At 29.7% G+C, this 72,089-nt stretch overlaps 6 protein-coding genes and 1 pseudogene across 13 annotated transcripts in view; 4 read left to right on the forward strand and 3 right to left on the reverse strand.

Moving 5' to 3' along the window:
* Positions 1-216: 216 nt before the first annotated feature.
* Positions 217-6,121, reverse strand: LOC107162071 (uncharacterized). Its single transcript, XM_015508784.2, has 16 exons — positions 5,738-6,121; positions 5,459-5,668; positions 5,190-5,387; positions 4,854-5,119; positions 4,595-4,751; positions 4,314-4,509; positions 4,109-4,244; positions 3,684-4,042; positions 3,465-3,603; positions 2,509-2,734; positions 2,117-2,311; positions 1,931-2,051; positions 1,687-1,866; positions 842-927; positions 606-777; positions 217-530 (listed from the first exon to the last, which is right to left on the reverse strand). Exons 1-16 carry the CDS (start codon positions 5,819-5,821, stop codon positions 409-411), a joined length of 2,847 nt encoding a protein of 948 aa, XP_015364270.1. The 5' UTR covers positions 5,822-6,121; the 3' UTR covers positions 217-408.
* Positions 6,122-7,906: 1,785 nt separating this feature from the next.
* su(sable) (suppressor of sable RNA-binding protein) lies at positions 7,907-29,528 on the forward strand. Of its 6 annotated transcripts, XM_089221803.1 has the most exons (20): positions 7,907-8,024; positions 8,333-8,455; positions 8,605-8,951; positions 9,034-9,345; positions 10,687-10,834; positions 10,907-10,983; positions 24,128-24,305; positions 24,439-24,669; positions 24,751-24,886; positions 25,261-25,460; positions 25,532-25,753; positions 25,847-25,906; positions 26,391-26,544; positions 26,615-26,696; positions 26,982-27,235; positions 27,385-27,488; positions 27,658-27,837; positions 27,991-28,148; positions 28,225-28,444; positions 28,506-29,528. In XM_089221803.1, the coding sequence occupies exons 7-20, from the start codon at positions 24,204-24,206 to the stop codon at positions 28,890-28,892; spliced, it is 2,490 nt and encodes an 829-aa protein (XP_089077929.1). In that variant the 5' UTR covers positions 7,907-8,024; positions 8,333-8,455; positions 8,605-8,951; positions 9,034-9,345; positions 10,687-10,834; positions 10,907-10,983; positions 24,128-24,203; the 3' UTR covers positions 28,893-29,528. The 6 variants fall into 6 exon arrangements, with proteins under 6 accessions (XP_089077929.1, XP_015364304.2, XP_015364301.2 ...); XM_015508818.2 differs by lacking the exon at positions 10,687-10,834 and having other exon boundaries at positions 7,912-8,455; XM_015508815.2 differs by lacking the exons at positions 7,907-8,024; positions 8,333-8,455; positions 8,605-8,951; ... (1 more) ...; positions 10,687-10,834; positions 10,907-10,983 and adding an exon at positions 19,651-20,066.
* Positions 29,529-35,175: 5,647 nt separating this feature from the next.
* On the forward strand, positions 35,176-47,619 carry LOC107162096 (lysophospholipid acyltransferase 6-like). Its single transcript, XM_015508827.2, has 12 exons — positions 35,176-35,433; positions 35,639-35,824; positions 42,325-42,473; positions 43,804-43,881; positions 43,954-44,045; positions 44,697-44,808; positions 44,876-45,011; positions 45,073-45,187; positions 45,656-45,861; positions 45,974-46,174; positions 46,245-46,396; positions 46,582-47,619. Exons 2-12 carry the CDS (start codon positions 35,750-35,752, stop codon positions 46,679-46,681), a joined length of 1,416 nt encoding a protein of 471 aa, XP_015364313.1. The 5' UTR covers positions 35,176-35,433; positions 35,639-35,749; the 3' UTR covers positions 46,682-47,619.
* Positions 46,581-49,919, reverse strand: Mettl4 (Methyltransferase like 4). Of its 2 annotated transcripts, none has more exons than XM_015508824.2 (5): positions 49,514-49,919; positions 49,024-49,373; positions 48,779-48,953; positions 48,517-48,637; positions 46,581-47,806 (listed from the first exon to the last, which is right to left on the reverse strand). In XM_015508824.2, exons 1-5 carry the CDS (start codon positions 49,730-49,732, stop codon positions 47,622-47,624), a joined length of 1,050 nt encoding a protein of 349 aa, XP_015364310.2. In that variant the 5' UTR covers positions 49,733-49,919; the 3' UTR covers positions 46,581-47,621. The 2 variants fall into 2 exon arrangements, with proteins under 2 accessions (XP_015364310.2, XP_015364309.2); XM_015508823.2 differs by having other exon boundaries at positions 48,460-48,637; positions 49,514-49,916.
* Positions 49,920-50,044: 125 nt separating this feature from the next.
* wrm1 (wurmchen 1 transmembrane protein) lies at positions 50,045-52,180 on the forward strand. The gene is made up of 3 exons (XM_015508825.2): positions 50,045-50,250; positions 50,329-50,522; positions 50,599-52,180. The coding sequence occupies exons 2-3, from the start codon at positions 50,330-50,332 to the stop codon at positions 50,757-50,759; spliced, it is 354 nt and encodes a 117-aa protein (XP_015364311.1). The 5' UTR covers positions 50,045-50,250; position 50,329; the 3' UTR covers positions 50,760-52,180.
* Positions 52,181-61,006: 8,826 nt separating this feature from the next.
* Positions 61,007-69,029, reverse strand: LOC149056913 (uncharacterized). Its single transcript, XM_089223907.1, has 3 exons — positions 68,666-69,029; positions 61,436-68,603; positions 61,007-61,373 (listed from the first exon to the last, which is right to left on the reverse strand). The coding sequence occupies exon 2, from the start codon at positions 67,774-67,776 to the stop codon at positions 62,398-62,400; it is 5,379 nt and encodes a 1,792-aa protein (XP_089080033.1). The 5' UTR covers positions 67,777-68,603; positions 68,666-69,029; the 3' UTR covers positions 61,007-61,373; positions 61,436-62,397.
* A 728-nt stretch (positions 69,030-69,757) lies between these two features.
* The window catches only part of LOC149056914 (zinc finger MYM-type protein 1-like), a 3,467-nt pseudogene continuing 1,135 nt past the window's right edge, over positions 69,758-72,089 (forward strand). The window contains exons 1-7 of the transcript XR_016190943.1: positions 69,758-70,000; positions 70,286-70,386; positions 70,491-70,673; positions 70,864-71,107; positions 71,175-71,370; positions 71,450-71,777; positions 71,852-72,076. The product of XR_016190943.1 is annotated as a zinc finger MYM-type protein 1-like (transcript). The remainder of the gene's footprint in view (positions 70,001-70,285; positions 70,387-70,490; positions 70,674-70,863; positions 71,108-71,174; positions 71,371-71,449; positions 71,778-71,851; positions 72,077-72,089) is intronic.

Below are 72,089 nucleotides of genomic sequence, written 5' to 3' on the forward strand. Positions count from 1 at the left end.
AATTGATTAATGTCTGGAAGACTTGAAAAAAAAAAACCATAATTATAATCCTAAATTATTTATAACAATATTTTTGCTTTTTGTATATTTTGTGTTAAATTACCAATTGATTACCAATATTTTTTCAAAGGGGGGGGGGGGGAGGTTCGTAAGCGGATTGCAGACTAAATAAATAAATAACTGCCACTGATTATGGTTTAATAAATTTACACGATATTTAAATTAGGATGATATTGAGTTTTATTCCTAAAAATACAAAATAAATAAATTTTAAATTATACAATTTACAAAATATCAAATAGATAACTATAAAATAACAATTTATTTTACATTATTTACATTTAAACAGGTTCATTTAAGTGAAAAAAGTACATAATTATGAACGTCAATTATTTCTAGTGATGGTGTTTAAATATATGTAAAAGAATATCGATTTCGTGAATCACTCAATTTGTAAACTAAACTACCATCAAGATCAGCTGATTCTTTAGTTGGCATACTTGACATAAAATCTCGGCAAAATTCAAATACTGAAATAACCCATACTTAGATAATATAAATTCATTAAAATTATTAAAACGTTTTAAAAGGTACTCAGTACTTACAAATACTAGATGTATCATCCTCAGATGTAAGATATGTGTCCAAACTACTGGCTAATTTCCAACAAGAATCTACATATTCTTGTTCAATTTTTTCCATTAATTCAACATCAATACTGTCTTCTATTACACTACTCACCCATAATTTTGTAAATTGCTCACAGGCATTCCATAACTATATTATGCAAATAAAATGTTTAAAATGTTGAACTTTTATTTAGAATAAATTTCATAATTACCAAAGCCAATGACTCGTAAGAATATTTTTCCATTGATCCATTTAGCATACATAACCTTATAGCCTGGTTAACATGATCTTCAAGTACTGTAAAATGAAAAACTTTTAAGTAAATACATAAAAATAATTTTAATACCTATATTCTTCACAAAACAATGAATTTTAAAACTGAAATTAGAAGCGTAAAATATCATCCATAGAAATTTACTTCTACAGTTATAATGTAATAATAGTATTCCATTTAAAAAAAATTATAGTTAACTTTATAAAAAAAATTGAAGAACAGAAGAACTCAATTAAAATATTTCAAATTATAAAATTATATTCTAAAAAACTAGACATTTTTGATTTCAAAAAATTTTATAGCTAAATGGCCTACATGACAATCTTTCAATATCCTTTTCAGTATTCTAAATTTCCTAATTGACATCTACTGAAAAAATTTCATCATTATCATATACATATATATATATATATATATATATATATATATATATATATATGTTTAACGTTTATATTAAATTTAAGATGATGATACACAACTATTTGTTGTCTATCTTACAAGCACATAAATTACCAAATTTATGCTCAGATCACATTTTTTAGCTCTGTTAGTTTAAAAATTAGTGTAGATTGGCTTATTATGAAAATTTATGGTAAGAACACTAAGAACATTATCTGTGTTAGTATGACTATTTGTTATGATTATAAGATTGATTCACACTTATTTTTAAACTAACATAACATAAATCTGATATGTAATACTTTTGTAAGACGGAGACAACAAATGGTTGTATAGTGTCCTCTTAAGTTAACATTAATACAAATAAACATGCAAATACTAACCTTTTTCAAAAGCAGCCAAACCATTTTTTACATTTTTAATACTATCAAATAGTTTAGAGCCCAGATATCTTGATGCGACACTGAAGAAGTATGTTTGTAGTTTGTAAGTAGTTGACATAATCCATAATCTAATAAAATACATTCGCTTCACATCTAATGAGTAGTTATACTTATTTAAATCTGAAATATTGTATTTGGTAATTCATCATTATTGTATTTAGAATTTTGGAATATAAATATTTACCTTTAGTTTGTAACTGAGAGATCATTGCTACAGCTTGCTTGCTTGTTATTAAGAGACGAAAAATTTTGTTATAGTTAAATATTACCTCATTGGTTAAAATTAGACTTAATGGAAATTTCACCTGTAAACAAATAAAAATATAATTATTAAGATAGGTGAAACCCACACTTAGATATTTAAACTTACATCATAAGTAATTGTAAGGCGTTCAAGTTCATCAGCAAAACTATCTTTGAATACATCATTTTCTTCAAAATAATTATTTTTTTCTGTTTTATAGTTTAGTGAGAGATTGCATGAATGATTACTAGATAAAACTGAACTGTGATCATCACTAAGAAGTGAATAAAAACAATTGTTCAAAAACGAATTACGTTCAATCTATAATAATTTAAAATTTGTTTAGTTATTATAATGACTCAAATAAATAATAATTAACAAAAAAAATAACTGCAAAACTAGCAAAACTACCAGCACTGAAATATAATTATAATATTGATATAATAATATTATATATTTTACCTCATCTTACCTTTAAAAATAAGAGCAAAGGTAAAAATATGAAGATTATACTTTACCTTATATTCCATAACTCTATCAATTTGAACTGACTTATTCACATCTTCTAAGAAAATTATATTGTACAAATTCTTTAGATGATGCACAAATTTATTTTTTTTCAGAACAATATCTCCAACTTCCAATCCAATGTTATTTATGGACTTTTGTATAACCAATAAAAACATATTTACTATTTCATAACTCGAAGGCATAGTCAGTTCAAATGTTGATTTATCATTAAATCTAATTAGTCAATTAGAAATACGAAAAGAATTAGTTATATTATATAATATTTTCATTGATTATTAAAGTAAAATAATAACTACAATCTAAACATGACAACATTCTATAAATTATTATTAATTAAGAATAAATAAAAATGCTATTGCTTCACATTGGTATAAATAAAGTCAATGGGGAAAGGCCCTGGGTTTGAGTTCTCTTAAAAATACATTTTAAAATTATAATTTTGACTCGTATCTATACAAATGTATCATTAAATAAAAACTTATCTCACCCCCTCTCCAAAATTTTTAAATTAACCAGTTAATTCATAGTAAAATTGCATGCACAAATAAAACAAAATATCACTCATAATGAATAAAGCTAGTTATGAAACTATTTAAGTTTCTTTAATAGTTTTATATACTAATTATAAAATTAAAGTTCAAAATTAATATCAAAAATCAAACATAATTTATATGATTCAGACTACTGACTAATTAGAATTATATATTTTATAGGACGAGTTTTAAAATTATAAGCAATATTTTTGAAAATTGATTGTATAATTTCTAAACATAGTAAATCATAGACATACATACACATAAACAACTTACAGTGGATAGATTTAACTGGGAGCTAAAAATATATATTTACATAATATTATCAATAATTAATACCATTAATTAATTTTTACTTTATAAATAATACAATATTATAAATTATAAATAAGCTGAATGCAGATATTTACTTATAATGCACACAAGCTGATGTTAACGATGGCGATGTATACCAGTTGGATGGATTATATTCATTGAAAGGATTTATGTAATTTTCCCAGAAAGTATTGGAATTTCTTATTTCAATTAAAAAATTATTAAACAGTTGGCCTGGAATAATTTAATAAATTAATTCAATGAAAAAATTAAAGTTACCTAAATAACTGCATTAAATAGATATTTTAACTTACCTCTGGGAACTTCACATAAGGCAAAAGTGTCATTACTCATTTCTGATGCTACAAACACTTTCCAATCACAATTATTCAAAAAATGAATTAGATATTCAAGAATTGGTGGTACACTTATGTTATAATTTTTTAAGTATTCATGAACATCATTAAAGAATATATTGAATGGTATACTACTGTCTCCTTCATAATTGTATATAATAAATTCATTGTTTTGATCAACCAACTGCCCAGCATGAATCCATAATTCTGTCATGTGAACATAAGGTTCAAATGCATATAAAAACAATGTCATGACAATTAATTTTTGGTAATCAATAATTGCATTTTGAACGGACCAAAATAAAACAGAAATTAATCTGAAATTTAGATAGATATAATCATGATTCGTGAAACATAGCATTCAAAATAAGTATTAAACTTACTTAATTGAAATTTTCCAATTATCAGTTGTCTCCCAATTTGAAACTATAGCTTTTGAATGCACAGAATAAACAAAAGAAATAATTTGAAAATTCATATACATTTCTTCTTCAAATGATAATAATGTATCATGGCCAACTAAAATTAATTAAGCCGCAAACATAAACTTTTCATACGGTAATGCCAAAATCAAAAATAAAAACTTACCACAATTTTTAATTCTATTTTCAATACAACACATTTTATTAATTATTGGTTCTAAAATGTACTCCAATCCGTTAGCATATGCCCCTAATGTATGGGGTATTTTTTTTAGTTCTTTTAAGTGGCGCGTAAATTTTATTAGATGGTTAAATTTTTTGATGCTAGGTGAAATAGTTAAAACCCATCTATTAAAGGCCTCCTAAAATAATAATAACTATGAATTAATAATTGATTAATTTAAAAGAAGTTTTTAATTTATTTATAAAAACAAAGCTAACACTTACAGGTGATATAGATGATGAAATAGTCATACATCCAAATAATTTACTTTGTTCTTCTAAACTATACTGAAGAATATTTGATACAGTTAAATAACTATTTAAACATTCAAGTATTATGAAGTTATCGTCTATAATTTTAAACATTTTGTTATTTGTATATCTGAAAATATAGGTATAGTAAACATTTATATAATATAATATCATCACTTTTTTATTTTTTAATCAGACATTAATATTAACAATGTACAAACATATTATTTACTTTTTTAAACTGGAATAAAAAGGATGCTGTTCACCTTTAGCTGTTTTAGATTTTTTGAGCCACCAAAATTGAGCAACCCGTTTTAATAATACATGTCTACCTATATTCTCATGGGAAAAAACTAATTTCAGATATTCCCTACTAGTTAGAGAGTTATTATTATCTTTTATTTTATTAACTATAGTATTCTCTGGTAATAGAACAATTGATGGGCAAAAATCAACCTCGTCTTCATAATCTGTTTCAGAATCAGATTCTATACAGTACTGTAAATTAATAAAAAATATTGTAAGTTATAGCAAAAAATATACATTTTTATTTATATTATATACTTACAGAAGTTCTACCAATGTTTAATAACTCTTGTATAAGATCAGCTCTCCACGAATCTCCAAGTACTGCAGCTTCACCTTCTAACTCAATTCTGACAGTGTTTAAATTAGTCTTACGAAAAACATTTCTAGAACCACAAGGATTATTAGCCATACTAATTATCATCCCAACGATTGCCCATTTAATAACATCAGACGACAGCTACAAGACATTGAATGACATTATTATCAACACAAAATGTAATGTAGGAACAATTAATATTAAACACCTACTTTAGATGAGTTATTAATATTTGAATAGTTAATAAATCGGTGAATGCGCATTTCAAATTCCTTAGCTTCCAACGGAAATCCTTGAACACGATATTTTTCTATCAATCCTTTTACATAATATTCAACATCTGACCGTTTAGGAAGCTCATAATACACATCATGCAAGTTATTTATTATTTGAGCATATTTCAGATAAACTTCATTGAAGTTCTAAAACAAAATTAACACAGATTACTAAGCTTTGTTTTTATAATACATTAAGTATGCAAAAATACAAACATTTTGTCCAGTCATCATTTTAATAAGTTCTAATACGTTTGATAGTGCCTTTGATGACAAACTAATGACAGACGGGTTGTCCATCTTCAATTTGGTTCAATATAGGTAGTTACATATGAAGCTAGTTTGAGCTTATAATATACAAATTATTAAGAGAATTAGAGAACTAAAATATGAAAACAACAATTTCCAATTAGTCGATGTTATGATACATTTCACCGTAAAATCACTAAAATAGATTTAATCTTACGTTGATTTATTAACTTTAAACTCTTAACGAAAAGAACTAAAAAATTGAAAGTGATTTTGGCAGTTGTGATTATAGATTTGTAAATTTGTAATGATAAACATACACCGTGATTTCAGATTTCAGATTAAAACAAAGAAAAAATCTATTCGGTGATAGTACTATCTTAAACCACTTAAGCCGAGACGCTATAGACGTCATAATAAGATATGGACTGCTAGTAGAGAGAGAAGTCAATAGTCTACATCATAGACATATAAAGAGATGGACTGCGCTTAGAGAGAGAGGTGTCAAGTCATCATTGTTAAAGAGAGAAAAATATATACTACAGGTTGGCATGGAGTAAACGACATATGTAACTTTATTATTCCATATAAAAAATAAAAATTATAGTGATTACTGATTAGTGATTACAATTTACAATCAAAATAAATGTAAACATTAAATAGAAATATAAAATAATTTAATATACAATATATTAGTATATACAAATTTAAAAAAAATTATAATCGTTCCAATATTGTATATTTGTATGTGCTGTGTAAGTAAAAACTAATAATTACTAATTATTAATTAAATATTATAAAATATAAATTATAATTGTCAACATCAATGTTTAATATTATAATATCTAATTAAACTATTTATATAATTACAAGAAAGCAATACATTAATAGACAATAATTTAATGCCTAGGTACAGTATACATTTATACAAAATACTATTGATTCCTAAAATGTATAGTTTTTGTCAAATGTGATCTAATTCTTTCCTTGGGTTCACTAATACTATTATTAAAGTGATGAAGCCTAATTGTATAAAATGTTTTTAGAGTGATTTTTATAATTTGAAGTAAATGATTATTCAATGGAGATTGATCTAAAATGTGGTCCGAAATTTGATTGAAAAGTTTATTAATTTGTAATTTTGATGAAGCCTTTATGGTAAGATATTGAATTATATTAGATTTTAAGGATGATAATGAGTGTTGATGAGATCTAAAGACTAATTCAGCAGTCTTGCATATTAATACAATATCTTCTGAAGGTTTAATCAAACCACCTCTATTTTTAATATTTAGTAATGTATTATTTAATACATTATGACCAGTATTGGTCAATACATTTAAACATATATGGCATGACACAGTTCTGAGCAATTTTCGTGTAATAAACCCACTTATATATTCAATTACATTATTCATATATGTCAATTCAGTGCTAGGTATATGTTTTTTTATCATTTCTGTCCAATCATGAACTCTACCTTTAGGTATACTGTAAAATGTAAATAAGATTACATTTGTATACCTAGTAATTTATTAGTTGAAAATGTTTTTATATTTCTTCAACAAAAATAAATTACCTGTGCATCATTAGGCCATTTTTTTCACTAGTGCCACAACCTTTAATTGAGCAGTACCTCATTGTGTTTAAAACAAGTATTTAAAATGTTAATAAATACATTGAAATTGATTTAAAATATATAATTTTAAGATTTAATTCAAAAACCACATGAGATTAAATTTGATTAATATAATATTATCTTCCCAAATCCCAAGGTTTATCAAATAATAAATATTTAAACCATAGCACGATTTAAAGTAAAAAATGAAAATATTTCAGATTATTTATTTATATTTATTTAGATTTTATAGAATAAAGCTTGGAAGAATTGATATGATAATATTTTATAATCCATGATACCCTTTAGTATTAGTCTGTCTCTCTCTCTGAATAGTTGATTTGCCTTTAATGGACGGGGGGTGAGGAAAGCGCAGTCCATCTCTTTATATGTCTATGGTCTACATCGATAGAAAGAGACAAGACATAACTTAGGTATCATGGAAGATATTTTATAATTTCATGGTGTTAAGAACACATTTATCAATTAATAAAAAATTGATATCAATCTCTTTCAATCTTAGATCATATACAATGATGATCTAAGCTTTCAATAAACTTATGGCATGGTGTCGGTGTGGAGGAGTAGCAGTCCATATCTTATTATGTCTATGCGAGTCGCAGACTTCAAAAACTGGTAACGGATAGCACTGATAGTGCCTTATCACCTAGCCGGCAGCGGCAACCGCTTATAAGATATAACTTAGAGACGTTCTTACGATGTCCAGTTAAAATAATTAACCGTCAATTAACTGGTGGAATTTTGTCAGTAAAAATCTCACTAATCGTCGATTAACCGTTAACGGACACTGAACCGACCTTAGAAGTTAGAATTTAATAATATGCTTTAATAGCCGTGTCCCTTATATTATAATTTAGCCGGTTTGGGACACAGGAAGTTTCTTCAGTTTCTTGATACTTATTCGTTTCTCGTCGTTGGTTAAGATGTAACGGTGGAAGGATAATGCAATTGAATGCAAGCGGCAAACTACACAGTGCACAAGTGCAAAACGAAAACAACTTTATCGGCAATGCTTGATACTATGCAATTATGCTAGTGCTTACCAGGTTAGTCCGTTATTTTGTACACAGAACATAATTTTCTTTTATATGTCTCTGGCAATGAACTTTACGAATTCACTACAGAAATCGTAACGAACAATAGAATATATCACACGACTCATAAATTGTAATCATATACTTTATTTTTTGACTAGGTCACGAATGAGCTTAATGACAATTAGAGATTAATATTCATAAGAAAATCTGCAGCACACGCAACCGGTACATTTTAACGGAATTGACATGATTTATAAGGAAGCTTAGAGGACAGCAGAGACAGAATGTGCCATAGCCATTAACACTTGAGCACCTTCACGCCGCACATGTACATGTATTGTATACTTAGTAAATTCTGCTTAAATTACTAGAAATAAACAATTTGTTCACTGTTGAAAATTATCTATCAACCATTATCAAAAAACCCACTAACATCTGGATTGCTGGCAGCTCGCATGCAACATATATTTCAACCCTTTTTCTATCAAAAATCAATTCCAATGTTGTAAGTATTGTTTAATCAACTAAATTTAAACTAGGTAAGTATGAATAAAATTAGAACTGAAATATATTTGTTGCGTTTACAGGGATTAGAGAAGTAACCCAGAAATGGAAGGATTACTGAAGCCAAAAATACTTCAAGTGGATTTGTTCATTAACAAAATACCATTTATTGAAGATGTTATGATACTGATTTCAGATGTGTGTGTTGTCGTTGCCACTAATGTTGAATCTATTCTCAGGTATTGAAGTCAACATAAGTACTAGTAGTATATCAGAATCAAAGGGAGATGATCCAGCTCATATTACAAAGAATAACAAATTTATTCAAATACTTCCTGAACAGATATTAAACATAGTCAAAGAGAGGATGATAAACTGATAATGAACAAACACTGGTAAGAACCCGGCAAAGCCCTTAAACATAAGGCCAATCCAGGTTTTTAAATTGCTCTATAGTTATTAACCAAAGCCCCCTGGTATTTTTCTAACTTTTCATTACACGATGACTTAAAAATAACAACTACTACTGAACTAGCCAAAACAATGAAGATATGTTTCCATAAAAATTTTAACATGCATAACAATAACCTAATATCATATGACATGTACACCATCATCCTCCCAAAAATCCCACCACGCAGACTAAAGCGTATATGGTGTAGAGATCTATTAAACTAGAAAAGGAGGTGTTACCAATGAGTTTCTTCCTCAACACGTTATTCATGCTATTTTATTCTATGTAAATACATCAAATTTGCTTATTGTAATTATTGTGTACAGATTGTAAATTGTCTTTCATAATAAAAAAAATTGGGGGTTGACGCTACGACAACAAGAGCTATTACCATGTGTAACTGTGGGGGAGGTAACTATTGGTTTTGGTACTCGTGGATGTTTTGGCAGAATTTTGAATGGGCACCCGTACGTTTCTGCCATGCCCGGTTGGGGGCGGCGATCTCTCTTTCCAGACAGCATGAACTGCCCAGAAAGCGATGCCGCCCATGACCAGGATTCAAACCGACGCCTCAATCTGCCTGGCCACTACACCCCCAGCTTTTATATTATTTAGATAACATAAATACAATTTAAGTTATCAGTTTGAGAACATTAAATTTGTATTGTTTTTTCATTTAATTATTAAAAATTATTGGTTAGTACTATCACAAAAATTAAAACACCATAAAAATTTAAAGTTATAAAATTGTAATAAGTATTATCAATATTGATTGTTCTTATACTACTTTACAGAAAAATTCAAAACATCGCCTGTTTTTAAGAAAGTTTATTGTGGGTTATATTTACATTACAAATTTTTATTTAAAATAACAATAAACTAAAAATCTGTTACTGTAGTAAATAGTAATGATTATTAATAGTTTTAACAGGCAGGTGATAATATTAACAGCTCTTCTATATAATATTATACTTTTATTTATGTATAGTTCAAAAGCTGGAGATTGTGTATTGGTGTAAATGTTTGTCTGTTTTCCCGATTTGAATCCTGGTAACGACAATCAAGCAATAGATGCTAAAATAAAAGAGTGGTAATTTATTTAAGTTAGGGTTGGAGGATGATTGATTAAAAAACCTGCTCCTGATTTAGATTTTTAAACTTCAAGTTAACATTTTTCCAATGACTCAAACCATTTAAATATTATTTTAATTTTAATATTTACCATTAATTAATTTATTTATATTGTCATACATAATTAACTATTTTTTGATTTTATTTTTAGAATAATATGCAACTTTTGCATTAATATTATCCAAACAAATCTTCAAAAAAATTATTTTTCTTGCGGAATTCATTGTGTAGCTGATAAAGATTGCTTATTGTAGATCCAATATTGAAACAATGTTGACATGCTGGCATCAATATATAGTGTATCATCAAAATTATGCAATTCATGAATAAATAATATGATTTTATTAATATATCCTTGTATTTACTTATAGATATTGTGAACCAAAATGTCAAAACATAGCTTAATACAGTGGCATAGCCAGGAGGAGGGCTGAAAGGGATGCAGCAAGTAAGAAGAAAACAATAGAACTTAAAATAATAAATATAATGTAGTTTTGCAGTATTTGTAGTTGTCAGTTTACATTTTTGTGTCCGTTCAATATAAAAAATTTGTATGCAGTAGAACATTATCTTACATTATTCTTACATTGGCTTTTTACGATATTGCAATTGTAAACAAGATATGAAAATTTTTAATTTAAAATTTTAGTATCTTACATACTCATAATTCACACAATAATTAAAATACTGAAACACAAATTTGTTATATTGTGCATAAGTTAGAAAGAGAAAACAAGTACACTGATATATAAACAATAGATTTTAAGTTATGTATAATATGGCTGATATCTTTTTAAATTATTATTAAATTTGTGTTTTATGTTCTGTTAAGTATAACATACTTTTTTGAAAGGAATGGGTGGGAAAAATATAAAATAGTAAAACATAAATTATGACATTAGATTTATTGCAATAGCCAATAATTATGTACCTTGACACCTTGTACCTATAACATATTATATTCTAATTATAAAGACTATTATCATTGATTATAAATACTATTTATAATCAATGCTATTATACAATATTTCGTAACATTGATAACTTAAATCTAATATACTGCCTAATTTCCCAACTGAAAATCTAACGCTCTTCAATTTTGATCATTCATATTTCTATTATAATATTTGACTAGGATTGTCAAATTCCTGTGTAGATTATAAAACAAATAACAATAATAAGACACATGTAAAAATTAACAAAACTATTTGTCCTTTTAAAAATGTGTGGCAAACTGGCAACAAGACTCCTATAATGGTAATAACTAATAAGTATGTCACAGTGACAACTAACCGGAAATAAATTTAAAAAAATGATTTGGGTATACGAGTATCGGAGTATATACCTATATATATATATTAAGTGTTGTGTTGTAATAATGTAATATAATACTGTTTCGACCAATCAGAACAGAAATTGTAGGAATTTTTAACAAGTTCGTATTTTTTATTTCTGCGACTATTATTACTAATAAATCGACATTATTCGAAAGTATACTGATTGGTATCAAAAGTCAACCAGCACATTAGAAGTCTACAGAGTGTCGTGTCGGTTGTATTTTGACTATTTTGTTTACAAAATATGTCTATTTTTTAGGACTCAAAATTTTTAACACATATAATATTATTGAGAAGTCTCACAAAATTTAAAACTTAGTTATTATTACGATTCAAACCAAGTGTTATACTACTCTATCATCCCTTGTCTCTAAGGAGTTCTCGTATTTTGATATAAAAATCTATAAGAATTAGAAAATAATTTAGTAAATATTCCTAAAATCAGAATAATTTGAATAAATCCATTATTATATTAAAGAAACAATTCGACGAATTATATGACCGCTCCAACCACCATCACCGTCTTATACGGTCACTGGTTGGTGAGGTAAAATAATGTGAAGTAACACTGCAGTTTACTGTATTCTTTTACCTATGGCTGACTGCTCTTTATATTTCAAATTTTCGTTCTCGACACGAAAAATCTTTCGACTTGTACCTCACCATTGCGGCTTAGCTGTTCTGTTATGTTCCATATTATTTATTAATTATTTTTACAATTACTTCCATAGTTTCATTCCAGAGCTTTCGCGCCTAATCCGTTTGCGGGATTACGCTGACCCACCGAAAATCACCTCACCTCACCAAACTACTGGCAATCTTTCTTTAACTTCCCGTCACGATTCTTAACCTAAACCTGATCATGATTTCATGTGGCACGTACCGCACCGTTTCCGATTATGTTTTTTTTTTTTTTTTATCCTGTAGCGTAAGTTTTATTGGTTTTGACGATTTTCAGAAAGTATCTGCCTGAAAAAAAATTGAACGATGTAGGCAGTGTTGAATCCAGGTATACTTCAGGAGGGGCGCCCCCCCTGACAAATACAACTTTCTGACTTTCAACAAAATGTACTTATTTATTAAATGCACAATACTAATTTAAATATAAATAATTAATAGGTTTCTAATTTATTTTGTAATTTTTTCGGTACTTGTTTGTTATCGCCCCGCCAATACACCGAATAAAATTTATTGCCCCGCCACTCTTGTTTGTTATCGCCCCTCCAGTACATCGCATACAATTTATCGCTATTGCTAATCGTTTGTGATATATTTTAGAAAATGAGAAAACTAAATTTTATCATTTTTATGATAATTTTCGATTAGTTCGTTACAATAATTTGCAACAAGTGGGATTCAAACATAATACTGTAAACCACACGTATAATTTTGTCGATCCGGACACAGGGGCTCACACCCAACATATTGAGAGGTTGTGGGGTTCTGCTAAATGGGGCAATAAAAATCGTCGTGGGACTAACAGAAATTTTCTAGAATCATATTTGGCAGAGTTTATGTGGAGAACACGTCTCGGAAAACAATACGCATTTGAAACTATCCTCAAAGATATTTCCGAATTCTGGCCTCCATTATAACTATATATTCATAATATATTTTCTACATTTTTCTACATATTTTATATTTTATACATTTTTGAATTTAAATTTTATACTATACATTTATATATTTAACACTATTAAAATAAAATAACATAATATTATACATTGAAATATTTTTTTTTATTTATGGAGGGGCGATAACAAACAAGAGTGGCGGGGCGATAAATTTTATACGGTGTACTGGCGGGGCGATAACAAACAAGTACCATTTTTTCAATATTTATAATTTCTGAATTGTAATAAATTATAACAATACATTTTATAATATGTGACGACATTAGATTAACCTTAGATTGATTTAAAAATTTAAAAAATCGGGTAAGTCGTGGATGTCGCTCTGCTGTACCGTAGGTTACTGTAATGGATGGGATTAAATTTGAATGCAATGATTGGTATCATTGTATACGAAAAACGATTCTGAACGGAGATGATTTGTCAGTCTAGGATATATATTATATTTAAATATTGACATATATTCTATTTTGAAACAAATATTTTTTTTTTTCAATTAAGACGCATTTTGCATAAGGCATGGTTAATCAATTATTGTAGTTATCATAATTCATAATACCTTATATTATCATAGATATACGAATACCTGGTTTGAGGATAAATCGTTATCATTACGCGATTTCATAAAAATTTAAAACTCAAACGCTCATAACATTGTTCCTATAATGACGCATTGACGCTTCAAATTTTCTCTATAGCTATTTGAAGCAAAACTTATGGAAAACTTGGTGTTAAATTTTATAACCTTAGATATAAATACAAACAATATTATGAATTTTGAACTACAAAATAATTTGAAAATATTCATGGTTTTGACAAATTTTTGTCAATATTTGAAATTCAAATGCTTATAAAAATTTAATTTGAATTTCCGGTGGACATTTTTTTCAAAAAATTGATAGGGCCATAAAAATTTTATCGACACTTCAAAAAAAAAATTTTCAGACAAATTGAAAATTTCAGTCGTCTATAAATATCTAAAAAAAGTCAAAATATTTTGAAAATTAAATCATATAAAGAAAATGTCAATCTTAATAATTGGTAAAATTTTCAAGTATCTATGACTTATACATTTTGAATAATAACAAATGTTTAAAATCGTTTGAGGATAAATCGTTATTGTTACGCTATTTCGTAAAAATTTAAAATTCAAACGCACTTAAAATTTTTCCTAAAATGATGCTTCGAGTTTTCTCTATAGCTACTTGAAGGAAAATTTAGTTTTGTATATTTAATCCTTAGTTATAAACGCAAAAAATTTTATGATTTTTCAACTTAAAACTAATTTGCAAATATTCATGATTTTGACGAATTTTTACCAATATTTGAACTTCAAATGCTAATAAAAAAAAAATGTGCCTATGTATTCTTATAATTTTTTAATCACTATAAGAATAACTTCTGAGGAACTTTGTATTACATTTTCAAATTTACCGACACTTCAAAAAAAAAAATTCTCAAAAAAATAAAATATTTCAGTGGTCTATTAATAACTCAAAAAAAGTCAACACTTTTTGAAAATCAAACTGTATATATATAACACTAACATAAACATTTGGTTAAAATTTCAAGTATTTACAGTGATTAGTTTTTGAATTACAACGATATAAAAAAATCAATTTGGTCGAAAACTGGTTTTGTGTAAAAATTCCAGTTTTTCTGTCATTTTTTTTTTGTTTTTCTCGATTTTTTTGAAAACTGTTGGAAAATGTTTACTTTTGACCTGTATAATGCACCAAGGATCTTCAATTTTACATCGGAAACCACCCCCAAAGTTTGAAATCGAAGCATTATTTCGACTAGTTGTGCTGTACACAGACACAAAAAAAAAACACACATCATTGTAAAATCAATACATTCATCACTTCGTTCAGAATCTAAAATTAATAATTTGTTTTATAACTTTTTAAATATTTATAATTTCTGAATTGCAATAAATAATAATCAATAATAATAGGTAATACGATTTATAATGTGTGACAACCTTAGATTGATTAAAAAATAAAAAATAAATAATTTGTTTTGTAGTTTTTTATAAATTTGAAATGTCTAAATATAAATTGTAATAAGCAGGGCTTAAAACCGTTATCAATAAAGTCGGTAATCGGCTAATTCCTAATTACGCCACTGAAGCAGAACGATACCCTGTGCGGAATAAATATTTACCTACGATGAATACCTAAATAAGCAAAAATACAGTAAAATTTTAGAGGTGAAATATTCTCATCATACTGACATGTTGTACTTACATAAGGAGCTTCCCCTCTACACCTCTCATATCATGTGCAATAACCAAAATAATTTTGTATTGTATTAATTTATTTCAATTTTTGAAATATTAAGTGATAATATTATATTTCATTAAATAGTTATATCTAAGTATACACATTTATATAATTAAATAAAATTTCGTATTTATTTACCATCAGAGCTATAATACCTCTATGTACATGAAGTTATTATCATGCATGTATTGATATTATTATTATTTTTTTTTTTTGTTAAAATATTATCTTTTCAAAACATTTTGAAGTAACGTGCTAATTATTTTTTTGACAAAAGTTTTAGATTCTGAGCGGAGCGATGAATGTATTGATTTTACCATGATGTGTGTGTTTTTTTTTTTTTTTTTTGTGTCTGTCATCACGTTTTGGGGCAGTAAAAATGCTTCGATTATTGACTTCAGTACCTCGTTCTATCAGAAAGTGAATCTAGTTGGTACTTTGGGGGGTCAAAAGTAAAAAATTCTTAATACTTTTCTAAATAATTGAGAAAAACAAACTAAAAATTAAGGGAAAAACGGGAAATTTTACGCACACTCATTTTTCGACAAAATCGATTTTGGTTTTTGATGTAACTTTAAAACAAATGACCATAGATACATGAAATTTTCACCTAATGTTTATATAAGTATATTCTATCCACCAATTTTCAAAAAATTTCGACTTAAGTTGAACTATTCATAGGCATTTCAAACTTTCGATCATTATTAGTTTTTTTTTTAATTAATATCGATAAAAATTTATTTGTTAGGCAGAAAAGCTTGAAAATTTAATACAAGGCTCTTAACATATTGTTACAATAGCAGTTGAAAAATAAAAGAAATTCATAGTCACAATTTTTTTTTATAAGCATTCAAAGTTTGAATTTTGACAAAATACGTAAAAATCACGAAAATTCACAAATTATTTTAAGCTAGAAATTCATAAAAAATTTTCTTTTTAAATCTAAGATTTAAAAATTTAATACAAAATTCCTTACAAGTTTTTCAATCTTTATCACAGATAAAAATTCCACCAGATTCAAATTAAATTTTTATGAGCATTTGAAATTTAAATTTTTACAACATTGGATTTTCACTTTTAGCGATTTCCTTATTTTGGTGTAACTCTAAAACAAATTACCGCAGATACTTGAAATTTTGACTGAATGTTTATATAGGCGTTTTATATATTTCATAAAATTTTCAAAATATTTATTTGTTTTGAGCTGTTTACTGACATTTTAATTTTTCAACTTTTTTAGTTTTTTTTTCTATAAATATCAATAAAAATTTATTTGTTAGTGAAAAGCTTGGAAATTTAATACAAGGCTTCTAACACATTGTAACAATAGAAGTTAAAAAATATTAAAAATTCGTAGGCACGATTTTTTTTTATAAGCATTTAAAGTTCAAATTTTGACTAAATACGTAAAAATTACGGCAATGTTCAAATTATCTTAGATAGAAATTCATAAAAGTTTTTCTTTTTAATTCTAAGATTTGAAAATTTAATACAAGGCTCCTAACATATTTTTACAATAGAAGTTGAAAAATAAAATAAATACATAGTCACAATTTTTTTTTTAAGCATTCAAAGTTTGAGTTTTGACAACATATGTAAAAATCACGAAAATTCGCAAATTATTTCAAACTAGAAATTCATAAAAATTTTTCTTTTTAAATTTAAGATTTGAAAATTTTTAATAATCTATAATATATCCTAGACAGATAAACCGTCTTCGCTCAGAATCGTTTTTTATATACAATGATATAATATCATTGGATTCAAATTTAATTCCATCCATTACAGTAACCCACTTGTAACCTACTGTACAGCAGAGCGACATACACGACTTACCCGCTTTTTTCAATATTGCAAGGATGGCGTCTATAGGCGCAATTTCAATAAAATAAAAAAAAAAAAAACTAAGGGTTACCTACTTATGTGCTATACTTATGTGTTTTCTCATTTTAGTTTTTTTCTTGTAGGGAAAAGGTTTTGATGCATAAACAAGAACATTATTTGAGGGTATTAATTTTAAAATTGGGGTGTTTAATACCCCATAAGCCTCCCCCCAATTTGCGCCAACACATGGTATCATCCTCTTATATTATACAGGATGTCAGCTCAGGTTTGTTTGCTTACTCTCCAAGCCGCGTGCAACATTGACAAAACGCATTCACGAACAATTTTTTTTTTATGTTTAGAATAATCTTAAAATTAAAATCAACCATTGCCAAAATTATTAAGAATTATATTTTTGAGGGTATGTCAAATACCATCGATTTAACTTAACATTGTTTAAATGTATGATTGTTTTTTTAAATTTATTTTTAAAGTCAAATAGTAATTAAAATATAAAACAATAAAATGCCGAATAACCTTAAAAAATATTTTCCTTTATGAATAGGTTGTAGGTACCTATATAGTGAAAGCAATATAATTGGCAATATGGGAAATGGGGGATGGACTATTATTATGATTGACGCAGTGAGCTCTACTGCTCGATTCAATGTTTCACGTCTTCATGACTACTTGTATAATTGTAATCAGGTGCTCATTGCTTTATACTTATCTAATTTTTTTAAATACCTTAATCGTACCTACTAAATACTCAAGTACTGTTATATTATAGGATTATACGGTCCATCGTTAGATATAAGTTTCGTCCTAAAGTGAACGTTTTAATGACGCCCTTCTTTAAAGATATTTTCTATGCATTTGATTTCGTCGCCTTCAATTTCTTTAAAATTGTATGACGTCCTACATTTCAACGCATGACTTGTTTGTCTCTGGGCGACGGGCCTGAATTTACGTCATACGATAGTAGTATAAGTATTGACGGGACTTGAAAAGACCGACTCTATTATAATAAAGACGTCAGTCGAGAACTCGAGACATAGATGATAAAAGTTCTTTTGTAATCTAGGTCATTTTAAAGCATCACGAGGAGTGAGGAGTACCTACCCAAGTGAGAGCTAGTGTTGTGCGTAGGGAGGCGTGACTGCTGACCCGTGACGTGACTTACAAGTACATAATACATATTATGTTGTTTGCCATACGTTCTGCGCTCTTTCGGTTAGATACCAGCACACCTGTTATATTGTAGTAACCACGTGTCGCCTCGTGGTGGGGTGTAAAGGTCAAATATTTTATCTTATCAGCTATCGACTTATCGTTGTTTGGTTTGTCGAATGACGATTTATCGAAATTTCGAGTTAAAATAATTTTGCGAAATAAGAACAATAATTTCACAATAATCACTGTACCGTGCGTTCGTGCTATCGTCACGGAAATAGAGCGCAGGCAGGGAAAGTCCTAGGATCGGGGGTGATCACCCTCGTTCGCGTAATCATTTCTTGATCAACGTACAGAGCTTTGAGTATATTATGATTATCGGTCTTCGAACCCAGCAACTGTCATAAATCTAACACCATAATAATTTGTTTTGCCAAGCATAATCGAAAAATGATTAACCATTTCCGTAGCGTTGACGGAGATTTTCAAAGTGCAGTCGTTCTGCACTCAGGATTAGGTAAACTTGGTAGTTCTTGATTTGATTTGTCTTTCTTTCCAATCGGTTTTCGGTCGCGGTTCATGGCGTCCGGAAGACAAATAAATTCCCTTCCAAAGTCCGCGCATGGCGCTATCTAGCAGACGGGTCGACGCAAAGCAGTTCCGACGCGTGACCCGCAAACTTGGCAACGTCGCAGTGCGGGCTCAGAGACGCGACGTCGTATCCCACCACTGGTTATGGGTGGGCGGTGTGGAGGGTGACCCGTCGAGCCGTTCTCATCGTGGTACCGCCCTGCCCCGCTGGTCTAGACGGGAACGACGCCGCCGCCGCCGTCGTCGTCCGCTGGCGTTGTGTGCGCGTGCGGTGGTGAACGCAGCATTCCGCGGCTACCAAGGACAGGCCGACCGACATTTTAAGTGAAGCCGCGTAAAAGTCGGAACTCAGCCCAATGTTTGTGCATCGATTGTATTGTAGAATGTTCAAGATGCCTGCAATAGTAAACAGTACTAAATAATAAGTAGTAGAAACGATTAAAACATTACAATAAATAATCATCTAAGTATCCATAAGTCCAAAATCATAAATATAAATATAAATTATTTAACTTAAGTGTACAAAGTGTTAAATTTTCGTAATTACGTTTGAAAAGATTTTTTTTTTGTCGAACCGAATGGAATATTGACGTACATTTGGTAAACTGTCCTCAAAGAAAGCGACGAAACAGCCTCCAATAAAATGGCCCTTGTCACCAATATTGACGGGCCAAATTTACTCGATGAAAGGTGCAGTAAACAATGAAAAAAAGTCAATAAGATGCGCCCTTTAATCAGGGGATACGATTTTTTTTTTACATATATATTATATATTATTTATATTTATAATAATTAATAATTTATAATGAGCTTCGTATTCTCGGTTATCGTAACTAATAACTATATATAGTACCTATAGCTACTTTTCTGCAGTATCAGGAACAAAAAGTACCTACCTACCTAAAGTGTTTTTGGGTTTTGGATAATACCTATGACGAAGTATAAAACATGTAAGTTTTTTATTTTTTCGACAAGGATCTGTCATTGGTTTCGCGACGGAAACCGATTCCAAGCTTTTTAAAAAACGGCCGAAGGTAAATAATCAAAAACCGATATACATTTCTGTAGTTTTTGGCTTCGGCGTCCGTCGGTATGCGCATCGATTGGACGCCGCCATCTTGTTTTTTTTTATTTCTCGATACGTATTTGCGGTATATGCGTATGTGTCATGTATACGATAATATGTATATCATATCCGTGTTCGTCGATGATGTGTTGTGCAACACGCCTAACCGCGCCCCTCTCCACCCACTCACATTGAATTATAAAAAACCTAGACCGTTCACTCGGTGTCTCGGCCCGTGGTTTCTCCTCTCTTCTTCCGCTTTGTTTCAATTTCACGACTGGGGCGAGTTCTTCTCATACCTTTCTAAATAATATTCTATTAGTACTCTAATCATATCTATGCTATTTCGTTGTTAATACTACTAATATTATTACTTTTATAATAATTATTATTTTTCTGTCTGTCGCGCGCCACCACCACGCTGTAGAGCATACATATATATTACATAACGTGGATGTACCCTCTTTCTTTGCCGTTCGAAAAGCAACAGACGACGGCTGCGGCTGCCGCACCAACGCCACCGGCGCGGCGCCCCTACCGTAAAAATAATAACAATAATTTTCGTCGTCTCCGGCCCGCCTCGCCGACTGGGGGCCCCCCTCCCCTCGTCCCCGATCCGGTCGATCCCCGTTCTCGAGAAGATCTATCACGCTTCGATGCCGTCCGGCCGCAATGGCTGCATACTGTGCTGGCCGAGCTTTGTCCACGAGAAGAATCATCATCGCGTGATAACATTCATTTCGCGTACTCTTCTTTCCCATATCTTACTTCATTTTTACCATAATACAGCAATGCATTATGTTATGTTCGCATACGCTCATAATAATATTGTGATTATACGTAATATAATATAAATATCTATTGATTATTCGTAACCACAATACTAAAATATATCGAGATATTTTTTTTTCGTTAATTTTGTTGCCGACAAACCATCACCAATCGCAGCAATCGTCGTTATTGTTAAATCACAACAAAGACGTTTTAATGTCATACGTCATCGTAATAATGCAATGCATCCGAGATCCCATTACAATAATATATAATAATTGAATCACATCATATTTAATTATTAGATTCACACATGACACATCATGGTATTAGACCAACAAATTGTTCTAAGGTATCAGTATAGTAATATAATCATCATAATAATAATACAATATTAATGAATCAATATAACTTAAGTCGTATAAACAATATAGGTAACTACTCGATATTCACGATTAAGTACCAGATTATTTAATATTACATTCGGCGGAACTTAGGTTTTATAGATTTTGTTTTTTTTTTTTTTTGCTTACCATCTATTTTCACCATACCATAATGTCATATAATATTATTACGTTTGTTTTTTAGTAATAGGAAATCGATGAATGTGACTTAGGTACAGTAATGCAATGACTCTCCGTGTCCTACATTTGATCGGGTGATCTGTTGCGTTTTGAAAGTACATTATAATATTATCTCTTATATATTATATTATTTTTATTTGAATGCTTGATACTCATTAAATTTCTCTCGAAAATTGTATCTTAAATAGTATTTCAATGCAGTAGTGTTATATTTTTACTCGCTAATATGTATTTTATTTTATGATCTAGACTCTTATTTTTTATATTTCGTTTTCACAACTTTTGGTAAATTCTGATTTCATTCTCGTTGATACGAAACTATAACTATAGCTGTTCTATTTCTTGAAATTCCTTACATATACGCTTTTTAATTTCTAAATTCTGTCTACGTATAATATATAATCATATTTGGTCAAAGTGTAAAGTGCATTAGGCATATTATTTTATATAATGCGTTAAAATACAAGAATTTCAGAAGTCAATTTAATGAGTTATTGAGTGCACACTGCACACTGTATATTGCGTTGTTGCCATTTTGTCGGAACTGTGTTGCTCATTAAATCGTGATTTTCAGTATTATGCAGTAGGTATTTAAATTGACCAAAACTGTGGTCTATGGTTTTTCTAACACTGCTTATTAAATATTAATATAATTACATGTTCGTAAAAAAATATATATATATATTATTATTAATTATGTTTTATCTAGCTATTATCGTATTAGTTTAAAACTAAAATATTAGGGTTATTATTTATTAACATAATGATTCCTAAAAGTGTTCCACGTTGGTAGGTGGTGTTTATTAAAAATTATATTATTTTGAGTATTTTATTTGGTATATTAATAATACAAATACACATATCGTTTGTTTTTCTTCAATACAATTGAAAAATTTAATGTAATCCTCACCGATTTACCAATGTCTATTTAAATTTCAATAATTTTATATATCTATATTATTTAATACATTGGCCATATAGAATTGTATATTATATTGTCATAACACTAGTGTTTAAACTTAAAAAGTTAAAAACATCGCCCAAATGCAGTACCTGCTTATGATTATTTAGTATACTGATTTATTTTTAAAAAAATTTAAATTTTTTTACTGAATCATTGATTGGCAGAATCTTAAAATGGAAAAAGTTTTGCATTAGTAAGAATACATTACATTAACGCTCACCGATTCTCAATAAAATTTTTTTAAATTTTGTATTCCTACCGATTTTTGTAATTAAAAATTTCGGATTGTTATCTATAGATTTTGTATTGGTGGTACATATTATTTGAAATATGCGTAAATGTAATATAGAAAACAATGAAAACATAATCTTGTAATGCAACGATATAAATAAGTTTTCTATTTTGTTACGCGTAATTTTCTATAGTTTATTCAAATATCGGTCGTATTATCTCATTGTTAATTTTATGGGCTTATATTTTATAATTAAAAAATTATATTAATTATCTTGGTGTGTAATAAAAATATTAAATTTTTAGTTTATACGAATATTTTCATTCTTCAATACACGCATACATAAATTTGCAATCGACGTATTCGACAAAATTAATTTTAAATCTCATCAATTGTTATTGCAATTTTATTAATTATTACATTAAATTATTAAAACAATGCAATTCGTAATATTTTTATTTATGATCTCAAATACATTGTTTTAGGATTTTTTTTTATTTATTCTCATATAACTATATGACAACAAATACTAACAGAATTGTAACAATTAAATACTAGGTAGAAACTTGAATTTAATAGTGCTTCAAATAATAGTAAAACCAAACTATCATTAAAAATAACATCTCAGCTGATTTTCCAAAGTATATTTATAGAGAATAAATAATATTTACTCTATGCTAAAAGTTATTAATTTAACTCATTTGTCTACTAATGTATTCATTGCAATCACCTTAATAATATATTTAAGTAATCAACAATTTAGGTTCTACCAATACTGACTCAATTACCTAGTAGGTATTTTGATGGAAACTAATCATCTTCATTTAATTCTTAGAAAATAATGAAGTATAATTTCAAAGAATATAATTGATTTTTAATCTTGTTTAAAATTTGTAATTACTGTAAAATATAACAATTTTAGTCGCTAACATTAATACAATAATTATTAATTTACATTAATTAATTAAAACCAAAAAATTTGCTTATCATAAAATTATTTTTGCTCAATATGTTTCTGATACTGTTTTGAAGAGTTAGATTACATTCATGTCAAATAGAAAATAAAATATGATATTTCATTTAACAAATAACTATAAATAATAATTTTAGCTAAAATATTTTTAATTGTTTTAGTAATGGTAATAGTTGCGAAAATGAGGTTGATGAAGACCTTGAGGATGGAGAGATTTTTGATGAAGATGATACTGAGATGGTTGAATCTACTGAACAAAATACAGAGCCTAAACTATCTAAAGAAAATTGTCTCGGAGAAGGTGCTAAAGAAAAAGATTTTGAGCCTCCATGGGAAATGGTAAATAACAAAGCTATACGATAAACTATAATTTTTTCTTAGTAATAGTTGTATACTAGTTGCTTCTAAAATAAAAATAAAAATAAAATTTGACCATACATAATATTTTAATTTGTTTTGTATGTGTTTTTAGGAACAAAGACCTCAACAATCTTCTCATAAACAAATGATACACTCCCCTTTACATAAAAATTTTGCTGGATTTAATAACGGCAGACCTAGGGATAGATTTCCTAGAAATAAAGGGACTGTAATGAAACGAGATGTTGGTTATCAAATGGATGATGATAGACCTAGACGTAAAAGACGTAGATTTGATCAAAGTGATGAAAAAGAACAACCCATAATGAGAAATAATCAAAATGTAAGCAATTGTCTGGATAATTGAATAGAATGTGTGGTTTATTATTTATTATATTTATTAATATTATGTATAATCTGTTAGGGCTTATTTAATAGAAGAAAAAACATTGATCCACCAATAGAACCTGTTGAGTCTGGTAATGATGAAGAAATGCCATATGTAAGAGGAACCAACAGTCCTGACATTTCAAGCTTTGAGTCATTTGCTCAAGAATTTGGTAAATCATCTTTATTTATCTAATATTTCTTAATATATCTTAATTTAGTTGTATTAGAATCCTGAAGTTATTTTCAGATTTATTTAATTTTTATAATTTTTACGTTTTATATATTTTCTTGATATTAATTGTGTATTATTTTTATATGGCAACATATTAAAATCAATACAAGTTGATGTGATTTTTCAAAATGATTTAAACAAATTATTACAAACAAATAATGTTAACTTAAGAATACAATTTCACATTTAATGAATTAATATTATTTGTTTGATAGTAAAGTTTTGTGCATAACTGTTAAAATTGTTTATGCCTCAACATAATTGTAACATTGTTGTTTATCATACATCATAAAATTAAAATTTTTTTAACAGAAAATGACGAAGAATTTCGCCCTTCAAATAACTTCGGCCGTAGAGGAAGAGGTAGACGTGGTGGTGGTAGCGATATGGATAGACGAAATAGGGGTATGCCTATGAAACGAAGAATGATTGCTGGATCAGCAATGAAAAATAAACGATCTGAAGACGAAGAAAAAGTTTGTCAATATTTCCTTCAAGGGAAATGTCTTAAAGTAAAATTTATTAGAATTATACAATAAAATCATGAATTTATTTATTTTACTGTTAATATTTTATTTTAAAGGAAAATAATTGTACCTATTCTCATCAACAACCAAATGGTCGTAAAATGGAATTGTGTAAGTTTTATTTAATGGATTGTTGTAGTAAAGAAGATCGATGTACATTTATGCATAGCGAGTTTCCTTGCAAATACTATCATACTGGCATGAAGTGTTATTCAGGTGTAAACTGTCGGTTTAGTCATGCCAAGCTTGATGAAGATCAAAAAAAAAAATTATTGAAGGTAACATGTTACGAGCAATTACATTGTTTTAAATATACTATTCAACCTACTGAATTACACAATAAAAATAATATTTATTAATATGTGTTTTAGTCTTTTGGAAAATTACGGTACGATCCACCAGAGTATGAAAATGAAAATCAAGATTTTAAGGTATTTTTATTTAAAAATTTTTTAATTTATTATATACTATATTTGATGTAAGAAAATGTCAGCTCCTCATTTGTTTTGTCGCTGACCAACAAACAAAACACCAAATATATGTTTAGTTGAACTTATAACTTACCACTTTAAATATTGGATTTGATTCATCTATTACCTAATTTTAAGCTAATGTCATTACATTAGCTTTATTATGATAATTTAATTTTTAAACAATTTATAATTATTATTAAATTATAATAATTTATATGCTCATAACATAGCGACACAGGTTATGTCATAAATAGTGATAATAAGTGAATTCATTCTAACATTATTGTAACAATACAGTTTTGGTTCTGTTGAACGTAAGTTTCCTATGTTGTTTTTTTAGAATGAAAGAGAAAAAAAATAATGCGCCGCGACATAATATTGACTATTGTTTATAGTTTATTCTCCATTAATTAATAAATATAATTGATATTTTATTTTTCAGAACGATTTTGAAGAGGAACCAAAACCACCACCCTCCACAGAAACTAATTTTGTATCCAAAAATGATAAAAGTAAAATTCCATCATTATTGGAAATGCAAATACCTGTACCTCCTGAATTAAAAAGCACTGAGAAAAACTCAGATGAAGATCAAGGTATAATTACACAATATATATATATTTTTTTAATATGTATGATATGAAAACTATTATATTTTTCTTTTAGAGGCTAATAATAACAACAACAATAACAGTAGTACACCAATGCCATCGCCTTCACAAGAAGAGCCTATGGTTGATGACATATTGTAAGTATTACTTATAATTGAACATTTTGGCAAGTGATATAGGTACCAACCAATTAGTACAGCCAATAATAAGTAGGGTATAATTAATTGGTTTTATTGATCACTGTTTGTTACTACACTACACTAACAATGTCAATAATATAAATCAAGTATATCCAACACAATTTTTCAGAACAACTATTTAAAATTATACAATTGGTACATAAAATCCTTGCAAAGTTTGCATTTAAGTTATTGCTTTTACTTGCTCAATTTTTAGTATAATCATATATTTTTTTATTTTAGTGATATCAACGAAACTGAACAAGTACCAAATGGTCTTCAAAATAATCGCTCAATATATAAACCTAGAAAATATCAAAAACACAAAGATAGCAAAGAAAGACAAAAACAAGAAAAGGATATTAGGAAGAAACAAAGAGAAGAGAGACATGAAGAAAAAAGGATAGAAAAAAACCGACAACGAAAAGAAGACTTGTCCATACAGACTAACGATCATCCTTTATTAGATGATCTAAGTGATGATGATGAATTTAATGGCAAGTTAAAATATAAAATAACTTATTATCCCTTACTAAACATAATATTTACTATTTATTTGTTAGTTAAACATGTACTCATGTTTTTATATTATTAAATTGGAGCAAAAATTATATAGTTTTATGATTTGTTTTTTAATTGGTTTTAGATCTTGTTATTGATGAAGAAAAATTCCAAAATGATGTCAAAGATCAATTGCTACCAAAAAAACAGAAAGAGCTATTAAAACGAATTCAAGTCCATCAAAAATATGTAAGTTCAAAAATTGTTAAGTATAGTTGATGTGTTCAATTTTTTAGACTAATGATAATTAAAATTAAACAGTACACAATTAATAGATTTAAATTATAAATTAAGAAAATTATTAATATCTTGTTATTATTAAAACTGAGTTAAATGTTTTGATGACAATTGTTTATAGTATAATGAAACAGATTTAAGTGAAGATCATTATAGTCAAGAGGAGCATTATTCTAGTGATGTTTCAGAGCATTCAGTTTCTACACCCATAAATAATCCATTAAATAATTTTCAAAATGAAGAAAAAGAACAGTCACCGACAAATTCTTTATCTAAGTCAAACTCATCAAAAGTTGAACAAGTATGTATCCATACAAAATAATTTTCTAAAAAATAATACCTATTATAATGTTTTAATTCTAATATTTGTGTAATTTCAATAGTTTCTTAAAGGGCAATATTAAATTTATGAATTATTTTGGTATTAAATATATTATAATTTATATTTAAACAGGTTAATCTTGATAAAATTACTATAAGTGATGATATGGCTAAACTACTCAACACCATAAAAGCATGTGTTGATAAATCAACAACAGTAGATCAACATTCTCCATTTCATTTACCAGCATTGGAACAGCCTTATAATTTTGAAGAAACTATTCAAGAAAAGTATGTTCACATCATGTCATTTTAATCAAAAAATAATCTTCCTTCTTTATTTAATACAATTATTTTGTGATTGTAGAAAAAGTATTATTGAAGAATCTCCTGCTAGTCCTACTACTAGTGATGGTTGTGCTGTGGAATTTGGAAAATCAGATGTAGATCTAAGACAACTGCCATTTCAATTTCCTGTTGCAGCAGCTACCGAGATAGATGCTTCTCTTGATAGTCATCCACCAATGAAATATCATATGTCACCAACCCAAGTGTCTGTACCAGATTACTCTAAAATTCCACCTACGGTAGATAAAATTAATATTATTTCAATTGAACAATTTGATCAAACTTTTATATTTTATTTAGATGGGAATTGATGATCCAAGACTTAAACGTAGTATAACAGCAGCGAGGGATCCAATGTTTGTTCAAAATGTCCCTACTACTGTTAGCGCAGTTACTGTTAGACCAGCAGTGGCTCCTCAAAAAAGTTCTACCCGAGATCCTAGAAAACCACAACAAGATGTTAACACCTGTGCATCAGCTATTCGAACTCCACTTCTACCAACACCTAATCCAATTCAACCTCGGCCCATGGATAGTGATATGAGGCATATGCCTCCACCTATAATGTGTCCACAAATGATGGCGGTACCTAATGATCCACGCAGGAAACCAATGGTTCCTGGAGATCCTAGACAAAGGCATCGTTTTGATGTGGACCAAAGAATAAATAATATAAATTATTTTTAATTTTATAATTATTTAATAATGTTTAAACTTTATTCTTCTTAAATTATCTATTCTTGGACTTTTTGTTCAATTTTTTTAATATTATGTTATGTACACTTATTCAATTACTTACTAGTAAACAATTAAATAACAATGACTGATTTGTTTTTTTGTAGTTGAAATCTTAATACTATTGTTATTAAGACTGTTGCAAGGAAAATTAAGTGAAAATTAAGTGAAATGTAATAGATGATTAAGTTTTAAATTAGTGAAAACATTTTATTATTTTAAGGGATCATTTGTTTTATATCAATGACAGTACTACATTAGTTCTTAACATAGATATAGGTGATTTATTTTGTAAATTAAAAATGGACATAATTTGTAAGTTATGAAATAATATTTTTTTTATGTACCCGAGTGCTTTATTTTATCATTGTTATACCATAGTTGAGTATTACAAAATTAGTATAACTAAAATACATAAATACTGTTATGTATATTTTGAGTTATGTAGCTGTAATTTTGTTGTCTATTTTTGAAGTATTCGCTTCATTATACATAATGCGATACCTATTTAGCTGTTGTACACAGTGACTAAAAGTATTAATACATTATATTTATGATATTGTATAGAAATACATTTCTGTTTATTTATGCCTGTTGTTAGTATGTGAACTTATTATTTAATCGATAATTTAATTTTTATCATTCAATATTTTTATATTTAATAAAAATAAAAATAAAATACTTGTATTAAATAATGGTATGGCAAAGAGAGTAATCTAAAAAATTGGTGTGTTGTCAGTGGGTAGCGGCCAATAGATATCTAATTTATTATCAATTACTAATTTAATATTTTATTTGACATGTAATTTAAAATATGATGGCAAATGACTATTGGGTTTATGATGATGTATAGTAGAATCAAATATTGTTAGTTTTATTTTTTGGTTAGAGAAGAAAAGGAACTTGCTTATATTATATTATATAGGTATACGAATGTATGATTATAGTTTATACTGAAAAATCATTTGACCAAGTTTGATGAAAATTTCAGAGATTATGCATAAATATTATTGATGGACATTATTGAACATTTTCCTATATATTCATAAAGTATTAAATATTTAAATATATGATGTTTTTAAGTTTTTCTCATTTATTATTTTATAAATTAATTTAAAATGTTTGTTCAAGACTTCAATTAACATAAGTGTAATAGTTAAATAAACAAAAAAAATCCCTCACGTCAACCTGCTATCAAAATCGATTCCCTTGAGATTGGGTATCGCGTATAGGGATGGGTAGAGATACCAAAATTTATTCGGCACGTGACGCATTCTCTCGCTGGATAAAGTATAATATATAGGTATATATTGATAATTCAGCAACAAATTAATATACCTGTTAGAAGAAAAGAAATATTAGACAGATGAATAATTACTTAACTTGGTAGACTACTAAATGCAGGCAAAGTTGAAGAAGAAAATAATTTTAACTGCAGGCAATTGAACAATTTTATTACTGAATGTCTGAATGACATGCATAAAATATAAAACGACATTGATTATTTGAATTTCGGTTACTGGTATGATATTACACCCGTACCAATATAGATTTTTCAGAAACAATGGCAAAAACGTTTTTATGAATTATTTTAATCGTCACGTAGGTAAGCATCATGTATCTACTATACTTCTTCTGTGTAATGATATGATACAATATATATTATATATACCTACAGTATAGTGTATACACTTAATTCGTTTGATGACAGTAAATAAAAAAAATTGTATTAGTAATCTTATGTTTTATGAATCATATTTCATAGTAATACATTAAGGTATACTGGACGAGCAGAAGTTGAATACCTAATGTTATAATGATATAATGAATAAATTTTGATTCATCAGAAAAAGTTATTAAAATTTAATTATATATTATTGATAATTTATTAGTACTCGTCACTTTAACGCTATACTATCGTTAAAATATAATTGTTACTTCATGCTTTAGATATTATAGTAATAGTATATTTGGTTATTACTATTATTATACTTATTAATATTGATCTAATGATCTATGACAGTTAATAACTACAAATATGCGTAAATTATACTACGCTGGTTTGAAATGGTTGAATCGTTTTCCATGTTTTGCTGTATTCAATATTCAAATATTGTATAATTTTTTTATATTATAATGTTAATTGTATTGTGAATCACTGGTGATTTTTACGACTTGACGAATCAGTACCACAATCGATGTTTTATTTACATAAAATATAAAATATAAATGATACCTACAGACTGAACAAGACAAAAAAAAAAATCTAAAACAGGATTGGGTTATACATTTTTGTTAGGTAAAATATAAATTCCAGATTTTATACCATTAGTATAAATAATTAAGTAGGTCAGTCAGTATAGATTGCATAACCGTTCAAGCGTTTAACATAACTTATTATAATAATAAAATTACGAAAGGCTTTCTTTGCTTGTATAATGTATTGTGTGCTAATTGAAGCAAGCACGACCAATAATCAATCGGAAGAGACGTAAAGTGTTGACAGTGGTGCGCACACACACACACACACTTACGATTTCTATTAGTACAAAATTTCAAACGCATATATTTATATTGACCAAACATGCCCACCCATTTTTCTTCAATGATGCAGAAATGCAATTCTTAAAAAGGCGGGTAAGTCGTGGATGTCGCTCTGCTGTACAGTAGGTTACAAGTGGGTTACTGTAATGGATGGAATTAAATTTGAATCCAATGATATTATATCATTTTATACGAAAAACGATTCTGATCGAAGACGGTTTATCTGTCTAGGATATATTAAAGATTATTAAAAATTTTCAAATCTTAGATTTAAAAAGAAATTTTTTTATGAATTTCTAGTTTGAAATAATTTGCAAATTTTCGTGATTTTCGTGATTTTTACATATGTTGTCAAAATTCAAACTTTGAATGCTTGTAAATAAAAATTGTGAATACGCATTTATTTTATTTTTCAATTGCTATTATAAAAATATGTTAGAAGCCTTGTATTAAATTTTCAAGCTTTTCTACCGAACAAATAATTTTTTATCGATATTTATAGAAAAAAAAACTAAGAAAGTTGAAAAATTAAAATGTCAGTAAACAGCTCAAAACAAATCTAAATATTTTGAAAATTTTATCAAATATATGCAATGCCTATATAAACATTCAGTGAAAATTTCAAGTATCTGCGGTCCTTTGTTTTAGAGTTCCACCAAAATAAGAAAATCGTTAAAAGTGAAAATCCAATGTTGTAAAAATTTAAATTTCAAATGCTCATAAAAATTTAATTTGAATTTCCGGTGGACTTTTTATTTGTGATAAAGGTTGAAAAACTTGTAAGGAATCTTGTATTAAATTTTGAAATCTTAGATTTAAAAAGAAAATTTTTTATGAATTTCTAGCTTAAAATAATTTCTGAATTTTCGTGATTTTTACGCATTTTGTCAAAATTCAAACTTTGAATGCTTATAAAAAAAAATTGTGACTATGAATTTCTTTTAATTTTCAACTGGTATTGTAACAATATGTTAAGAGCCTTGTATTAAATTTTCAAGCTTTTCTGCCGAACAAATAAATTTTTATCGATATTAATTTTAAAAAAACTAATAATGATCGAAAGTTTGAAATGCCTATGAATAGTTCAACTTAAGTCGAAATTTTTTGAAAATTGCATGATGGATAGAATATACTTATATAAACATTAGGTGAAAATTTCATGTATCTATGGTCATTTGTTTTAATGTTACATCAAAAACCAAAATCGATTTTGTCGAAAAATGAGTGTGCGTAAAATTTCCCGTTTTTCCCTTAATTTTTAGTTTGTTTTTCTCAATTATTTAGAAAAGTATTAAGAATTTTTTACTTTTGACCCCCAAAGTACCAACAAACTGATTCTTGGAATTTTTAAATTTTCTTAAAAACCATATTTAAAGATTCTTGAGAGTTTTATACTTTGCAGGAGATACAATAATTATACAAACTTCCATTTTCAAATGGCAACTGTACTTATATTATTTTACTGTCATTTGTATAATTGTTTAGTGGATAATTTTTCTGAAAATCTTTCCGTAGGCATTATAGATATTAGGTATATTCGTATCAAAGAATCAAAGTTCGAACGAGTAGTTTGAATTATTTTTAAGTTATTTAACTATGTGTACTAAAGGATAACATCTACTATTTTTTTTATAAAAATTGTAATCCATGGTAACGGGTATGGAAGATATGTGAAGACTGAAGACTATGATGATTTGAAAATTGTAGTCTACAATTTTCAAATCATCATAGTAATAGTACAATATACACAATACTACAATATTTGTAGTTACATATTAATTAAATCTATCATTAATAATAATTTGTAAAAATGGTCCAAGTGACCAAGTACAATAATTAGAAATTAGAGAAAATATATTACATCTACTTATTTTTAGGTATATTTTTGTAAAACCATTTTTAAAGACTATTATCCTTAAAATAAACATTTTAATAACTGAGAAACTACTCGTTCGAATTTCGAATTAGGTAGGTACGTTAAAATTTTCGATTAACTATCCCCTAAACAAATTACAGTACCTATAACAGGGGTTTCATATTTGAATAAATCTGTTTTTATTATATCACAGAGGTATAATACAAGACACTCATATTTAGTAGTTCATAAATTCTCATGAATTTGAAATAGGTAATAGGTAATAGCCAATAGGTATTATTGTCTTTTGGTAGGATTTTGAATAACTGCATAATTGAAGGAGGAAACAGGAATGAGCATAATATTTGTATACTCGGTGGTTAATCACCATGCCGTATAAAATATTTACAAAACATAATAAATTATAATGTAAAGTACCTATAGTGGTTTTTCACCATTTTTAATCAGTATAAAAATTATAATTTCTACATAAATTTAACTGATGAGTTCAGACCAAGAAGGGGGGCGAGCAAAAGCCGACGTCGCGTCATCGAAGACACGTTCGTTAGAGGACAAAATATTGGGTGGCTACTAGTTGCGTCCCGCGGTAAAAATTTCTTCCGACTTGCGGCCCGAGTTTTTTGAGTTACCTATGAATTGCGTCCCGGAATTTAAATTAAATTAATTATATGTATGTAATTATATTTTATTATGTTATAATATGCATTGATTTTCATTCAAATATGCAAAAATATGCTAACAAAAATGCATGTTAATTAAATTTATTTCATTTAAAAATGACAAATATATATAATTCATTAAATGAGTAATATGGACAAAAAAATGTATTAAATATATATCTATTTGAAATAATTGATGTATACCTAATGTAGATATTTAGCTATGTATTTTGTATAAAGTACCTATAGGATGTTGCATTTTGAAAAATAAAAAGTAAATAAAAAGTCATGAACAATAATAAATTAAAATAAATTAAGTATATTTTTTAATATTTCAAAGTTACCTGAAGAGTTACAGTTGACTACTAAAGACTTAAATTTTCAGTAAATATATACTCTAAAATCGAGAAAAACTTCGTTCTACATCCGTCGAAGATATCAAGACGTACTTATAAAGTATACCAAGTCACTGCATGATAGGTCTTTCGGTTAAGATTAAATTATCTAGAATTGAAAAAACCCGGGCCGCAACTCGTCTGTACCCAAAATAAACTCGGGCCGCAATTCGGATTAGACCTTTTTTCGTAAATATTTTCGGGACGCAACTAGTATGCAGCCAAAATATTACGCGCCCTGATCATTGCGATATTTTCGAGAAGGTCAAATATCGAAATCAGTGAAATGCAACTTGTCCCGGACTCATACGGATATTCCGTAGTGCAAGAGCTGTGATGATGCCTATTAAAATTAATGTAGAAAAGTGTTGAATTACTAGAATTTATTTAGATTCATAAAAAAAAAAAAAAAATAGAGAAAACAAAAAGACGGCGGCTATGCTATCGGAAAACAAATATTGCAGTGCTGCCATGAAAACTTCGCGAATCTGGCTGCGTGCAATAATAATTAATTTCGCACAAGTTAAAAACAGTGAACGAAAACGTGAAGAAAACATTATTAGTTTTGATTGTTCCGTTGTAGTTGATCTATACCTTGATTTGCGGTTGTGGTGGGATCGTTCACCCTTCATCCTCGACCGTTGTTTAACGGGACCGAAGGATTGTTTGGTTTCACGGGGTGTCGTCAAGAGTTTGTTGACCTCTTATCACGACGAAAAAAACACCGCTGATAACGGTTTTTTAGGTATATCGATATTTTGATAATATTATCCTTCCGTGGCGTACCGTCGACTGTCGTCGCGCGCTCGTCTCGTGTCACCACGACACCACTCGCCGGTCGGTTTTTTTTTTGCGCTAGCCGCACTCTAATTGATCGTTTATTCGTGTTACCAGTTTACGACTTACGTCTTGCAACCGGCCTAGTCGTATAATTCGTATTCGGCATTAAACGTAAACGTGTGCTTGTTCCGCTCCCATGCCGATTCTATTGCCCGAACTGCATCTTGCAGTTCTGTGAGGTAACGTTATTTATTATTAATTATCGTTGTTAAATATTAATTAATAATTAAAAAAGTAATATTATTATCATTGTTGATGTTGTTAAATTCGATAATTGTCATCGCGTACACGGTACACCGTACTGAATATTGAATAATATATGTATATTTAAAAAAATTTTTTGTTCTAGTTGTCTCGATTAATTTTCAATTAAAATTTTCTCAGATATGAAGTCATTGTGACCGCACAAGTTTCATCCTTGTTGGTACAGAAATCAAAAAGAACACATTTAATTTATTTTTTGATTTGTTCGTGTCTCTACAAATCAAATCAAAAATGAGTACGTTGAACTACCACGGGAGTGAAATATTTTTACCACTCTCCTATTCTGTTGGGCTATCTGTAGATTTGGTAAATATACCTATTTTTAATTTTTTATAGTTTTCGGTTTACAATACCTATATTATGTCGTATAATAGACTATCAGATTATGACTTCCAGCTTTATGACAAATTATGGATTTCAACAATGCTTTTATTAATTTGTTGTTTCTTTATTCAAACATGTAAAAATAAGTCATACCTATTAGAGATTTGATTCAAAGGTTAATTGAAGTTTTTTCAGCTTTATTAGATTTTTTAATAAGTAGATTTAACAATATGGAGATACCGAGATACGGAGTATTAACTCTGATTTAACAACATTTAAATCCATTGATATGAAGAATGTGATTGATGTTTCTAAACATTAATTAAGCCACAAGCTCCTCTGCTATAATTCTTATATTATATCTTGTGTCAACTTTTATTTTTTCTAATAATAACATATAGGTATCTGAAAACTATAATAATAATCTAAAATTGTATCATATAACTTATTTTTGTACATAATATATATGATTTATAAAACCTTAAAGCATTGTTGACTGCTGTTGTAAGATACTTAGTAATTGGATCAACATCCATTTGTTTCTAAAATAAATAGTTAAATTAATACATATATATAAGTGCTTTTAAAACTATATAATACCCATGTTAATTAAATTAAATTAAATGTTTAAGAAGTAGATATTGCCTAGTACTGCTTCACATTAAAAGGTTTACTCTTTATACGTTACCTATAGCCTATGATTACGTATAACATATTTGATTAGTTTGAAAGGCCTTATATGTCTAATTAATATTTTAAAATTGGCAATAATTATAGAAAGCTATACGGTATAGCCTATACCTATATAAAAAATATAAAACTGTTAATTCCAATGTATTATTATCAAGTAGTACCTACTAAGTACCTATAATAAATTTACAAGACCTTGATAACTATTGCTTCATAATTATTACATGTAAATTTAAAAAAAAAGTATATGTACCTAGTTTTGTTATGTTTTACCAAGTTTCCATAAATCATTAAATTTAAAATACATTCTACTATTGCAAAATAATAACAGTAAACACTGTATTTCAACACCAAAATAAGATTTGAAATACGATTCTGAGCGAGTCCAGTTTACCCAAAATATTCTAGATTTCACTAATAACCTAACATCAAGTGTGATTATATTAGTTAATCCTTGCTTTTTTTTTTAACTGTATTATTCCCTTTTAATATATCAAGGTACTACAAAATGCAACAAAGTAACCAAAGTGAATGTGTAGTGTTCTTCCGATTGACAAAAACTATTTAAAACAAGCAAAAAACTTCAGAATCTAACACATATTATTTTACCTGCTGTTTTTTAAATTCTATTAATTAATAGAATTTTCCTTTAACATTATTAATATAATTTGTTTAAAATTTAATTTACTTATCTCTTAATTTTTGCCAATTGTCTATAATTATTATAAGTGCTTAAACACTGACCAATATATTCAGGGTGATTGTAAATTAACATTTATTTATTTAAAAAAAGAAAGTTTTAAATGTAATATTATAATTCATACCTGTATTTTGTACATAGACATTTAAAAAAAAAATATTCTTCTTCAGACTATTAAGTATTAACCTAAATATGCAAGTTGCGGGCAGTTTAAAAATAAAGAATTGACAGATGTATTAATATATAACATGTTACTGAAACAGGTTAAAAAAATTTAAAATTATGTGTATCTATTTTTTCACCACAAAATAAACATTTACAGAGAAAAATGTTTAAAAAAGTGAAAACATTGGCATTTAGAAGATTAAGCACAAGCCAGTTATGTTGATTTACAAAAAATTATTTTAAATTTTTGTGCATTGATAAATCTAATTTAAAAAATTTTTGTAGACATTATTCATTATTCACTTTGCCTAACAATTATCAAGAATTGTTTGAGATTATGTTAAAAACAGTGCATATTTTCATAAAATTGGTAGTTGATTACTAAAATTGTTATCTACTCAACTATTTAAAGAATTTCTTATCCATTTTTATAGTCAGTATCAAAGTTCTAATCTAAAAAGGCACCATTTTTTACAAAGTACCTCAACATTAATTTTTGAAAACAGGTGTGTAGAATTGCGATTAAAATATTGGACGAATGGAAGGTTCCTCAAATTTCTATTTTTAGTATATAACTTTATTTCACTCATAATATTTACGTTTGGTAATATATAAATATATATAATATATTTATACCTACTTAGGTAAAAAACAATCTGTTTTATATGTTCTGGTATTATTAATTGTTGGTTTAATACCACAATTATTGGTTATAAGTTATAACATATCATTACATAGTAAAAAAATAAAAAAACTAGTACTATTATTAACTATTTTAAGTTATAACCTTATAACTACCTTTATAATAATTGACCATGAAAAAATTTTCATAACAGTATTTAGTTAAATAATATACCTACATTTAAATCTCCTGGCAATAATCAAGACAACACTACATAATACCGGGAGTTAAGTACCATTAAATACTATAAATTAGATTATATAAGGGACTTAAATACATAAGTCGCACAATTGACTGTGTGACCTGATTCAATAAATAAATAATATGTGTAATATAAGAAGTTCACATATGTTATTGGGTTTAAAAAAAGATTGTGTGTTGTATGTGTGTAAATGCATGTTGTACATAGTATTTGAGTGTTTCTATGCTATTAAGGAATTCATTTTTAATTTACATATTGTGTACAAACTCTGATTAGATACTTATAATATTTCTGTGTAGTAAATTCTATTTTAATCCACTTGTCATTGTTTAATATTTAAATTACTATCAGCGTTTAAAATCGAAGTGACGCTAAATTCAATGAAACATACTTACATAAGCTTGTATATATTTTATTTTACCAAACTTTTATTAATATTCATGATTGACGTTTAATTTGATATGTAAACTAGGTTTAGGAAAAATATATTAACATATTATCTATGTTAGCATAACTGAACCAATTATATTGAATGTGATATAGAAGATATATTTAATTTTTCAAATTTAGCAGTCCACAGCAGTTGTCTTCAAATGAAATAATTGTTACTATATTATATTTCTTTTATTCTTTAATGTATATCGCTCTCAATCTTGATGCACAGGAAATTGGGTTGTGAATAACTTTTTGAAATCTTGATTCTCAATTTCTCCTAGCATTCTTAATTATTTTGAAAAAAATTATAAACAATAAAAAAACATTATTACAATTTAGACATAATTATTTTTTGGTAATTAATAAATTTATAAATAAATGTTACTTAACCTAACTAGTATAAGAAAGTAGTTATTTTTAGTTCTTTAATATACCGTGCACAAAAAAATAAGTCTTATATTCTAATGTACTTCAATTTATTAATATACAGGGTGATTTTTTAAGCATGCTCGCCCCATTTTTATGCTTAAATTATGCATATATTCAAATTTTGATTTTTGGAATATTTAAGTGTAGTTAAAGGCGATATTTTTGAGTACTTAGATTTTTCACAACTTTTAAGGAGTATCCTGTAGCGATACCAACTTTGGTTTTTCAAATGACAACCTATATGTTTTAAAGCAAAATGTGATTCAGATAATTTTTCTGAAAATTTTGACATATTGCAATCAAACTTCGAACGAAAACTTCCAGAGTTATTCTACTTGAAATACTAAGGAATAAGGATAAAAGTCTAATACTTAAATGCCTACGTTGTAAATGGATACGATAATTATAATTCGGTATACAATATAAAATGTGCTATTGTACACTATTGTTCGGTATTTTATTATAAGTAAGTATACCTATGCTATACAAATATTAATGTTGCCTATAAGGTACAGGTAACATGGATAAAATAAAAAGGATATTATTTTATTCATATTTTCTTTTCTTTTGAAAATTGTCAGATGCAATATTTAGCCATTTAGTAATAAGTAGTGATTATTAACAAATATTTTATTTTTATATTGTATACCGAATTATAATTATCGTATCCATTTACAACGTAGGCATTTAAGTATTAGACTTTTATCCTTATTCCTTAGTATTTCAAGTAGAATAACTCTGGAAGTTTTCGTTCGAATTTTGATTGCAATATGTCAAAATTTTCAGAAAAATTATCTGAATCACATTTTGCTTTAAAACATATAGGTTGTCATTTGAAAAACCAAAGTTGGTATCGCTACAGGATACTCCTTAAAAGTTGTGAAAAATCTAAGTACTCAAAAATATCGCCTTTAACTACACTTAAATATTCCAAAAATCAAAATTTGAATATATGCATAATTTAAGCATAAAAATGGGGCGAGCATGCATAAAAAATCACCCTGATATAAAAAATAAAAAATATTTTTGTGAGAGCCTACATTTATTCAAGATACAACTAAATGAATTCTTTGTAGTCTGAGCAGAGGATGGAATGTATTGATGTTAGAATGATGTTTTATTTTTAGATTATGATCATAACAAGCTGTATCACATATTGGTTTTGGAATGATATATTTTTTTTACTCTTTTTATGTATACTGTATGCATCAATTTTTAACTTTAAGAATTAGAATTATTTGTTACTTTATGTCATAAATAAGAACATTTAATTGGGAAAATTAAATAGAAAAGTAGGGTTAATGGAAATTTTTTTTTTTTTTGGATCTTTTTAAGTATTTGTTGATATTTTTGACACTTTTTGTGTCTTGAATAAATACCTTGAATCTGAATGCAAGGTTTTCTCAAAGCATGGTTGTAAATTTAAGAGTAAGTAAGTTAGTGCAGAGTTCACTATTTGTTTTCTTCCTCTGAACCACTGCGAGTTGCATCATAGAAAACTTGCATACATCAGAACTAATAAATAATAATAATATTAATTACATATTTTATCAAACACAAAGTTAAAAATATAATCTGTATTTGTATGTTGAATTTTTATTTGATTTATTGTTTTTTTTTTTTTAATGCAAAATTATAAACAAGTAAATTATTATTTTGTAGAAAAATTGAAAAATTGTAAAAAATCTAATGAACAAACAAAAATTATCTTCTTAACTTTAAATTTGAAAATAAATCAATTCACTAAAATATGAAATCTAATATCACAAGTTTGGATTTTCTGAATGCAAATTTGGTGTGTTGCTCATTAGTCAGACAGAGAAAAAAAATAGGTAGTGTACTTACATCCAATTAATAGTTTGAATTAAGAAATCAATATCAAATGTCTATGAAAATAGCCCTATAATTTTTACTGAATTAAAAAAAAACTTATAAGAACCTTGTTTTAAAATTGTGAAAATTTGATCCTTAAAAATAAAAATAAATAATTGTGCTCATAAAATGTTAACAATTTTAAAATAAATTGCTTTAAAAGATTGTGGAAATGCATGATTTCAAACGATTGTTTTTTATAAATTATATAGGGCGGCAAACAATGTACAAATTTTGGGGTTGGTTGGCAAATTCATACTAAATACGAGTGTTGGGAAAACTTTGGAAATCGCATTATTTCGTTGCAGTTGTGGGTGGAGGAAAGACTGGAGAAGTACGCAATTACAAGAAACATTTCTCCAGTCTGAGGGGAGAGGGCATATACAATTTAAGCACTATTTTGTCCAGAGGAGTGTCCAGGAATTTTTAAGGAGGGTAATGGGATATTACAACTTATGGGTAGTAATAAATTCAATTATATTCGTAATTTAAAAATTCACTGTGGAGGTAGTACCAAAGACATAAATAACCGAATTGATGGATAGTGGGAGGATGTAACCCCTACCTTCCACCTGGATACATTACTTTTGTTCCACAGAGAAGAAAATTTAAGTAATTTTACTGGCCCAAAAAGTGATGACAGATTGAAAAAAAACACAAATTGTAAAATCATTACAATCATTGATCATAATATACAATGAAATACATTTATGACTACTTATTTAGTTATGTTATTACAGCCTTATTTATTTTTTACTTAATATTAATATTTAAAACTTTTCTAAAACCCATCTGGATCTATGGCTCCAGCTCTGGGGGTAGTGTAAAATAATTAAACATACAAAAAATTCAAATCTTTCAAAAGATTTCCCTAGTAAAAATAACAAATGCCCCTCCTTTTGTTTCCAATCTTATTCTCCATAATGATCTAAAAATAGCAAAAGTACTTGATGAAGCAAAATTTTATTACAAAAGATTTCACGCCTAACTATATACCTCTCCATTCTAATCTTCTTATAGAAAAAACTATCTACCTTTTCCATTCCAGGTAATCCCACAAGATGGCTTAAGCGAAGATGATGTCGCGATTTTCTATCTTAAATTTAAAATAGCTTAACTTAATAAACCAAAATAATAATAATATTGAAACTCAAAATAGATAGTCATTAATGGGTGGCTTTTTCCCTCAAAAGATTTATTTGTTAATTACTCTGTGCACATTTGCTTATTGTTCTAGCTAAAAACAGATTGTAAATTTATTATAAAAATAAATAATTATATAATATCAAGTAAAATTTTATTTTCAGGTGAATTTTGTGATTTGTCAACTTACAGCATTGTGTATAGCGCCATTAATGTATAAATTTTTGCCACCAAAAAATCAACAATATGTATTTTTTCGAGAAATATTTGGACTTATCATTGGATTGTCCATGGCTTACATTTGTTTTGGAAAGTAATATACTTTTTATCATAAAACAATTAGTCAATTAAACTGTTAAATTATTTCTTTTATCTATTTAAAATTATTTTTATTATAAGTAGATGTTATACCAACAGGAAATACAAACAATATAAGCAATTTGATGTATCCTTAATATTAGAATAAATTGACTTGGTAATAACATTAAAGGTAACAACATAATCTGCATTTGTATTTTGAGATATTTTTATCTTTAAACAAATTATGAGTATTTTTAAATCTTAACGATTTGTATACCCACAATTTGCTTAAAAATGTAAATATTGTATAAAACCTCAAACAATTATTTAAACACAAGGGTTTTAACTAATAGTTTAATAACAGGTCAATTCACTCTAATATTAAAGCATCAATTCAAAATCGGTTCTGCTAAATAATTATTTGTTTGTAAGACAAAGACAACATATGGTATAGTGTCCTCTTTAAAAGTTGTCACACATTGTAGCGGTGGCAGTAAAATTGTGTCAAACTTTATTTTGCCGCAACCCTTACTGCTTCCGTCACTCCCACCGCTGCAGTATGGGGGAATTTAAACAGATGGTAATTTTTCATACAATAATATTTTTATAAGTAGTTTATATTCAAATTTTAGAAATTTCTAACTTAAAAATTATAATTTATTAATTTTATCTTGTATATTTTTATAAAAAAAATCTGTACTTATTTTTATTGATTTATTTGAAAAATTTTCTGATAATTATTTTTGTTATTTTTTATAAAATTTAGTTGAAAAAATAAAAAACAATTAAAATCAAGTATCAAGCATATTTTTCTGGTTTAACTTCTTATTAATGATTTCGACCCAATGTGTTTCACACAACTTTTTAGCTTTAATTGCTAAATATTTGTTATTATTCCGACTGTGTTGCGAATTGAAGATACCTTGCTTGCTTTACTAAGCACTAAATTAAATCTTTGATTGGCAAAGTGTGTATAAAGTACAATAGGCTGTAAATTTGAAATTCAAGATTGTACTCCTTTAAATGCACCACTTTATTCACAGCACCATCATATCCTTGTCCTTGAAGCAGAGCAAGATTTAAATTGACAGGGGGCACGTGCTCCTCCCCTGAATTCGCCATTGACCCTATATAATATCAAATATAATATATGAAATAATAATCAAAAATCATCAAAACAAAGCACTATAAAGTTCAGTGCTTTAAAACAAAAATGATCTCAATTTTATTTATTTTTACATTTGTAGTTCCTTGATATAATTTTTTTAATATTATTAGTAATATAATTAATTAATATTGATTGAAAATTAATTATATTCTTTGAATCATTGTTTTTATTTCAGTCAAATGTTACATCTTCTTATTCTACCTACAATCTGTTATGTTGCCTTACAAACATTAAGTCCAAATATGATTCATAAGTAATTATAACACAAAATTATTATGTATGTTTTATATTAAGTTAAAGAAATGCTTAATTGTTGTTGTTTTAGAGCTGTGTTACTTATATGTTGTGTGTACTTATCATTATTACATATTTATCGTCAAGTTTATGAGTATGGATCTTATACCTTAGATATAACAGGTAAATTTTATTAAAAATAATATTGATTACATAAAATATTTATTATATTTTTATGCTATGTAATTATTCTAAACAACTGAAAAACTGTGATTAAATAAGTAGTTAAAAAAAAAGTCAATAGGAAGTGTCACTACTGGGTGGCTTCTTCCAACAACTCATGCATTTCATTGTAAATTAGTCCATATTCTTATTGTGCCACAGGTTACAGATTGTATATTTCATATAAAAAATAAAAAATGTTATGTAATTGTCATTATTTTGGTTAAGACATGAGAGTTTAGACAAATAAGTAAATTTAAATATTATAATTTTTTTTATTAGAATTCACTAGAATTTCAAATTTTATTTTTTATAAATATATGCCTACAACATGTAATTCTTACAGCATTTGTTTTAATGAACTTTTGCCTATTTTTTTCTCAAATACCTAGGATTTAATCATTTTACTATCTAAACAATAAGGTTTTTTAACATTTCAGAGATTAATTTTATTTAGTATGCCAACTGACAATTAAGTCCTATTATAAGCTGGTTAAATGTCAATGGAAAAAAATAAAACATTAATGGAAAAATACTTAAATTACTCTGGTGTCTTAAATGTATCTTATTATTTTTTTAAATTAAAAATAAAATAATTATATTGATTTTCAGGTCCAGTAATGGTAATGGTACAAAAATTATCTGCATTAGCTTGTGGCTTACATGATGGCCTTATGACTGACAAGAAACAGTTAACAGATATTCAAAAACATTACAAAATTAGGTAAAATATTTTGCATTTTTAATTTTTTTGTGGATTATGTTTAGTTAAATAAATTGTTTTCTTATAGAAAGGCACCAACACTCATTCAATACATAAGCTACTTATTAACATTTCAAACAATTTTAGCTGGACCCAATGCTTTTTTTGAAGATTATTTAGCCTATTTAGATGGTACCAATTTTCCAAAAAAATTACCAAATGAGGTAATTATCTATTATGTTTTTGCTCATTTGTATTATTATTTTATAAACTTATTTTGTTTAGGCTAAATCACCTCCATCTCCTTTGAAGCCTGTATTGAAAAAAGTATTAATTACATTTATATGTGCTCTTGTAATCTACTTCATTGTACCAATGTATCCAGCTTCTACATTGATAGGTTTGTAACTTTATATGTTTATAATTTTCAATATGTTATTGAATCTTCTCTATTTTGTATATGTTTAATTTGTGATAGTTAAGGCTGTGAAATTATTTTATCAAAAAAAAAAAATTTAATTTTGATATTGCTTTAAAAAAAAACTTCAAAATTGCACTACAATATTTTTATTACAATTCAAACGAAAAATACTTGCAATTAAATATCTTTTATTTATGTTTATAAAAATACATGTTTAATGGTCATTTAATTCTATTTTTCAAATTCATATGTAGAGAATAAAATCTTATAAGCATAAACACAAATTTATAGCGCGACAATTAAATTAATTGACCAAAAAAAATGCAGATAATGCAATAACTTTCGAGCCTTATTTTTAATTTCAAAGTTAATACATTGTATGTAGTCTTGTCTTAAAGTTTCAGAATGTTGTATGGAAAAATTACATTATACTTGGTTTTTTTCTAGATGAAACATTTTTAAGTGAATCTCCTTTCTACTCAAAAATTTGGTTTATTATAGTCATAACATCTTTAACTCGTTTCAAGTACTATTTTGCTTGGACCTTAGCTGATGCAGTTTGCAATGCTTCTGGTTTTGGATTTTCTGGTTACAATGAGAAGGGGGAACAAGAATGGAACCTACTCGACAATATCGATATTTTAGGAGTTGAAGTATGCATTAGTGTTAAATCTAAATTATGAATACTTCTATATCATATATAAAATTATGGTCTTATTGTTGATTTCTGTAATACTTATAAAATTCTGTCAATATTTTGTTTAGTTTGGCGTTAACTTCAGAGCTACTATTGATGCCTGGAACAAAGGCACAAATCTGTGGCTTCGTTATGTTATGTACGAAAGGGCATCTCCTAAATATAACACAGTTATGACATACACCTTGTCTGCATTCTGGCATGGTTTTTACCCAGGTTATTATGTGACTTTCCTTACTGGATCGTTATTTACGAACAGCGCAAGAATGGTGATTATATGAAAACCTAGTGTTATTTTTAACTACTAAATAAATATGTTCTGTTTGTTTACTGTTATAGGTTCGGAGATGTTTGTGGCACAGATTCCAGCAACCCAAACCTGTGAAACTTGCTTACGACATAGTAACATGTTTCTTGACAAGACTTTGCTTGTCCTACATGACATTTTCTTTCATAATTTTAGAACTTATGCCTTCATTGCGTGTCTTTTGGTAAGACATATATAATATGTACATGATATCATTTACAAATTTTCAATGTATTATTCATTGTATTTTAGTATTATTAATTATTTCTGAAAATTATGTTAATTTTTTTTGTAATGTATTGATAATATTTCATTTTCAGTATTTTTCAAACAAAATATTCGTTAATTACCATTTTTTTTTTTTTACAGGCATCTCAAGTTTTATCTGCACATACTAGCAGCATTGGGAATTTATGTACTACCATTAATCGTTTCTCCGCTCAAAACAGTCAAGAAAAAATCACAATAATTTGATGTAATTGATTATAGTTAGTAACTATAATCTATATGAATTAGATCATTAAAAGACTGTATGTATGGTAAATCAAAATATATTATCTATGAAGTTGAATTAATTTAAAATTGCACTGGAAAAAAAAAGAAAGATTATGTCAAGGAAGTTTATTATTGAATTAAGTATAGTAAACTTTATAATATGATTTGATCATAGTATATAATTTATTATGTTGTATTCATAAGATTTAAGACCATGTCGGTTGAGCAAGATAAAGAAACAAATTGAACTTATATGTATATATGTGCTAAATGCTAAAACATATTTTTTTTAAAGTCTAATTTTTTAAATTCTAAAGATAGATGATTGAAATGAGTTCTGGCATTATTTTAGCACAGCCACAAATGGTAGTATGATAAAGGGAACATGCCTTTGATTACATTTTCCTGACTCACTATATGAGATTATAAGTGTCTTGCTCATCTTTTTTATTGGTCTACTAAAAATATAAATCACAAATCTCTTTAGTAAAAAACTACTAATTTTAAATTTGTTGTACTTGTTCAATTATTTTACTATGTAAAACAATATAATGTAGTAATAGTATTTGTATTTTATTAACGTGTTTAATTTTTAAATTTTTAAATTTTTAAATTTACAAATTATTGTTTATTAGTCAAACAAATAACATATTTATATTATAAGAAAATCAATCAATATATATATACTAATTATACAACACGATTTTGACGTGAAATTTGCAATTAATTTTTATCACAAAATAACTTTTTTTTTGTCAACTGAGAAAGTCGCAGTGCTCCAGTCCGGCTGCGCTATTCAACTAATTATAAAGAATGATCAATATTTTTTCTGATAAGTATATTGTAATAATATAATTATATATTATATCAGTGGTGTCGAAACAAATAAAAACATTTTTATTAGATAAAAAATTTTATGTATTTTTATTACATTTTATTATGGATTTATGATTGCAGTATTCTATATCTGATTTTCCATACAAAAATTGATGTTGAAATTTTAAAGCTTCAAGTCCATAGCTAGTCCAGTTGGGTATTAGATATCTGGCGAACAGTTCTAAGCATTTTGGTGTTGGAGGCAGATAAGCAACTAATATTTCTAAAATGAAAATAAAATTTGTATATTTAAAAAATAATTACCACAGTATTGATAAAATTAGGAGGAAAATAATGCTATTGTAGTGGTGGTTCAACAAGAATTATTGTGGTAAAATAGTTTTTGATAAGTTTTACAAGCAATTAAAATTTTAAATACAAACAAGGCCAACTCAAAGAAAATAAGACTTACATTTTATTTTTATTACTTAAAAATAATTTAATCAATAATTTTGCTAACACTTAAAAATATTAGTTATTTTTTTTTTTTTCATGTTTCCTTAAATATTTAATATGTTTCTAGAAGTATGATTGAATGAAAATTAATTGATGGGTAATTTATTAGTGTAATAAGTGATAACTAATAAGATGTAAATATATATGAAAACCAATGATAGATGATTATAACATGATAAGAAACGTTATATGGGAAGAAAACCTTTAAAAAAAGTGTGGATTAGCCCATGTATATATATGAGTATACTATCTACTCTTTAAAGAAGTTACGGCTACTAAATTGCCTATTATGTTTAAGTAAGTTAATGAATATTTATTTTTGTAGTTGATTAACATTTATTTGGTTATTTATAAATAAGAACGGTAAATTATGACTTAATAGCATTGTATAACAATAAATAAATTCATTAAAGTTCTTACCAGATAGAGGAGGTTTATGTGAGTGCACTGAACTTGGAACACTTGCAATGAACTTACCTTCTTCGGGATTTTTTATTTTGGCTTCACAGTCCATTTTCCTTCCAAATAATATGCGTTCGTAAGGCTGTTTGCCAGTCCCTGGAGCAAAATTACAAACAAATTCTCCACATTCTGTAACCTTAGGTAGAAATCAAAATCTATGAATATTGGTTTTTTATTTAAAGTTCAGTAACGATAATTTTAATTTGTATACATTTTCTTGGACTTAACAAGGTAGAACTATATTATATTTTTTAAGTAAGTTATTAAAACTTTATACCTTTATCCAGTACCAACAAGCTACATATTTGACATTCCATATTGGAAATAATTTAGATTTTAATGAGTCTATATGATTTGGAGAATTTGTACACCACACACAGACTAAACCATTTGAAGTTAGGAATTCATTTATGGGTAATTGGGCCAAATCTTGATCAGACATCATTGTATACCTAAGTACACATATTAATATAAATTTAATAATGATCTAATGTTATGAGGTTATTTCAATTGATTCAGTACCCTTCATCTCGTTTAATTTTCTTTTTTCTTTTTATATATTTGTTTGTCCATGGTGGATCTAACAAAATCAGGTCAAATTTTTGATCTCCAAGATTTTTTAAGTTGAAAACATTGTCACAATAAAACTGACATTTTTGAGGGAATACATAACCATTAGCTGTATGTAAGTTTGGATTTGGATTTTGACCGTAAAATGATTTCAGTGCACTAGTGCTTTCATAAAACTTTATAGATGCATGTCTAGCACAACTATTGTTATCCAAAATGTTTGGTGTTATGGAAAATAAGTCTGGGTGATTTTTTTTTAAATTTGATATAAATTTCTTTATTCTTTTACTTATTTCATCTTCCTAAAAAGTGTTTTAAATTAGGTTGAGTAAGGTAAAATTAGGGAGTGAAAATATGAAAAGTTTAAATTCATTAAATACAATATAATATGATACTTTAGTATCTAGATTAAATTTACTCTCATTAAAAATTGAACCTGTACCTCATATGGTGGCCTTTTTCTCTTACGTTTTACGACATTAGTCTCCAGACTAGTTTCTACTCGTTGTCTGTCCCTGACAAATGGATTGTTTATGTGAAAGAAATGTTCATACAAATGTATACAGTTTTCGGTTTTGCTCAAAATCGTATCGTACAATTTTGAAATAAACATTTGATGCGAAATGAAGAAACCATCGTCATCGCTGTACAAAACGCTCATTGTGTGAGTTGTGATTAAGTTAAATACATAACATCTTCAATCTTTCATCATCCAAAGTGAAAAGTTTTGAGCTATAATAGCAGACGAGATTTTAAATTTTAAACATTACAAATTGCAATTGCAACCAACATACAACAGTTGATTTTCAAAATAACTAATTATTACAATTTTGAATTTATATGATAGTAAAATTAACCACAGATAGCCGGCAGTTTTGTTTTTGTTCTGTGGTGATAAGATCATGCCATCATGGAGCAACAACTGTTGAAAATGGAGAAACGTTATCATCAGTGATACCCAGAATTCCAGTCCGGGGCGTCATAATAATTATTATTATTCGTCCACTTGTTCACTATTTAGTGAGTTATTGTTTACGTGAGTCGTGAATGATTAGTTTAAAGAATTCAAGAATCGCGAATCCGGAATCACATCACACGTTGACTTGGACCGACGAAGCAGTTGAATTGGAGACAAATGCCTCAAATCGGAAACAAGACCCTAAATAATTATTAATACAGGTAAATTATTCGTTTGTTTGTAGCTCATATTTGTTTTTCGATTGATTGATTGATTGATACGTTTCGCTTTCCTCGCAGAATGTCAGTGGTTCTAGACGACAAGACTGAGTTTATGTCAAATCCTTTTTACGATCAACACGAACCGAGCAACTATCAAACTTTCTACGTGACTCTCGGTGTGTGCACTGTGTTTGCCTTTGCACTGGTGGTCGTCAACTTGTTTCTGTGTTGCTTTTCCAAGCACAGACATTACTGGAGAAATAGCGAAACGGGTGAGTAATCAGTTGCTTGGCTTATATATTATATTGTATTTTGTTTTTTAATCAATATTTATTTGCTTACACTCAGGTAATCGTTACATACTACCAATTTGGATCAAGACGCCCGCAAAACAAGCTCCACTCGATCTGAAAGAGTTGGAGACAAATTTTTCGAAACCAAAACCAGTTTACGACTCAGGGGTTCCTCAAGAATTCGTCGAGCTCCACAAGAAAGAGAGTGACATTTAAACAGAACAATGATTCACATATTTTCACCATTGTTATTGTTGTTGGCCATGTTTGTATTGTTTGTAATTATTGCTATTGTGAGGTATGGGGAGCGATTCTGTTCGGTACACAGAGACCCTATCAACTACAATAATTACAACAACGAATACGTAGAACAAGTATCATACGCTTGATTAAAATTTTTAATTCACACACCTCTAGAGCTTCAAATAAATATGGGTTAATTTTACTTCATTTTCACAATTTATACTGCACAATCTTATTACACAGTGTCTTTTAGGTTGTGCAATCACTTAATAACAAAATATGATTAACTTCGATGACATTAAGTGAATAATTTGAGACTTAATCACAAAATTTTTATTTAATTTCATTTTTACTCCATTAGTGATTTCTTATTTTTATTATTAGTAAACAAATGTTATTCATTGATTTATTTCACGTAATTCACTAGTTGGTTAAATGTAATATTATCTTATTTGTATCAATGTTTAATGCATTCATCAATTCTATTAATCTGAACAAGTTAATTTTATTATTAATATTTAAATAGGTACAACATAATGGAAATATATTTTTATCGAATTAAAAGTGTTCACTATTTACTTTTTAAGTAAAAAAAACTGAGAAACATTTTTAAAATTTGAATTGTTTTCAACAATATTTTCTCAATACTGAACCTTTATCTATTTTTTCTCATAACTTATTGGTTATTATAAAAGTATTATATTATATGTTTAACTTCTGGATACTTAGGTTCATGGCTAAATTTAATAACTTTTTGAAATGTTAAAAGTAAAACATTTATTTGCCCATAATTTTGTAATAAGCGTTTTAAACATTGTATTGTGTTTAAGTAATTTTTTTTGTTAATTTATATACTCTATTCATCTAAGAACTATACTCATTGGCGACCAGTTATGGCAATATCCATTTGTTATTTTACTGATTCAACCACTTGCTGTGTAATAATGTCACCTACATAGCGTCAGCTCAGTATAGTTCGTAACTTGAATAGAGTATGAATTTATATTTTATTCTAACAATTCCGTCCATATTGTGATCAAGTATAATTATAGGTATTATTGTAAGACTTTTGGATGACTATAAAGTAACATTTACACAATGGTATTATAATTTTAAGACTTTACATACATTATATTATAAACTTCATGATTGTTTGAATTATATTTTTATTTGATCTAATTATGTTAAATTAATTGAATATAAAAACATAATATCCATAGCTGTATACTTATGTTTGATTGTGTGTAATATTATATCAATATTGCTTCCAGAGAGTTTTTGAATCTCAACTGCCGTCCAATAAGTCAAAATATTTGTAGGTAATCATTGTATTTAATTACAGTTTATTTTTTTACAAATCATATTTTATAATAAACTTTTTTGAATGAAAATAATATGTGTTTGCTATTATTATTTATTAAAAATGATCGACCTAACCTGTGTTACATAAGAATTTTGCCTAGATAATGTAATAATTATATTAACTAATTTTCATAAAAATCGCTATACAGTGTGTTTCCTTTTAAAGGTAACACTAAATAATTCTGTCCAGTGACATCGGATTAATAAGCGAATTTTGGGAGGGGATAGGGAATACATAAATACACATTTCTTGATGATTTTTACATTTTTAGATCTATCCGTGTGCGCATGCGCAATACAACTTGCATTTTTTAAATGGCAACAGTAGTTTTGAATACCAAATTCGGATAGACTGAATTTTTTTAAGTCGATTTGGTCCTTTTTACCATAGCTCTAAAACCAAAATTGACTAAATGCTAACCAGTCAAAGTTTCGATTAATATTATTGAATTTTTCACCAATCATACTAGAATTTTATGAATTATTATGAAATTGTATTTATTATTTTTGTATCCGTAGGTTTGCAGATATTATTAAATCGTTTAAATCGAAACTTTGACTGGTTGCCATTTAGTCAATTTTGATTTTAGAGCTATGGTAAAAAGGACCAAATCGACTTAAAAAAATTCGGTCTATTCGAATTTGGTATTCAAAATACCTGTTGCTATTTAAAAAAATGCAAGTTGTATTGCGCATGCGCACACGAATAGATCTAAAAATGTAAAAATCATCAAGAAATGTGTATTTATGTATTCCCTACCCCCTCCCGAAATCCACATATTAATCCGATGTCACTGGACAGAATTATTTAGTGTTACCTTTAAAAGGAAACACACTGTATACAAATAACTTAACTATTTCTATTCTCATTACTTAAATAGTTAAATGAATGTAATTTAATTTGATTGTACCTTCAAATGTTATTGAGTTTGTTCATAATTTTTTAACTTTATGTGGGTATTTTGCCAATAACACAATATATATATATATATATATATACATATTTATAATATAGCAATAAATAGACATTTTGCTAACCAGCAAACAATGGAAATATCTTAATTGTCTTTACGCGTTAAAAAACTACAAACATATTTTATACAAATACATAATATTATTCTCGTTATATGTTAACATTTTATCTGGAAACAAGTGATGTTGTGGTGTGTATAAAATAATTACTTATGAAATATCATAATCTAGGGTAGGTTTTTGGATTTGGCAGTGGTGGTGCTGCACTGGTGCGCTTGTTTAGCAGTGACCGACGACCATTCGAAGCCGATAAAAAAAAAAATAAATTAAATAATCCGTCTGCATAATAATAATTATTGTTACGATTAAAAAATAACCCTTCCGATCAAACAAAGGCACGTCGAGGGCTTTTCGATTCGACTGCATAACAGTCAGTGTGTACACGTCAAATATTCAGTAACGACGCCTTGTCCGGGGTCACCTTGGGATTAATAACAAAAATACAAAATACGTTATTGTAATAAACTAACCGCAGCCCGCAGGTAAATACAATAAGTTTATAATATATATGCAAACGGGGCAATGTCCAACCGTGCAAGTACACTTATCCTACCTAAATAATAAATAAATTATAATTTTGCAGTATAATACCCGTCAAATAACTTATACGTAAATAAAATATTAAAATAAAATCGTCGGAGTGCAAGCGCTGAACATCAATTTATAGTCATGAAATATATAATATGTGTGTGTTGACGTGAGCATCGGTGAAGATCGATCACAAAAGGCTGTCAATCATTAGCGGTGCACATTATTATCCACAACACTCGCAATAAAGTTAGTATGGGCGTTCCCGGACATTATTCTTTCTGGGGGGTTGAAAAATTAATATAAAAATAGACGAAGACATTTTTTTGTATATTTTAAAGTAATCAATTTTTACTAAATTGGCGCCGCGTTACAGGTAATAATGGTCTGGAAAACAATTTTAAAATTCTAGGGAGGAGGCATGTGCCCCCCTCCCCACCTGGAGACGCCCATTAATGTTATCGTTCAAATTATATCGTCTCTCAGGTATCGTTTAAAGTATAGGTCAAATCATTCCTGATGTTAAGAACACCATGATATTATGCAGTCTTATATTTTCAAATAAAAACAATCGTCGTTGGTCGGTTAATATATTCTTGTAAGTAGAAAAACTTCTTTCGACTTCGACTGATGATACTGGAGCATATTATTTAAAGTGTGAAATATCGTCCGTCGTTATATCTTCTGGTGTATTGTTTTCATCAGGGTTTTCACTATTTATAATTTTTGAAATTTTCTGTACTACCTATTTGTGGAGGTTTAGACTAAATATATGTTATATATATATACAGGGTGATTTTTTTTAACAAAAAACACTCATTATTTCAAAAACTATTGACTTTTTTCAAAATTTTAAATCCATCTTGTTCTAGAACTATTTATATTTTTTTAAATATTTTCACCCTTCGGTATGTTTATCAGGTAACCCATTATCAACTTTTGATTTTCAAATGACAAATTATATACTTAAAATTTCATAAGCTAAAATTGCTATTTTTTCAATGAATTTTCACGTTTAAATTTTCATTTTTCGTGAATCCGTTTACAAGATATAGCCTCCCAAAGTTGGGTGGTGTTAGTGTGTTATAGGTGTATGTTAGGTGGTATTTACACACAAACACCATGACCATATGAGTGTTGTTTGATAAAAGAATCACCCTGTATATGTGTGGCAAACCAGAATTTATATCCATTAGCATACCTAGGTAGACATTTTGTGGCTCTTGAATAAGTTATTCTATTAATGACCACCACCACATGGTCGTATTTAGGGTAGTGCATTAGTATATAAGTCTCAAAGGTTGATAATAGTTTTTAGAGCAGTGGTTCTCAACCTTTTTATATTTTATGTATGCACTTACACTGCAGCTTGAAAATGTTCGTGCACCACTTCACCAAATAATACGTTTTTGTTGTTCACCAAAAATTTAAACGTTATTTTTCACGTTTGGAATATTATACAATTATACCTCTAGGAACTATACAAAATTATAATTGTTTAAAGTTTAATTAATCAATTAATTAATTAATACACAATTAATGGAAAACTAAGTATTTACAATTATTATTTATATAAAATAAAGCAAGTAATATTTTATGCAAATAATTATTATATGATATAATTTTTCATGAAGTGAGATTTTCTTAGCGTACCACGCATGAGCTTTCCACGTACCACTAATGGTACGCGTACCACAGGTTGAGAAACGCTGGTTTAGAGGACGAGATCACCGACCATCACATGACGTGTTGTCTCCTTTACAAGCGCTTATACAATATATATATATTACTACGTTTATAGCTCCGTTAGTTTAACAAATTAGAGTGAATTGACCTCTTATAAAATTTAAAGGTAAGAATATTATTTGGACCACCTCGAAGGATTTTTTTACTATGTTTTAATTTTGAAGCGAGTTACAAGTATTTTAGAATTGTACATTTTTTGGTACTCTTAAAGTTAAAAGTATATAATATTCCGTTTGCGTTCACATAGCTATTATAAGTACCTACCTACGCGTATTCACCTCGCAACATCAAATTTGAAATTATCAACGACCTAAAAGGTGAGTATTATTTGTTTTTATATGCTATTATTCATTTATACCATCAAATCATTCAAAACTATGAATCATGATATTTTATTACTCCACTACATTCCAAGGTAATGTTCCCAATAACAGATAATTATACTCCAGAGACTCTCAGACTCTTCTACAAGATGGTGGAAAACATTCTCACCGTAAAGGAAGAGGAGGAGAGGGCTCGACAAGCCACAGGAGCTGAAAGTTGAAGTCAGTACGGGATTCGAAAGCGGCGGGTTATGCCGGCTTGAAAAGATGTCATCAGTACGAGATGTCTAGGATGGCTGGCTAGTCCGGTCCGAGAAGAGGCGCCAAAACGCGATGTCTAGGGCGGCGGACGCGGTCGGCCCGAGTAGATATATGAAAGGATAAAATATTTAAAAAAAAATATACTGCTGTAAAACTGCTGTGAGGGGATATAGCGGGTTAATCTTGCTTGTCCCTACTTACGATGCATTGTTTTGTTAAGTCATAACAGGATTGGGGCATTCGCATATATACCAGGTTACTGAGGAATGGGTATCTCAAAACTGTTATGACTGCTTCTACTTGTATAAATTTATGACTTTTATAAATAAACGATGCTGCATGGGGGCTAAGCAATGTGAAAACAGTTCGGCCTCCATGCAGTGATTTAAACAGGAAAAAAAAAAGATAATTATACTCCACTACATTCCAAGGTAATGTTCCCAATAACAGATAATTAATATCAATGGTCTATATTATACGTGTCACCGGCCGTGATATATCGAAAAAACGATGGGAAAATGACGATATCATGTATACACCCCCGACCCTCATCGGCGCAACTAGGAGGGTGCACAGGGGACTTGTGCACCCCCAAGTTTAAAATGTGCACTCCCAAAAAATATATAAATCTTTTTGACTTTTTCTTTAATATGTTGTACTAATGTACCATAAAGTAGATACCTATATTGAGAAAAATAGGTAGGTGCCTATTATGTTATGTAACTATATTAAATATACTATATAGACAGGCCCGTCGTAAGACATTTTCCGCCCTAAAGCGAATAAAAATAATTAAATTTCTCTCTTTTTGGAAATTTAATATTGCAATTTGCTGCCTCAATTTTTTTAAATGTTATGCCGCCCTAAAGCAACGCATGGCTTGCTTGTACCCTAGTGACGGGCCTGTATATAGGCATATTGTATAATATACAAGTAAATACAATGTGTTCGAGGCCTCCAGGGGGAATCTATGAAAGTATACTAAAAATGATGAAAAAATACCCCTTAAATAGTTGGTCTAAATTTTTTATTTTTAAATTATAGGCAATTAACTTTTTTATCAAAACTAAACCTATCGCTAATTTGTTTATATATCTTCAAAACTTTTCAACATTTTGGCTTATTTCATTTTGTTAACCTATAAAAATATAATTGTATTAGGTACCACTATTAAAACAAAGTATGTATGTTATATATATTTTACATTAGCAGTTATTTTTTTTTATAAATGTAATATGAAAACTAATGGAATGAACGGTGTGGGGGTGTGGGGGCTTGCCCCCACGTGTCAGTGAGTTCTTCACTATTTGTGCACCCCCAAAATTATTGGTCTAGTTGCGCCTGACCCTCCCCCTACTTCGTTAGGTTTTTTTTTATTGACTTATTAACAGTACAATATTAATAGCTATATATAGCGCGTGAAGTATGAAATATTTCACTGTATTATTTAATGTGATGAAATATTTCACAAAAACGTGAACTATTGAAATTTTTTCTAATACAAAATATATTAATGATGATTATTTTATCAACAACCTAACCAAAGAAAACCATCAGTATAACTCGAGTGGCGAGTATATAGGTATTTATTGATTGTTTTCCATAATACTATAAAATTGTGAAGGTGAGTTATATAATATGACAGTTGTACGTAAAAATAAAAGTTATTAAAAAAATACATATTTCATAATATACTGAAATATTTCACGCATTTGAAATATCTTTCATGAAATGTTTGACAGTTTTAAATTCCATGAAATTCTCAAACACTATCAATACCTATACTCAAGCCTAAGGTACTTGTTACATCAGTTGACTCAAACACTTGGCGCGGATCTAGAGGGTGGGCCGGGTGTGCCCGGGCCCACTCAAAATTTTCAAAAAAAATAATTTACATTTTGAATATTGGCATTCAAGTTGTTATTTTAGAATTTTTACTATAAGTTTTAAAATTGATTTTATCAAATATATTGTATATTATTATGTACTAATCGTGCATGGAGAGTATAACAAAACAATATTATATCTATAGGTACCTTTTATAATAAGTTATTATTATAATAACATGCAATTTTCCGTGTGATTAACCTAATTTTATCTAAATATGATGTACCTATTGCGGTAAATAAATATTTATTAGTGTTAAAATGTATAAAATTGGATCACTTTTACATCTATAGTATCCGGCTATAACTCAGAGCCCAGAGATAGTGGAAACACTGGTAAAAAAAATAGCTTGATTATTGCAAAAAATGTTTTAAGGTTTGAAGCTTAAACATAACCATATCCAACAATAAAAGGTATTTTCATGTTCAACAACTTAAAACTTAACGCAAAACACAACATTTTATGTGTATTTTCATCCATGGGCAAGGTAGGGCACTTGCCCTCTCCCCCCTGGATAAAAAATATTAAATAATTACCAAGGCAAATTATATAGATAACCAATTTTAGTATCTTAAATTTGAGAATTTTTTTATCTTGATCCCTCCTAAAATTTTACGTATGGACATCGTGTTAGTAGTCATATTATAGTACGGCCAGCGAAAAATGAGCCGCGATACCAACGCTCTGGGTGGCTGAATTTCGTTAGGGCTTCTACAACTATTTGCCGCGTGCATTAATTCCAAACATGTTGTTATATAGCGCGCCAATAGCTTCAAACGGAGAACCCCTGATTACACTAAAATGCACCACTAGTAACGTTGCCGTCGCGGCTCATTTTTCACTGGCCGTACTATAGGTATACGCGTTTGACATCTTAAGTACAACTGAAACAGTAATACCTATATTGTACGAAAAAATGATTAAATATAAACATTATTATTTTAAAATTTAGTAGAATAAAAATTTTATTGACTTATCCCATTCCAAAAATATTATAAAGTTTATTTTAAACAGAAAAAGTTGTAAATAAATTTCACTAAGTATATTAGATTATTTTAAAAGTAAGCTAGTGAGTATTAAGAATAAATAATGTGAAAGTATAGTTTTCATTGTTTTCATCGTTTTATTGCGTATAGCCTATTCTGAATATAAGATTGCTGTTTATCAATAATAACTAAGAATGCATTTAAAAATATTTTACCTAGGCTGGGTAAAAACCTTGAATATTTGTAGGGGTGAGATTTATGATTTCCAAATTTCGGGAGTGGACTTGCAAATTCTTGCTAATTATAACGAGTGTTTTGACACTGGTTTTGAATGTTTCGGACACAAAGTAAGGGCTGAGGTTAAAACTTTGAAAATTCGTAGGGGTGAGGTTTTTAAATTGCAAATTTTGGGAGTGGACTTGCAAATTCTTGCTAATTATAACGAGTGTTTTGACGCTGGTTTCGAATGTTTCGGATAACAAGTAAGGGCTGCGTGAAGTTAGCCCTTCTTTGCTTCCACCCCTAATAATTAGTTTATTATTGACTGCAAAGTCTGGGATTGGACTTACAAATTCTTGCTAATTACTTGCAAAATTTTTTAACTTGTTTTAAATAAGAATAAGGGCCAACTTCATGGACGTATTTTTCCATGAAATTCAATAATTTTTTTTTTTTTAGCTATTATTAGTACGGTATGATTTATTTATATTTTTATAACTAAATGAAAATTATTCTTGATTAAATTTTAATTTTACTGTATTATCTTTTGTGGTTAAATTTATGGGCCCACCCAAAAAAATATTCCTGGATCCACACCTGTCAAACACACTGCAATATGTTGACTCTTTATAACATTACTTGGTCAAAATCGATATTTTAAATTGTAGTTGTGGCTTGCTCCTTTTTCTGTACATAATATAGCAGTCTAGCACCTTATAATTAATAGAGTAAATATTTAGTTTTTTTTTTTTTTAATTGCAGTAAATATACGCCTATATCATACGTACATAGATGATAGATAATAAAGAATAGGCCACGGCTATGCTTATAACATTAGGTGCCGCGTTCCGAGAGAGCAGATATCTTCTGTCTCACAAAGGTGCCTGTTATCTCGACTTTGTGTTATCACTTATTGAAAATCTAATATTTTAGCCCACCACTTATTTTATTTATTTACAAAAGTTAAAGTGAATTTGTATAAACGTTATACAAATTTGTTTTCCCAGTGCCCTGAACAAGAATCATTTTTGGATTCACACTAGGATCAATTAATTAAATTGATTGCCCTAAAATATCTAGATATCCGTTTATTTCATGAAATCAGGGAAGTTAATGATCAAAACATTAAATTTGGCCGTTTGAAAGCAAAATTAATTAAAATGATTCTTTTTCACCATGAATAATTTAACATTTATTTATTTTAATTTTTATTATAATTTCACTTACTTTTATAATATATTTATATATGCATATTTATATTGTCTATAATAGTATACTTATATACATAAACAAATACCTGAAAACTATATAAATTAAATTGGAGAATTGGACTTTATATCGACTATGGTACTCGGGCACTCAGTGGCGTACATTCAAATTTGATCTGGGGGGGGGGGGTTTAAAAAAAATAACCAACACTAAAACTTTCCCTTTAAAAATACCCATTTTCCTAACAATCAAACCCATTACACGTATAAATATTAATAGGCAAAACAGCAAAACAAATATTGACATAATAATATGATAATATAGTTTGCCTAAATATGCTAATAATGCTGTATAAATACCAACACTAAAATCTAAAAATAAAAATAAAAAAAATCAATTACCTACTGATTTTACGATTTTACGGTTTTGTGAGATGGTGATGTAGTCCTGCAATTTTAACAGTATTCAATTTTGGTTTCACAGTAACAGTATTCACGTTGATAGTTAAAACATTACAATTAAAAATACCTATCGTATTACCATTTTTTATAAATACTAGTTGTACCACAAAGGCTCCTGCGGGGGTGGCGGTTGGCCTTAGATGGTGATAAATAATATATATACTAAATGTTACCCAGATTATCTCCAAATAGAATAACAAAATAAATTTTAACGTGACCTGCAAAGGATCGGGTGACCAGAACAACATATATATAAGAAACTATTTTTGATTGCACTGTCGTGCTATAAATGTATAATAGATTAACAAAGATCAAGTAGATTATAATACAATATATGAGTACTAACTGGTGGGCGCCCAAAAGATTATAATATAATAATAATAATTAATACAAACACTTAGGTAATACCAGTAAATAATAATAGACATGCTAACGTGATTGTTACCACAGCTCAAACATAGATACAATTTTGTGGTACAAATAATAGTCAAATTCAAGGTGTTAACGATACCGGTCCGGCCATCCACCTCACCAACTCCTAGGCTTGGAATGCTTGGACAGTGTACCCACGGGCTGATCAGCAAAAAGGCCAGGTGATTATGTGTGTATAAAGACATACGTCATACAGGTACTACATAATGTATAATGCAGCTGCCGGGCCATGGATCTCCGACTCCGCGTCCGCGTGGTCAAAAACACGTCGTCTGAGGGCGACGTCGCACAAACGGACAACAACGGCACAAGACGGCCAACAACGGCACACAAAAATGGCCAACAACGACGCGGAACGGTGTGGACGTAGCACACACACACGCACCGAGAGCGAGTACGTTGCTCGGGAGAAAAAAATGAACAGACGACCGATCGACGCTGGACATACGCCGATTTTATATATATCAGAGGGGAGGAGGGGGACGTAGAGCTCGGCGAGCTTATCGAGTATAAAGGTCATTATATTCACGCTGTAATACGAAATTATAACGATAAGCTTAATATATCTCGAACATCCTCCCCCCCTTGGAAGACGTAGGGCGGCTTACAACTGGATGTGGATGGAATGGCATATAATGATCGACCAAGGTGACCACTGCTGAAGAACTTGATTGAAGTCTGAGGAAGGTGACAACCTGATACATTACACATAATTAAAAGAAAGAAAAAAGAAAAGAAAAATACAATGTTCAAAACAAAGAATAATAATATTTTAAAGAATCGCCAAATACGATGAATATAATGCAAATAAAGGGAAGTTAGTAAAATAATATAATAAATAGATCGTAGCATGAAATAATAATTCAATAAATTACCTTATAATATCAAATGGTCACCCAAATAACCTTGCAAAAGGGCGCACAGTCTCAAAATAATCAAAAATAATTATACATTTTTTTTTTTTTTTTTTTATATATATATAATACATCAATGGCAATAGATATCAATAAAAATTCAAACAAACATAACTCTACGCATCCTTTACCTCCGATGCCCACAGGACCTAGGGTACATTAACTGATCGCATGGTGTAAGTATACATAATAATTTGCAGTACAGGGGCATGACATATTGCAGCGTAGGTGTAGGGATGGCTATATATATTTTAATTAGGTAATTTTACGACCTTTACCACCGGGCGAGTAAGTGTGCCGGTTGCGGTACGCAAGCTGACTACACGTACTACACCGTCCGCTCCCGGAAACACTTGTTCCACACGTGCCATACGCCAACGTAGCGGTGGTACATTCGGCTCTTTAACAATAACCAAATCGTTGACTACAAGATTGGTCTCATCGTGTGTCCAGCGAGTACGCGTTTGCAAAGAGTTCAGATACTCGCCGTGCCAATGACGCCAAAATGATTGTGTGGATTGATTGAGTAGTTTCCACCGCTGGACTAACGGGCGTGCCGTGTCGGCGATATGTACTTCAGGAACCGAGAGTAACGGGCGACCGATTAAGAAATGCCCGGGTGTTAAACAGTCATACTCAGAGGGGTCCGACGAAAGTGGCACCAAGGGGCGTGAATTAAGGATGGCCTCTATACGGCACAATAGTGTACAAAGTTCCTCAAGTGTAAATATATGTTCACCCATTATTCGCACCATCAAATTTTTGGCAGACCGTACTGCCGCTTCCCACAACCCCCCGAAGTGGGGTGCCCCGGGTGGATTAAAGTGCCACGTACAGTGGAACCTGGCAGCGAGACGATCTTTACAGTTAGGGTCGTCAACCAATGTACGTAAAAAATTTGATGCTCCAACAAAGTTAGTACCGCAATCAGTATAAATGTCGGTGGGGAGACCCCGACGAGCGACGAATCGTTGTAAGGCCGCCAGAAATGCCTCTGTCGTCAGATCTGACACATATTCGAGGTGAATTGCTTTTATCACAAAACAGACAAACACAGCTATGTATACCTTGTACTGACGGGCCTTGCGTAACCGATGTTCGGTCATGACCAAAGGGCCCGCGAAATCGATACCGACCCGCGAGAACGGATGGCACTCGGTCACTCGAGATGCAGGGAGATCGGACATAACTGGTTGTGGATTGACGGACACTAAACGGACGCAAGTTGTGCACTTGCTAAGAACGGTTCTAATAAGGGTATTAAGCGATAGAATCCAGTAAGAACGGTTAATAAGAGATGTCAAAATTCTCGGCCCTCCATGACCGGTAATATCGTGCCAATGGCGAATCAATAAAATAGACATGTGGGACGACTTGCTTAATAAAATCGGGTGTTTCTGTGTCTCGGGTACATCGGCATTTAACAAACGACCGCCTACACAAATTAACCCGCGGTCATCTATAAACGGACGAAGACGTGCCACTGGTTTGATGCTGATCGGGAGATTATTTGAAAGATCGTGAAACAATTTGCCAAACGCGACCCGTTGGGAACATTTTACAACGACCACGGCGGCGTGATCCAATTCATCACGTGATAAAAAATCCGTTTTATGAGGTAGACGTCTACAGCCACTAATAAACCTATACATACGAGTGACAACACGAATCATATGAATGTAAGACGAAAACCGCGCGTACCACTCGGGTTCTGGAGGTTCTTTAGAATTAGCGATAAGCGTTGTTAATGGAGCGGTTTTCATCTCCGGCAAACCATCGGTGAGTAATTTCGGACCTAACATCGCCCATTCAGTTTCATCACGGTACAAAACGTCCGGCCCCTTCCAGTATAGTGTATGGTTTACTAGTTCAGTTGGGAAAATACCGCGTGACGCACAATCTGCAGGATTACTAGTTGACGCAATATAATTCCAATGGCAGGCGGGAAGCAAGGTCGTTACTTTATGTACTCGGTTTGACACAAAGATTTTAAAACTGTCATGAGGTAATTTAAGCCAACTTAACACGGTAGTCGAATCTGACCAGGCATAACTTTGGGTAATTCTAATTTTGCGCTCAAGTGTCAATTTAAGCCGAGCCATCCAACGAGCTAATAAGACGGCCGCACACAGTTCCAACCGTGGAATTGTTGAGGCCTTGGTTGGAGCCATCTTCGTTTTCGCACCTAACAAGGAAACTACGGGTGGTCCAGAACGACTACGAAGTCTTAAATATACGACGGCCGAAAAGCCTTTCTCAGACGCGTCACAAAACCCACACAAGTAACCTTGGACGCCTAGTTGAGTGCCAATAAAACGCGGAATATTTACTGTTTGTAAAATCGGGAGATCCGCAACGAATCTGTTCCATACGACAACGATTTCAGGGGGCAACTGTTCATCCCAGGAAATCCCGAGTTGCCACACGCGTTGCATTAAATGTTTCGCTAAAAATATTACTGGCGCTAATAAGCCAAGCGGGTCAAATATGCGCGCAATTAATGATAACATGCCTCGCTTAGTTGTGATTAAGTTTTCGGGCTGAACGGCGTACCTAAAAGTGTCATCCCGTTGCGACCATTGGAGTCCCAGAACTTTAGTACCTCCACCACTTTCATCGTCAAATGATAATAACCCACATGCCCGGTCCTCAGGGGGCACCTGATTTAACACCTCTATGGTGTTGCTCGACCATTTTTTCAAACTCATACCGGACCGTTTTAATACGTTTATTAAATCACACTGAAGTGAGATCGCCTCGTCTATGGTATCTCCTCCAACACAAATGTCGTCTACGTACGTACTGAACAATAATGCGTCACGTACGGCGGGGGCATCACCACAATCATGTTCGGCGATATGGTGAAGAACTCGAATGGCAAGAAAAGGAGCACAGTTCACCCCGTACGTAACGGTATTTAACTCGAATGCTTGAAGTGCGTCCTGCGGGGAAGCGCGCCATAAAATATGCTGATAACGCCTGTGTTCAGGGTCTACCAAAATTTGTCGATACATTTTGTTTATATCTGCGGTAAATGCGTAACGCGAAAGGCGAAATAGCACGAGCACATCTATCACGTCCTGTTGCAGTTTGGGACCCGAGAATAAACACTGATTGAGCGAAGCGCTCGAACTTGACTGCGCGGATGCATCAAATACAACACGAATTTTCGCTTCGACGTCGGAAGACTTGAACACCGCGTGGTGGGGGATGAAGTATGACCCCACGGTTTTTGCTAAGGACATGTGACCTAATGACACGTACTCTGCCATGAAATTACAATATGCCTCCCGAAGACGGCTATCAGAAGCGAGCTTCCGTTCAAGTGACTCAAAGCGCTTGAGCGCTACCGCACGCGAACCCGCAAAGGTGGAGTCTGTCACCGGTTGGCGAAATAACAAAGGAACTACATAGCGTCCGGTACTATCCCGGAAACACCTTTTACGGAACATAACTTCACACTGCCCGTCACACGTGAAGTCATTAGGGGCTGCTTCTGGTTCCTCAACGCGCCAGAAATTGTCCATAAGACATTCAATTGAAGAGACCAACGAAACAAGGTGTGAACTGGACACAGGATTACTCGACTGTGGAACTGGACCGATTATGATCCACCCGAAAACGGACCCGAATGCCACTGGGTACTCGTCGCCTACCGACACACGTTTGCCATCCAAGATGCGCGCAAAAAGATCAGCACCGAGCAGTAAATCAACCTTATCAGGCACTGCAAAAGAAGGATCAGCGAGCGCGAGATTTTTGTACTTATCGGCTACTTGATCGGATATCGGCAGGCTGGGCATCTGAGCTGTAATAGTAGGGAATACCCACGCTGTGAATTTTAAAATCGGGTCGGTCGCGAATCTGGGTTGTATGTGACAGTTTACCTGCCCCTTTACGTTCTGTACTGAGGTACCGGACAAACCTGAAATAGGGGCGGTCCAACGAGACACCCTTAAGCCCAATTGGGCAGCGCAATCCACGGTGATCGCGCTTATCTGGGACGCAGAATCAATCAAAGCGCGTTTGGTATGCAACATACCACCACAGTCACGGATGTGAATTAGCGCGGTTCCAAGAACGACAGACGATGAATTTTGCGCATTACTACCGAAAAGAGACGACTGTGCCGTGGATTCTTCACGGTTCAACTGACTATTACATGTTGGGTTACTGTCCCTATCACTGATGACTGTAGTCAGCGTACTATGTAACATTGGATGATGTCTACGGGGGCATTTAGTACATTGCACAGATGACTTACACTCCGGGGCCCAATGACCAATGCGCAGGCATCGGAAACAACACCTATTTTCACGAGCCCATTTTTCCCGAACGTCTACGGTCCACCCGGTAAATTTGTTGCATGTCGACACTGCATGCGACCCCTTGCAAATGGGACACGACACGTTCGACTTCGATGTTCCCGTACTGGTCATCAACGATGAGGACTGTGGCCTCTTAAAATTATTAACACCGGAATTATAACTTTTCGGGTTGACATACGATTTTTGGAGGGCGGACTGTTTTACTGATTTGTGAACGGACTCACGCGATACACTGGGTACACACTCCAATACTTTAATACGAGATTTTACGAAGGACAATAAATCGTTAACGGTTGGGAACTCACTCGCAAGTTGGGCTTCAAAAAGTTTGATCGAATATGACGGCAAGCATCGCGATGCCAAAGAAAATAAAATGAAGTCGCCCAGATCCGGAATTTTCATTGACTCAAGTACCGAAACCCCTTCGTCAAAGGTCAATAAAAATTTATTTAAATCAATTAATGTTTCGTTTACGGACTTAGGCGCGTTTAATAATTGTTCGATAAGTGAGGATGCTACTAGTCGCGGTTTATCGAAACGCGCGGTCAATGTGGCCCACGCCAGTTGATAATTATCACCGCACACCGGTACGCCGGCTATCGCTTCTAGTGCTTTGTCTCGCAAACAACCTGTTAAATAATAAAACTTATCAATTTCAGTGATATTCGGGCGCTGGTCGACCATAGAGGTAAAACGGTCTCGGAAGGTCAGCCATTTAAAAATATCACCGTGAAATATGGGTAATGGAATTTCTGGCAACCGTGCCGGTTTGAAATTGGACATGTTACGCACACTTAAATTTTCGTTGTCTACCGAAACGCCTTCTCTCTGTGACCCGCGCGAATTGTCAATTACCATATCAGCATTACTACAGGGGGGGTTAAGTTCAATGTTGTCCCCCTCGAGGATTGACTCATTCGCGGACCCATAATTTACTTGGGATGTAATGGACCCCTTTCGCAACGACCTCTCAATATTGTGTTGCTTTTTTACGTAACGATCGGCTGTGGCACGAGAATACGAAATTAGTTCACGTAGCTCTGCAACCTGATCCACGGGATACTCGGAATCTCGATTTAAATCAACCAAACAATCAATAACTGTGTTGCTCTCAGTTGTGAACGCTGTCCATAATTCTTTTACTTCACTCAAAAGAACCACCAATTGTGGAACTAAATCCTCGTCCTCAATACAACGCAGCGCGAGATCGTGTATTGCGCGTATATTTCGAATACATTCATTACGACGCAATGTGGCCTTTTTAAGTGCGCGGTTAACGCGACCGGCTTCCTGATCGTCCATCGCAAAAATATATTATACGACAGAAAAAACAAATAGTTAAATATAAATATAATTTAAATTTTAAATAATACGAATAAAACAATTTACGCGTTATAATACTATACGTATTAGTGCGTCGTACGTGACGCCAATTAGGTAATAACCACTGGTCGTTCACTATCGACAATCGATAATAGATATAAAAGTTATTTCTACTAATGAATAACTAACACAACGACGGAATAATATCAACACCACGAAAACCCAACTGCAATATGTCACACTAACCGGTGCGGCTGTCGGCCGTACCAATATACAAAGTTTGTTATAATTCGAGATAAACGTAAAAAGTAACCACGCTCTGCTACCAGAAATGTACCACAAAGGCTCCTGCGGGGGTGGCGGTTGGCCTTAGATGGTGATAAATAATATATATACTAAATGTTACCCAGATTATCTCCAAATAGAATAACAAAATAAATTTTAACGTGACCTGCAAAGGATCGGGTGACCAGAACAACATATATATAAGAAACTATTTTTGATTGCACTGTCGTGCTATAAATGTATAATAGATTAACAAAGATCAAGTAGATTATAATACAATATATGAGTACTAACTGGTGGGCGCCCAAAAGATTATAATATAATAATAATAATTAATACAAACACTTAGGTAATACCAGTAAATAATAATAGACATGCTAACGTGATTGTTACCACAGCTCAAACATAGATACAATTTTGTGGTACAAATAATAGTCAAATTCAAGGTGTTAACGATACCGGTCCGGCCATCCACCTCACCAACTCCTAGGCTTGGAATGCTTGGACAGTGTACCCACGGGCTGATCAGCAAAAAGGCCAGGTGATTATGTGTGTATAAAGACATACGTCATACAGGTACTACATAATGTATAATGCAGCTGCCGGGCCATGGATCTCCGACTCCGCGTCCGCGTGGTCAAAAACACGTCGTCTGAGGGCGACGTCGCACAAACGGACAACAACGGCACAAGACGGCCAACAACGGCACACAAAAATGGCCAACAACGACGCGGAACGGTGTGGACGTAGCACACACACACGCACCGAGAGCGAGTACGTTGCTCGGGAGAAAAAAATGAACAGACGACCGATCGACGCTGGACATACGCCGATTTTATATATATCAGAGGGGAGGAGGGGGACGTAGAGCTCGGCGAGCTTATCGAGTATAAAGGTCATTATATTCACGCTGTAATACGAAATTATAACGATAAGCTTAATATATCTCGAACACTAGTATTTATAATCAATGGTATTACGATTTACACAAATAATATCTGTTTGAAAGACAACTAAAATATATAATACTTATTTATTATTTTTAGGTATTTATTATTATTTATTACTTATTACTTATTAGATAATAGATAGGTAACCTCTGTACTTAATGTTATAAATTCAAATTAATCTTAACTAAATACATAGGCGCAACTAGGGGGGTGCTTGGGGGTGCTGAAGCACCCCCAGATTTTTATTTAGCACCCCCACACCAAAACCACCAAAAATTTAAAAATCATGAAAAAAATGTTTTTTTTTTTTGTATTTGACGTTTATTAGGAGAAACACAAATTGGTTGTGATAATTATAGTTATATCATATATTAGGTACCTATGTAAAATATACAATTATTGTAGAATTAAGAATATAATTATTTTATAATACAATATTATATAATTATATCGTTGCAATCATAGATAGGTAATAAATTCTTCAATCAGCCGTAATTTTAATGTAATTTAAAGATAATATGAAGGTTTTAGGTAACACTTGTAACAGAGAAGTGATAAATTGATAAACCCAGTAGTTTATTTATAGAGTATTGTCACTTTGTAGTTAATTCGATCAGCCTAATGTTATTGTTCGAGTTTTCCCCCGCTCTGCGGCCTGCGCATTTGGTATTTGTTTATTAGAAATATTTAGTATACACGCATTACGCTACCTAATAGTTAGTCATTATCTAAACCCACGTGTACGGTTTTAATAAAATATTTCGTTTATTCATTTTCTTATATTATTAATGTGAACTGTAAAGTGTTGATTATTATAAGTTTCAAAATGTTTAGTATTTTTAATATGAATAAAAAAAAAAACAAGAAAAATAATCACTCTACAGAAGATGAAAATATTGATGATCCTGGATTCTCTGGTCAAAGTTCATCTTGTGAATTGAATTCAAGTATTATAGCAGCACTTCCAGGTATGTATATAGTAAATTAATTGAGATGCTCTGCTCAGCGCAATAGTGGTCTATCTTACTAAGGTTACTAAGGTTCTTTAAGGATTAAATTTTTATTTTTATTGAAAACAATTTATACCAAAGTAAGCCAATTTTTCATTTATGATTTATTTTTACTGCATAATTTCAAACAACAATGTATTGTTATTTAGTTTTTTAGATTTTATGAAATAGGCCATTATACTTTACTTTATTTGGTAGAATTTTATAATAAACAAGTTTTTTCCATGTATTTTTGTTTTAAAGAACTTGATGAATTGCCACAGTCAAATTTAAACATTGCATCAAGTTCTGATTTAACCGACTTAGGTACATTGGATACTGGACCATGTCGCCCTATTCTCTCTGTAAGTTACTTTTTATAGTCTTTTAAGTTACTTATTTATTTTAACTTTATCGGCATAAAAATATATACCTTCTTAAGGACCTGATAACTTTATTTTGATCTTAGGCTTACATAAAAACAAAATTTGGAAAGCAGTATAGGTCATTCCAAAGTGAATGGTTTAAAAATTATGAATGGTTAGAGTACAGCATTAAATGTAATGCTGCATTTTGTTTCGTTTGTCGCATGTTTAATACTAGCAATGTTGAAGACATATGGATAAAAACTAGATGTAACAATTGGCAAAAAGTAAGTTATTATTTCTTTTAACCAATGTGTGTACCCCTACCTATAATTATTATTTTATTTTTTACCTAAGCAATTTAATCAATATAAAAATTAAAAAAATACATGATAAAATATAATAAAATATACTATTTAGTCTGTTAACAAATAAACTTCATTATTATTACCTAATTAAATTAACTGTCTTTTTCAGTTTATTGTAAAAATAGGAAAACATCAAAACTCTGATGTTCATAAAACTAATTTAACAAAGATGGTTGCATATAAAACAAGCAAGCAATCAGGTTCAATTATAGCCAAATTATCAGATGCTCATCACAATCAAATTGTAGAAAATAGAGCTTATATGGCCCAAATAATTGAAATTGTTTTATATCTTGGTAAACAAGGTGTAGCATTTCGGGGACACTCTGAAAAATGTGGTTCTTTAAACCAAGGTAATATAATATTAATATAAAAAATAATAAAACTTGATTTCATAAAGTAATAAATTATAAATTATAGGTAATTTCAAAGAACTGTGCAATGTGTTTTCAAAATGTGTTCCTAATTTTAAAAGTCATTATGATGTAAAAATCAATCACACTAGTTGGAAAGTCCAAGAAGAAATAATACAAATAAGTGCTGATTATGCTAGGGAAAAAATAATTAATGAAATTAAAAATACTGGTTTTTTTGCTATTATGGTTGATGAAGCCAGGTAAATTAAATAATTTTTAACATTTGCCTGTAATCTGTTTTTTTTATAAAATATTTAAATCTAATTAACATTAATATAGATCTCATAAACAAGAACAGTTGAGCATCTGTATTAGGTATGTTGTTGGTTTTGATATTGTAGAAAGATTCTTGGAGTTTGTGGATGTCTCCAGTGGACAGGACGCTAACCATATTGTTGCAGCCATTTTCAAATGCTTTGAAAAATTAAACATTAATATGAACACTTTATATATAGTTGCTCAGTCATATGATGGAGCAAGTGTTATGTCAGGTTGTCTAGGAGGGGTACAAGCTAAAATCAAAGAATATTACCCTTGTGCAATTTATACACACTGTATGGCACATCGATTGAATTTAGTTGTTGTGGACATGTGTAAAGGAATCAAAGTATGTACTCCATATTGCAATCCATAATCTTATTTATATAAATTTATAGAATTACTTTTTAAATATTTTTGTAGATTGCCCGAAGTGTTTTTAATACACTTGAGTCTGTATATGTACACTTTTCTCGTCCATCCAATAATACTGAGTTGGTTAAAATACAATTACAATTAGGGTTAAAGAAAGGTAACATTCTCAGAGTGTGTGATACACGCTGGGTTTGTAGATACAAGAATTGTGAATCGATTTTTTAATCAATAAAGTGGACACTCAAGCAGATAAAGATGTTGTTGAAGCTATAGGTGATGCAAATTG

Source organism: Diuraphis noxia, unplaced genomic scaffold (assembly GCF_037042655.1).
Source record: "Diuraphis noxia isolate RWA-SAM2 unplaced genomic scaffold, SU_Dnox_SAM2 contig0003, whole genome shotgun sequence".
NCBI classification, from domain to species: domain Eukaryota; kingdom Metazoa; phylum Arthropoda; class Insecta; order Hemiptera; family Aphididae; genus Diuraphis; species Diuraphis noxia.

Coding starts and splice junctions, on each gene's coding strand:
- LOC149056913 (XM_089223907.1), bottom strand. CDS start 67,776: ATGGACGATCAGGAAGCCGGTCGCGTTAACCGCGCACTTAAAAAGGCC.
- wrm1 (XM_015508825.2), top strand. CDS start 50,330: ATGTCAGTGGTTCTAGACGACAAGACTGAGTTTATGTCAAATCCTTTT. Junction 50,523..50,598: donor CTGGAGAAATAGCGAAACGG/GTGAGTAATCAG, acceptor GCTTACACTCAG/GTAATCGTTACATACTACCA.
- LOC107162096 (XM_015508827.2), top strand. CDS start 35,750: ATGAGTACGTTGAACTACCACGGGAGTGAAATATTTTTACCACTCTCC. Junction 43,882..43,953: donor AGTCCAAATATGATTCATAA/GTAATTATAACA, acceptor TTGTTGTTTTAG/AGCTGTGTTACTTATATGTT. Junction 44,809..44,875: donor CAAAAACATTACAAAATTAG/GTAAAATATTTT, acceptor GTTTTCTTATAG/AAAGGCACCAACACTCATTC.
- LOC107162071 (XM_015508784.2), bottom strand. CDS start 5,821: ATGGACAACCCGTCTGTCATTAGTTTGTCATCAAAGGCACTATCAAAC. Junction 3,604..3,683: donor CTTATGTGAAGTTCCCAGAG/GTAAGTTAAAAT, acceptor AAATTATTCCAG/GCCAACTGTTTAATAATTTT. Junction 2,735..3,464: donor TCAGCTTGTGTGCATTATAA/GTAAATATCTGC, acceptor TTGACTAATTAG/ATTTAATGATAAATCAACAT.
- Mettl4 (XM_015508823.2), bottom strand. CDS start 49,732: ATGAGCGTTTTGTACAGCGATGACGATGGTTTCTTCATTTCGCATCAA. Junction 48,954..49,023: donor AAAATTAAACGAGATGAAGG/GTACTGAATCAA, acceptor ATGTGTACTTAG/GTATACAATGATGTCTGATC. Junction 47,807..48,459: donor ACATAAACCTCCTCTATCTG/GTAAGAACTTTA, acceptor TTTTCATTTTAG/AAATATTAGTTGCTTATCTG.